The 72,089-nt window shown below is 40.1% G+C and overlaps 1 protein-coding gene and 1 long non-coding RNA gene across 8 annotated transcripts; both read left to right on the forward strand.

Moving 5' to 3' along the window:
• The first annotated feature begins 29,356 nt into the window (after window positions 1-29,356).
• LOC117597540 (uncharacterized) lies at window positions 29,357-30,580 on the forward strand. Its single transcript, XR_004578316.2, has 3 exons — window positions 29,357-29,381; window positions 29,831-30,250; window positions 30,341-30,580. It is a non-coding gene; the product is annotated as an uncharacterized LOC117597540 (long non-coding RNA).
• Window positions 30,581-32,685: 2,105 nt separating this feature from the next.
• On the forward strand, window positions 32,686-58,767 carry blm (BLM RecQ like helicase). Of its 7 annotated transcripts, none has more exons than XM_053235171.1 (22): window positions 32,686-33,214; window positions 37,148-37,208; window positions 37,341-37,887; window positions 39,880-39,903; window positions 40,005-40,125; window positions 40,262-40,914; window positions 41,113-41,289; window positions 41,569-41,687; window positions 41,778-41,891; window positions 42,159-42,257; window positions 42,526-42,674; window positions 43,753-43,859; window positions 43,961-44,121; window positions 47,415-47,610; window positions 48,506-48,696; window positions 48,898-49,042; window positions 49,120-49,319; window positions 49,518-49,713; window positions 52,537-52,659; window positions 52,798-52,853; window positions 55,679-55,853; window positions 56,153-58,767. In XM_053235171.1, exons 1-22 carry the CDS (start codon window positions 33,120-33,122, stop codon window positions 56,185-56,187), a joined length of 3,744 nt encoding a protein of 1,247 aa, XP_053091146.1. In that variant the 5' UTR covers window positions 32,686-33,119; the 3' UTR covers window positions 56,188-58,767. The 7 variants fall into 7 exon arrangements, with proteins under 7 accessions (XP_053091146.1, XP_026791171.3, XP_026791170.3 ...); XM_026935370.3 differs by lacking the exon at window positions 52,798-52,853 and having other exon boundaries at window positions 32,687-33,214; window positions 40,262-40,764; window positions 40,858-40,914; XM_026935369.3 differs by lacking the exon at window positions 52,798-52,853 and having other exon boundaries at window positions 32,687-33,214; window positions 55,682-55,853.
• Window positions 58,768-72,089: the final 13,322 nt, after the last annotated feature.

Genomic DNA, 72,089 nt, shown 5'->3' on the forward strand with positions numbered 1-72,089 from the left:
TGCATTATGGAGGCAACTAAGAAGAGTTCTGAGAAGAGATGTGTCCTGTTACACCATTTCCTACATCTAAATCGGCAAAGAAAAAAAGCTAAGAAGCAACTGTTCCTCGCTGACGAACTCTTAGTCGCCAGTCTCACCTCCTGTTTTTTCGTGGATTACTCTGGCACTGCCCATTGGTGGAACGCATTCTTGTCCTGCATTGTAGAAAGGGTGTTCTTGTCCTGCATTCTTTATCCTACACTTTTGATGTTGATTCGCTGATGCGAACTTTTTGATGGTCCATTTGTTCTTGGGAGCAAAATATGGTTCAGGTGTTTGTTTCACTCCAATATTTGCTGCTAGACTATTTGGTCATGAGGCCTAGTATGTTTCAACACTATATTTTTCAGACTGTTAAGTTTATGCACTTATGGGACTTTTTTGCTTACTTTTTTTTACCCTGCCTTGCTAACAAAGTTCGAATTGTTTTTGTATGTCTGTTTATTTTTGGGATGTTCTGTTAAGCCCAGTGAGGGATGACTTATATTCTTATCCACATACACTGACTCATTTTATAATTTCCTCTTTGAGCATATTACATGAGTGAAAATAATTGTATTTCTTGGAATGTACACATTGCATTTATACAGGAGACTCATTTTAAAAAAGCAGGATGTGCATAGATTTCACAACATTTATTACAGGTTACTTTCAGACTCATGTGCTCCAAATAAAACCAAATGTGTTCTTTTAGCTGACAGGAAGTTACATTTACAGGTGGATACACTGGGGGGAGGGGGAGCATCAATGGTAGATTTTGTTATGCTGTAATTACTTTGAATGCATTTAAATATGTTGATATCTGGATATGCCCCTACATTTTTGATTACATAAAAACTAAATTGTTGGCTTTAGATGATTTCCCAATACTTATTGGGATAGACTTTAACCTTGCAGTGGACTGTGTGGATGGATCTGCTGGCAGTTTGCCTACTACTCATCAGGCCACTTCAACTAAAACTTTCAAAACTTTTATGGCTGATCTAAATGTTGTAGACAGTTGGCAAATTTTGAATCTCAATGTAAGAGATTATATTTATTTTTCATCATACCATAAATCATTCTCCAGAATTGATTATTTTCTTACTTTATCTTCTTTACTGAATTACATTTTGGTGGCGTAAATACTGCCTATGATTATATCTGATATAGAATCTTGTAAGTGAACAGGCCGCAAGGAAGCCATAAAACCATGAGCTCCACTCACAGACTTTGTGGAGCCAAGTTAATTACAGCTTGGTCACTGATTGCAGGATTTCAATTGTGAACAATCAGCAAGTGATGGGACATCCTTGACCAGAGGATGAACCCTCTCAGCCAAGAGGAACCCTGTCAAGCCAATTTATATAGGCCGTTGACCAAGGCTCACCCAACGGGATGGTAAAGCTGTTAACTTCAGGAAAGGGGGGGAGAGGGGTGACTCACCCAAGGACCCTCTTGGAATGAGACCTTTGTTCTCCCCAGGAACACAAAGTTCACCACCATTCACACATTCCACAGAATCCAGCTTTAACAAATGCATCAAGTTACCTTCCATCTCCTGTACGGACAATGACTTTTAAAATAATTTGCACAATAGTTTGAAAAACGTGTTGCTTTGTTAACGTCATTCCTTATATGTTTCTTGCCTATAGCCACCAGGTCATTATGATACTTTTGTTCATTTAACAGGTATCATAGCGTTAATGAGTGTATCAATAACAGCAAGTATATGATGTTTGGTATGTGTCTGTTTGCTATTGAATTTCCTAAGGGTTGTTATAACGTGAATTTGTGTACAATGTATTACATGCATGTTACCAAATTCCTGACCAAAGCTCTAACTTTACCTTGTGGAAAAGTTAGAGGAGGAGAATGCATTTTACACCCTGCCCTAAGATCCTGCTTATTTGAGCAAGCACTTTGGGGTTAGCCCAACTGGAAAGGGTTAAAACCTCCCGACACAAAGGAAACTCTGAGTCTCAACCAACATCTTGAGGGAGTTGGCTTCAACTAACAGCTCAAGAGAGTCTCATCTATCCACATCTGGAGAGAGTCTCATCCATCCATCCAGTTGTGGCCTAATGGATAGAGAGTCGGACTTGCAACCCGAAGGTGAACCTGAAGGTTGTGGGTTCGAGTCTCGGGTCCGGCAGGGATTGTAGGTGGGGGGAGTGAATGACCAGCGCTCTCTCCCACCCTCAATACCACGACTGAGGTGAGACCCTTGAGCAAGGCACCGAACCCCCAACTGCTCCCCGGGTGCCACAGCAAAAAAAACACACACTGCTCCGGGTGTGTGTGTGTGTGTGTTCACGGTGTGTGTTCACTACTGTGTGTGTGCACATGGATGGGTTAAATGCAGAGCACAAATTCCGAGTATGGGTCACCATACTTGGCCACAAGTCACTTAACTTCACTGATTTTTAAAGGCAGGTGCCTTGTGTCACATTGCTTATAATTTACTGCCTTAAACTGCCGAGCTTGTTACTGTGCTCTCAGTATAGAATTTCACTATATTTAGGATATTTTTGTCGGTGGCCACAGAGGTAATACCCCATGCACAATTGATAAATACACTAATTTCAACTCATCACTGGACGAATAGTTGTTCAGCTATTAAAATATTAAGTTTGCAAAATTTCCCCTTCTGAGCTGATCTGCTAATTACATATTTTGGTGGAGGATGCAGGTAGATTAACCTAAACAGCTTTTAGACTCTTTAGACAAGGCATTAATTGTTGGAGACTTTAATATTCATTTTGATAATCCAGATGACCCTCTGAGAACAGCAGTTGTGTCCATTCTAGATTCTGTAGGGGTTAATCAGAATGTAATAGGACCCACCCATAGTGGTGGTCACACTCTTGATTTAATACTAACATTCGGATTAAATATATAAAATATAGTCTCATGTCCACAGTCTGAAGCTATCTCAGATCATTACCTCATCTCATTTAAAATGTGTATTAATCATAGTATATGCACCTTGCCACGTCACCGTGTCAAACGTACGTTCACGTCAACAACTGCACAGAGTTTTATCAGTAATCTCCCAGATTTATCAACCATGATTGGATCACCGTCTGATCCCGAAGAACTTGACCAGGCAACTGAATGTTTAGAATCAACGTTCTGCAACTCACTAGATAAGGTAGCTCCACTTAAAAGAAAAATAATTAGGGAGAAAAAGCTAGCACCCTGGTATAGCGATCACACACGAACTTTAAAACAGACCACTCAAAAACTAGAACGTAAATGGCGTCAAACTAACTTGGTAGTATTTCAAATAGCATGGAAGGAGAGCCTATTGAGCTATAAGAAAGCTCTTAGTGCTGCTAGATCAATGTATCTCTCCACCCTAATTGAAGATAACAGAAATAATCCTAGATTCTTATTTAATACTGTAGCAAAATTAACTAGGAATAAGACCACAATAGAAACACGCACACAATCATTATATAGCAGTGATGACTTCATGAATTTTTTCAATGGTAAAATTGAAAATATCAGGCTAGAAATTCAGACTATTAATTTAAAACCGGACAGTTCTATAACTAACCCTGTAGATGATAATATGATAATATTAGATAAACAACTACAACGCTTTAGTCCCCTTGAAGAGACTGAACTAATTTCACTAATTTCATCATCAAAATCATCAACCTGTATGCTAGATCCTTTACCTACTTGTTTCCTCAAACAGATAATTCCTGAAACAATCAAACCTCTTTTAAAGATAATCAATTCTTCCCTTAGCATTGGCTATGTACCTAAATCTTTTAAATTAGCAGTTATCAAGCCCCTGATTAAAAAACCTGACCTCAATCCCTGTCAACTGTCCAACTACAGGCCAATATCAAACCTCCCCTTTATTTCCAAGGTCCTTGAAAAGGTTGTAGCACAGCAGCTATGCTCATACTTACATAGGAATAACATTCATGAAATGTATCAGTCAGGATTTAGGCCTCATCATAGCACAGAGACAGCACTGGTAAAAGTTGTAAATGACCTACTACTGGCCTCTGATCAGGGTTGTGTCTCCTTGCTGGTGCTGCTTGACCTTAGTGCAGCTTTTGATACCATTGATCATGCTATTCTCCTCAATAGACTAGAAAATGTAGTAGGCATTAAGGGAACAGCCCTTTCCTGGCTCAGGTCTTATTTGACTGATCGTTATCAGTTTGTAAACGTAAATGGTGACTTCTCTTCTCATGCTAAGGTAAAGTTTGGTGTTCCGCAAGGCTCTGTTTTAGGCCCACTGCTCTTTTCTTTATATATGCTACCTCTGGGCAAAATTATTCGTAAGCATGGTATTAGCTTCCACTGTTACGCTGATGACACACAGTTGTATGTTTCAGCAAAGCCAGATGACAGACACCAGCTAAATAAAGTTGAGGAATGTGTAAAAGACATTAGAAACTGGATGCTTATTAACTTTCTCTTACTTAATTCTGACAAGACAGAAGTACTTGTACTAGGACCACATGCAGCTAGAAGTAAGCTTTCTGATTACATAATAACTCTGGATGACCTTTCTGTTTCTTCATGTGCAGCAGTAAAAGACCTTGGTGTGATTATCAACTCTAGTCTTTCTTTTGAAGCTCATGTAGATAATATAACTAGGATTGCTTTCTTTCATCTCAGAAATATTGCTAAAATAAGAAATATATTGTCACTACACGATGCAGAAAAATTAGTTCATGCTTTTGTTACCTCTAGGTTGGATTATTGTAATGCCTTACTGTCTGGATGTTCCAGTAGATGCATAAACAAGCTCCAGTTAGTCCAGAATGCAGCAGCGAGAGTCCTTACTAGAACCAGAAGATATGACCACATCACCCCTATCTTATCCACACTGCATTGGCTCCCAATCAAATTTCATATTGATTATAAAATACTACTATTGACCTATAAAGCACTAAATGGTCTCGCGCCACAGTACCTGAGCGAACTTTTGGTCTTTTATGATCCGTCACGCCTACTCAGATCAAAAGATGCAGGCTATTTGTTGGTACCTCGAATAATGCGGGCTACAGCTGGGGGTAGAGCTTTCTCATACAAAGCCCCACAGTTATGGAACAGCCTTCCACTTAGTGTTCGGGGCTCAGACACAGTCTCAGTGTTTAAGTCTAGGCTGAAAACATATTTGTTTAGTCAAGCCTTTTGTGAATAGTTTTCTTAGGTACAGGGGCAGGTCTGGAGGGTTTCACAGGCATAGAGTGTTGTGGTGAAATGGGATGTTTGGATGCTGTCGCCCCCCCACTCTCACACGTTCACTCAGGTTTGTCGACGGTGGAGTGGCTGGCTGCCTTATGTCCCAGGGTGCCCTCATGTCTGTGTTAGCTTCTGGCTCTCCCTTTCAGTTATGCTGTCATAGCTAGTCTTGCCGGAGTCCCTGCTTGCACTCTGCATGCAAAGTACATCGTGCTTAACCATTAGAGGACAAAAGCTCACCTAACAATCTCTTCCTTTCTCTCCATCTCTCTCTCTCCCTCACTCTCTGTCGAGCTACACATGCTACTTCTGAGATGCCAGTGATGCCAGTGATCCTGACCCCTTCTGCTCCTCCTCGCTGCCTGACCCATCCTGATGCCCTACTTCTGGTTGGAGTTCTCATCGGTTGAGTTCGCTCGCTGCTGCTGGGGGTGGCCCCATATGGACTGCCTGAAGAACTGTTTGGATTGCTGGGGATGGTGCCACCTGGGGGCTGTGGAGATGGCTTGGGGATCACATATGGGGAGCTGTACTGTAATGGCTTGGGACTGCGATTGCTGTAGTGGCTTTGGGGCTGTGGTTGCCACGAGCAGCTTCGTACTCAGGACTCCATCAGTGGACAGTGGATAGATTTTAACCAGCCGGACCTCTTGCAAATACTGTGATGAATTTATTGGTTGCACAATTGCACTATTTGTCCATATAGTACACAATAGAAGGGATTTATTTATAATTGCACTATCCGTTGCACCCAGATGAGGATGGGTTCCCTTTTGAGCCTGGTTCCTCTCAAGGTTTCTTCCTCATATCATCTCGGGGAGTTTTTCCTTGCCACCGTCGCCACTGGCTTGCTCATTAGGGATAAATTCACAGTGATAAATTTAAATATTTACAATATATTTTTGTGAATCCATTTATTTCTGTAAAGCTGCTTTGTGACAGTGTCCATTGTTAAAAGCGCTATACAAATAAAATTGAATTGAATTGAATTGAATAAACAGCTAATATCCTACCCTGACCATTGTCCTGTCCAACTTAAACTATGTCAGGCTCACGTTTCCCCATTTTGTATTTCTATTCATTATTCAGTTGAGGTTGGTTATTTTCACAGTGATCAAAAGATAGCTCTGATCTCACTACTTTTGAAGAATGTGAAAGATCCACTAGACTGTGGGAATTATAGGCCTCCTGTCTGCCAGCCTTGGTACATCAGGACCAGAGTGGCTTCATTAGGGGCAGACTGGCTTCAGGTTCATCCTATTTCAGGTTCAAAGCTCTTCAATTTCACCCATTCGTATAAAGAATTTTATACATCACATTGCACTATACACTGATGTTATCATTCTTTTTGTGTCAGACATCAGTATCTCATGCGTTAACACCATTTGATAAATTTGGTGCATTTTCGGGATATAAAATTCACTGGTCAAAGTCCATTTTGATGCCTCTTAATATTTCTCCAGGTGACTTTACCAATCTCTTTACCATTACAGATACAGCCTATTGGTTTTACTTATTTAGGCGTGAATATTCGTTCCTCCCTTATTCTGGTTTGTAACATAATTTTAATCACATTAGATAAACTTTGGATAGGCTTGGACGGATGGTTGCCCTTGCACGTTTCTCTTTCTGGTGGCATTTCAGTATTGAAAATGAATGTTTTACCTCAAGTCAATTTTCCATTCTCAATGATTCCCCTTCTTCCACCACCAACGTTTTTTTAAGGAAATTGACAATATGTGCACAGGGTTCAGATGGAATTTGCTGGTTTTGCATTGACGAATTTCAAATTTTATTTCTGAACTTAGATCTTCAAATTCATGGTTTGACCCTTTGTGTAAAATTTCTTGGCTCTGTATAGAGCAAGAATTAGTTTCCCCTTTTAGACTACAGGATTTACCTTTCTCAGGCATCACACGGTGAAGCTCCTTACTTAGTTTGGGTCCTATAATAAATTTCTCTCTATGGAAAAACATTTGTAAGTTCATTGGCTAAAATATGAAGTTTCAAAGATTGTCTCCAGTCTGGTTTAACAATTACTTGTTGACAGGTTCTAAACCTTTTGTTTTCTCCCCTTTGTCATATAGGTCTGTTTTCATACCCTGAATGACGTTTTTGATTCAGATGGTTTCCGTTCCTTTCAGGATTTATTTCAGGTGGGTTCTTTACCTGGATCTTCTTTAACATTTGCAGAGCCCTCATTCTACTCAGGGTTTAATATCTTATCTGTAGGATTTATTTAACAATTTTAAATGTCTGGCCTTTGGAGCACTCTCAGTGTGGCAAATGGAGCTCGATGTATTCAATATTAATTTAAACTGGGGCTCTGTTTGGAACAATGTATTTATGTCCTTGTGTTATAGCTCTATTGTGTGTATTTGTATTTAGTTGAACAACTCTTTTCATGGTGGATATTCCATTATGCTGGGGTTTGCTTTTATTATGAGATGATTCTAACATTACTCTTAACTTGCACTAAAAAAAGTGTTATTGGCAGCTTTGATGGCTGCAAAGAATTCAATTTTGAATGTTTGGTTTGAATCAGATATTTCCCTTTTATCAAGCTGGCATTTTTATTTTTTGCACATGGTCATCCTGGAATGGGGTACATCTCGGTTTCCTAAGTTCAAACCATGAACAATTCAGAATTGGACAGTTGCCGTTAGCTTTGTTAGAAACCTTGTACAGTAATGAATGTCGTGTCAGTGTGTCTTTGGCTTAATTTGTTTTGTATTTGAAATTTTATGATGTGTCGTGTGTGTTATGTGCAGCCCCCTCCAATAAAGAGACCATACATGAACATACCTTTTGTATGCTTTGTATGAAGTTATGTGACAGAGGCTCTATGCTGGTTATGTGAAATGCCTGCTGAAAGCTGACTGGCTGAAGGCGGCCATGTTCTTTAAGTAATGTGATGTAGTAAGTAGTGGTGATTAACAATCCAGTTACAGATTAGCACACTGATGCAGCACACCAAATTTCAGCACGATCAGACTTTCGGTTTCTGAGATATAGCTATTTCAACTTAACGCTGCCCATTTTCAATGGTTATGCTCCGAACTTTGCATATCACCTCAGAATTGTTTGTCATATGTGCATTTCAATTTTGTGTAATTCAGTGTAAGCATTCACAAAGTACAGCTGTTTGAGTAAACTAGCTCCACCCCACTCGGGTTGATTGGCATGTGGCAGCCATATTATTTACAAATATCAATATGTTTGAATTGAACAACTAAACTGAAAACTGCTAAATAGATTATTGCTAATTTGCAACAACTAGTGACACATCGAACCTCGCGATGTGCACGTGGTCTAATTATGACCTATCCGTCATGTTCAATTCGATCAAAAGTTGCAGGCAATTTGTTGGTACCTCAAATATAGAAGGCTACAGCAGGGTATAGAGCTTTTTTTCCCACAGTTATGGAACAGCCTTCCAATTAGTTTTCGGGGCTCCGACACAGTCTCAATGTTTAAGTCTAGGCTGAAAACATATTTGTTTAGTCAAGCCTTTTTTGACTAGTTTTTCTTAGGTAAAGGACCAGACCTGGAGGGTTCACAGGTATAGAGTATTGTGGTGAACTGGGATGTTTGGATGCTGTCATGGACTCACGGCTTTCGCTCTGTCAAGTTCAAGTCCACGCTCCTCAGCATGTGTATGGGTATGTGTGTGCATGTCTCTCGCAAGCTCCGCCAGCTATATCACTGTCTCTCTCACTGGTTATGGGAGTCACTGAAAGTGCAAAGAGACACAAATAAGTTTGTTGTCTGTAATAAGACACAGGTGAAATGTAAAATGTCAGCGGATCGGTGACATACCAATTAAGCATAAACCCTCGATAATAGCCAATCAGCCCCAGCAACTGCCTTACCCCCCTTTTGGTCTTGTGTTTCAGGCAGGCCACAATTGCTGCAGTCTTATCAATTTGGGAATTCCAAGCATCATCATCACAAACTTAAGAAATATATTTTTAAGCATTTGATTGAACCGTTTGACCAGCCCATCCATCTACAGATGGTAAACACTGGTGCAAATAGATTTAATCCCAAATATTCTGTACAGTTCGCGAAGAGTGCATGACACAGGATGTGCCCTTGTCAGTCAGGAACTCTTTCCTCCACAATGCTGCATGCTGAGATGTTGCGGAGAGGCATGGCTTCCGGGTATCGCGTTGTGCAGTCCACTAAATCTAACATAAAGCAGTGTCCTTGTACAGTCCATTACAGCAGTTTGAGTAAATAAGACTCCAACCTGTTAGTATTGATTGACAAGTGGTGGTCATATTATATGGAAATGTCAACATGTTTTTGATAATTATTGAGGTTTGCACTCTGCTGAGTAGTTTGGCACCAAAATCTTAGGACTAGTTTGCAAAAGTAGGTTTTGCATACTATGCAAATTAACGAAAAACCCATAACAAAAACGAGAACCCATGGAATCTGGCAAAAAGAATTTTGTTTGAAGGACTCACAGTTCATGAGATATGGACCAAAAAGTAAGTAGCACCACCATTAGGGGATCAGGCCCATCTTGCTTGCCTGAGTAGCGAGAGGGAGTACTACCTGTTGACCAAGGTTCCTGTCTCTACAACTTATGGTTTGGCCTGCATGACAGTTTGGACCCCTAATGATAACAATAATAATAATAAATATAACCACAAGTGGCGATCTGCAGCGTCCAAGCAACCATGTCTTAACAAACGTCGCTCTCAGTGGCCAGTCCTTGCTGTTAAACCATAATAATAACAAAACAAAGACTTCAGTTCACCTCTTTTATTCCCAGTCTTCACACCAACTCGACTGATAACAACTACAGGAAAAATATGAACGCTCTCCCTCCAACCAAGAACTCCAGTGCCCCCTAGTGGACACAGAGCACCAACTCAACTTAACAATCTTAACAATCTCCCCTTTTTTTTTTTTTTAAATATTTTATATACATATATATATATATATATATATATATATATATATATATATATATATATATAAATATATTTCAAGGAAGGGTGAAAAACAAAAGGAACAAAACTCTCAAAGAGAAACATACATATATATCTACATCACAGGGACAGGGTCTTTAGAAGCTGTAATGTAGATGCCCCCTTTTTGGTCAAACAATCAGCAAGCTGTTTCTTCGTAGAGAACCAGAGAACCTGCTGGGCACCTCCAGAGTGCATCAGCTCTTTTATGCTGCTTATTTCAAGACGGAGCCTCTTCTCTGAAACAGACTTTGTAGACTTCACCGCATCTAGAAGAGAATGATTGTCAGTTACACAAACAATTGGCAAGTTGTTCAATGTACTGTCACCTGTTGTAATTTCTGAATAAAGTGCAGATAAACACATCCCATTGTCAATGCCATCATCAAGTGCCAATGTTTCTCCTGCCAAGGGGCTCCGGACAACTCTTCTGACTCTCTTAGACTGCCAGGAGATAGATGAAAATTTTCCATCTTCTCCCATCAACAGGGTCAAGTGTCCACCCTGAGTACCACCATCTGGAAGATTTCCCATTGAGGCATCACAAAAGACAAACAGTTTCAAGGAGTTGTTTTTTCCAAGGTTCTGAAATTTTAAAGTCACTTCTTCTGACTTCAGTTTTCTGATGAGCTTGTTTACATCATGCAACGTTTGGACAGTAGCATGTTTCGTAGTAGAAGCAAGAATAGACACATTTTAGAATACACACATTATATCTGGTCTGCTCTGTCTAGCAACCCACAAGATTTGGCCAATCTTGGACCTCAGCATGTCAGTCTCCCAGTCTATCAATGGAGCCTTACATTGCACATCTCTGGCTGGATCTATAACAATGGGCTGAAGACTCTTTATGTACGTCCTTTGATGTACATGTATCTCACCATTTCCAGAAGAGATTTCCATTCCTACATAACTGAAACTGTTGTGCTCTTCATGTCCAACTTGAAAAGCAGCTTTCAAATGTGGGATGACCAAGGAGGAAAATATTTTAGAACCTCCCCACAAAAAAAATCATCAATGTGAGAAGCAAGAACTCCAGTTAACTCACCACTGTCATCCAGCCAGTAGAACACAGCAGGGTCAATCTTTGACACACGACCTCCTAGCTGCTGCATAGTATCCTTGACCTTGTTGTACAGGTACAGAGAAGCATCTGCCAAACCATACACGCATTTGTTCAACTTCCACAGGGTTCCATTGCACTGTGCTTCTGGAGGAGGACAAATGTAGACATTTCTATTCAACTCTCTTCCCTGTAGAAAAGCTGCTTTGATGTCTAAGGTGTTCAGCAGCCATTTTCTCTGGCATATGACTGCCAAAACAATTCGTAGAGAATCCGAAGAACAAGTAGGTGAGTCTTTAGGGAGGTCATTGACATTTATTTCTTCAAAACCTCTTGAAACTAGCCTAGCCTTAGGCACTACACCATCAGGTGTCTCTTTGACTGAGAACACCCATCTTGTGCTGATACATTTTTGACCATCATCTTTCACTTCCTTGAACACACGATTTCTTTTCCAATTATCTAGCTCAGTTTTCTTTGCTGCAACAAATGTTTCATCTTCAATAATGAGAGTCAGAAGAGTTGTCCGGAGCACCTTGGCAGGAGAAACATTGGCACTTGATGATGGCATTGACAATGGGATGTGTTTATCTGCACTTTATTCAGAAATTACAACAGGTGACAGTACATTGAACAACTTGCCAATTGTTTGTGTAACTGACAATCATTCTCTTCTAGATGCTGTGAAGTCTACATTGCTTTCCTGGTGATTACTACTTGGCACTGTCATGTCTGGGGAAACAATCTGAAGGTCATCCACTTGCGTCAGGTCGACTGAACCAGTAATGCCTGCAACAATATCAGGGTGGGTGTACTGTAGATTGTACCAGTCTTTATGGACCCCTGTAGCTTTTCCCGCTCTGCCAAGAATTTGTGCTGTCCGGCACTCCCCACTTTCTCTGTCAGTGTAGGTAATTGTTTGTCCAACTTTTAGCCTGGGACACAGATTTCTCACTCCTCCCACTGGCTGGGTCAATGTGTCACGTTGTTCACCAACTTCACATTCTTCACTAACCGGTGATTTTTCCACACTATCAGTGTCACTGTCATCGTTGATTTCATTAAGTTCTGGAGCTTGTAAAATAGTATCATCCTCACCGTTTTGCCCTTTTTTATCTACTTCTTCCTGTACAGTGTGACTGTCATCTGTCTTTCGAAGCCTGGAATGATGCACACAAACATAGGAACCTCCGTGCCTCACAAAAATCCCTGCCCCATTTTGGCCAATGACAACACCTGGACCTTTCCATTGTGTGCTGTCTGCATGCTTGTAGTACACTTTGTCCACAGTCTCGTACCTTTCAACTGTTTGCCGCAATTGTTTGCGCAAGGCTCTTCGAATTCTTTCAGAGCATTCAGCCTCTGTAAATGCTCTTCTTGCAGCATGCAGAGCTGAAATGTGCTGTCCTACCCAGGTATTTACACTGGTACCTTCCAAAGCTGGTGGCTGGTGGGGGTCTGACTGTGTCTTTCTAAAAGACCATACTCCAGGGATTACATGCTGCTGTGGTCTTTACCTCAGTGTTGAACTTTTCTGCCATGTCCCTCGTTTCCTCATTGTTAAACTCTCCACCATTGTCACTAATCAGTCTTTTAGGTGGTCCATGTATGCTGATCCAGCAGTGAATGAAGTTCTTCACAATTTCACTTGCCTTTTTTGTGGTCACAATGCTTCCAGCACTAAAACATGTGAAATGGTCAATAACATGAAGATACTATACTCCTGCGTCCAGTTCATGCAGGTCCACAGCCACTATTTCATTGTAACTTGAGGCCAAAGGCAGTCCCACAGCAGGTTTGGGTTTGGGTCTGCTTTTCACGTTTCACAGCTGTCCACTATGTCCTTTAATATTACGGAGCATTCCTCAACATAATTACCTGAAGAGGCCAGCAGCTTTTTCAGTCTGTTCATAGAGGCATGTCCGAATCGTTTATGCAGTTTCAGTAGGACTCTCTTTTTTTCTTTTGTAGTCATGTTCTCTGTCAACATCAAAACTTCATCTTCACTACACTTTTCAGTGTCACATGACAGGTCTTTATGCAGCAGGTTCACACAGTAATGTCCTGAAGAGGTAAGTTCAAGGGTTGCTTGAACATTATTGCTTTGTCATTTTGAGGATCCAGTACGGTACCAGCTTTTTTTAATGACATTTTACTCAAAAGCAAAGGGATATCTGCTGGAACTATTTCAGTCTCTATGTGGCATTTTGTCTGTCCGATTATGGCTGGAATTTTGACTTTCGGTGCTGAGTGCCCAACTCTTACGTCGCCAAACTTGAAAGCTTTTGCACTGTCTGTGTACTCAAATTTTTTTCTGCTCTGCTGGTTTCAATCCACTGACATAATGATCAAGCCATTTCTGTCCACACACTGTTTTAGTGCACGCTGTATCAATAACTGCTGACCCAAGTGATTCAACCATGAATATTTCTGTGTCAGACAAAGTTTCTCTGGAAAACAATGTGATGTTGCACTGCTCCAAGTCCTCTGGTAGCCTGGTGTTTTCACCTCTGTGAGGGCAGTCTTTTGCCCAGTGATATGTACTTTGGCAAATTGCCTGCCATATCTATCAAGAGGATTAGTTCCTGGCTGCATCTTCGACTGTTTTTGTGGATGTGGCTTGTTTTCTTTCTTACTGAAATCTGTGAAATATGCAGAATCATCTTTAGTGTGACTTCCATGAACATGGTTTTCACCAAAAATTCGTTTTAGATCAGATTTCATGTCAGAGAATGTGAGAATATAACAAGCGGTAAGCGCTAACTGTTTGTCTTTCACATCAAGGCTTGCCGTGTCTAAAAGTTTAAAGGCCAATACAGCATCTGGAAGTATCATACCGAAATGACGTAGCTTGTTATATTTGCATTCAAACTCGATGATATAATCAGCCATCGCAACTCCATGCTCTCTGGTGATCGGATCGAACTCCGTATACGCGTCATATTGGTGATCTTTTTCCTCCTTTGAAAACATAGAGTCCAACTTATATACTGTAGAATTGTTTTCATACCGTCATCCTTGTTCAAATCGTCTGCAGATATTTCCAGAGCGGCATCTCTTGCTCTCCCTGTTAGCGATAAAGCAACAGCCAGGGCTTGTTTCTTGCCTTCCAGTTCAGTAACGCACATCCACATTTCCACCTCATTTTTCCAACTCTCATATAACTTTTTTCATCAAACTGTGGCGGGACCTTGTAGTTTCCAGCAGCCATCCTCTGCTACCAATGTTAAACCATAATAATAACAAAACAAAGACTTCGGTTCGCCTCCTTTATTCCCAGTCTTCACACCAACTCGACTGATAACAGCTACAGGAAAAACATGAACGCTATCCCTCCAACCAAGAACTTCAGTCCCCCCTAGTGGATACAGAGCACCAACTCAACTTAACACTTGCCAGTGTACATAGAACAATAAAGAGACCATACATGAACATCATTGTGAAGTTCAATTCAATTCAATTTTATTTGTATAGCGCTTTTAACAGTGGACAATCCCAATGATCTTCAGGCCATCCATGTGGGGCCACCCCCAGCAGCAGCGAGCGATCTCAACCGATGAGAACTCCAACCAGAAGTAGGGCATCAGGATGGATCAGGTAGGTCTGGAGTGCAGAAGGGGTCAGGATCACTGGTATCTCAGAAGTGGCATATGTAGCATGTCAGAGAGAGAGAGAGAGAGAGAGAGAGAGAGAGAGAGAGAGAAAGAGAGAGAGAGATTGTTAGGTAAGCTTTTGTCCCATAATGGTTAAGGACAATGTACTTTGCATGCAGAGTGCAAGCAGGGACTCTGGCAAGACTAGCTGTGACAGCATAACTAAAAGGGAGAGCCAGAAGCTAACACAGACATGAGGGAACCCTGGGACATAAAGCGGCCAAACACAAAACGTCGACAAACCTGAGTGAACACGTGAGAGTGGGGGATGACAGCATCCAAACATCCCAGTTCACCACAATACTCTATGCCTGTGAACCCTTTACCTAAGGAGAAACTATTCACAAAAAGACTTGACTAAACAAATATATTTTTAGCCTAAACTTAAACATTGAGTCTGTGTCTGAGGTCCAAACACTAATTGATTGGGGGCAGTCGTGGCCTAATGGATAGAGAGTTGGACACTGCAACCCAAAGGTGAACCTGAAGGTCGTGAGTCTCGGGTCCGGCAGGGATTGTAGGTGAGGGGAGTGAATGACCAGCGCTCTCTCCCACCCTCAATACCACGACTGAGGTGAGACCCTTGAGCAAGGCACCGAATCCCCAACTGCTCCCCGGGCTCCGCAGCAAAAAAAAGGCTGCCCACTGCTCCGGGTGTGTGGGTGTGTGTGTGTGTGTGTGTTCACTACTGTGTGTGTGCACTTGGATGGGTTAAATGCAGAGCACAAATTCCGAGTATGGGTCACCATACTTGGCCACAAGTCACTTCACTTCACTTCACTTCATTTCACTAATTGGAAGGCTGTTCCATAACTTTTCTAAGAGAAAGCTCTACCTCTGCTGTAGCCTTCACTATTCAAGGCACCAAAAACGGCATGCATCTTCTGATTGAAGTAGGCATGGTGCATCATAAAAGACCAAAAGTTCGCTCAGGTACCGCTGTGCGAGACCATTCAGTGCTTTATAGTTCAATAGTACTATTTTATAATCAATACAAAATATGATTGGCTGCCAATGCAGTGTGGATAAGATAGGGGAGATGTGGTCATATTTTCTCATAAGGACTCTCACTGCTGCATTCTGGACTAACTGGAGCATGTTTATGCATCTACTGGAACATCCAGACAGCAAGGCATTACAATAATCCAACCTAGAGGTAACAAATGCATGAACTAATTTTTCTGCATCGTGTAGTGACATTATATTTCTTATCTTAGCAATATTTCTGAGATGAAAGAAAGCTATCCTAGTAATATTATCTCCATGAGCTTCAAGTGAAACACTGGAGTTCTATGGCAATAGCTCAATGCAAGTTGTGTTACATGCCTGCTGAAATCTGATTGGCCGAAGGCAGCTACGTTTTTGACGTAATTCAGTGGTGATTAAAAATCCAGTTACAACTTAGCACAGTACACTAAATTTCAGCACGATTGGATTTTCAGTTTCTGAGAAAAAGTTATTTCAACTTAACTCTACTCCATTTCAATTGTTATGCTCCAAACTTTGCGTATGACCTCAGAATCCCTTGCCGTACATGAATTTTCAGTTTTGTGTAATTCCATCAAGGCATTCATGAAGTACAGCTTTTTGAGTAAGCCAGCTCCACCCCAGTTGGGTTGAATGTGGTGGCCATACTGTTTACAAATTTCAATGTGGTTTTGATAATTATTAAGTTTTAAGTGTTAAGTAAGAATCTTACCCTGTATATCACTTTCAAGTTTTGTGAGAAACCATTCAAGCACTCATGAGTTACAGCTGTTTGAGTAAATTAGGCTCCACCTCATTATAACTGATTGACCTGTGGCAGCCGTATTTTTTGCAAATGTTTTGGACAAATTTTAAGGCCCCCATTCTTCTGAATAATATGACAAACATTTGTTGCAGATTGTTGCCTAAAAACCTAGGAGGAGTATGCAAAAGTATTATGCAAATTATGCAAATTATCTTAAATTTCAGTGGGCAGGACTAATGGTTCTAGCAGTATTTTTATTTGTGAGAACCCAAGGAATCAAAAGAAAAAAAAGGTCTCATGGTTCATGAGATATGCATAAAATGTAAAACTCTGCGCTATAGCGCCACCAAAAGGCAGATTGGGCCCATCTTGCTTACCTGAGTATTGGGAGGGAGTACTAACTTTTGATCAACTTTCACATCTCTACAACTTTCACATCTCTTTACGCTTTGATCTCCATAATTTTGTTTTAGCGAAGAATCAGAATAAGGTAGAGCTTCCTATAACCAGAGCTCTTTCAGGTTTCTCAGTGGGTGCTTCACTGATTAGAGCAAACCTGTTGGACACATGAAGCAGAGAGGAGTGGTGCCGGAGTTGAGGGATTGCTAACTCCACCTAAGGCATCCAGACTACAGAAACTACACTGTTCTCACTGTCAATAACCTTCTCTAGAGTCTGGATGCACACCTCTAATGCTGCAATCTTCTCCGTCAGAGAGCTAACTAATATACACTTAGCACAGATAAAGCTATTACCAATGATGGAGTGACTAAACATCCTGCACTCGACACACTGAACAAGCTAAATGTATGGCATGTTATTTAACGTACCTTAGTCGAAGATTTGTTGTTATTATTTTAGACGACATGGATCCAGTGTGGATGGCCACCACTCGCTGTCCTGACAAAAAACAAAAGCGTTCTTTGTAAAAATGAAAATACAGCAGAAAGTAAAGTGAAAAATTCAGCAGATGAAAATATTAGTGCAAAATTATTGATTAAAAAAGAAACAGTATAGTTTAAACGCCAATGCAGGTAAGAAACTCCCAGCAAAAACAGGAAATATGTCCTTGAATAATGCTGATTATCTCATAACAGTGGTTCATGTCAAGGTCTGGGATATATTAGAGGGTACGCAAACAGTTGGTTCTCATAGTCGATGTGTTGGATGCGAGAGAAATACGCAGGCATGAAATCCTGAGTGACTTTGACCAGGGCCAAATTGTTATGGCCAGAAGACTGAGTTGACACATCTCCAAAGTGGCATGGCTTATGGTTTGTTCCTGAGCAGCAGTGGTGAGTACTTACAGTACTCACCAAGTTTTGTTCTGATCAGCCTTCATTAACCTGGTCCAATAGCTGCTGAATATTGATTGGCTGATGGCAGTCATGTTTTTCTGTCCTCATAGACACCAATGGGACCTTTGATAAAGACACTTCCTGCAAAATTTCAAGTCGATTGGACCAATGCTTCCATATTTAGTGAAATTTTCATGTTTTATCCTGTTATAGCACCACCACGTGGCCAAACTCTGCCATTTTGTGCATGTGACCTCAGATTGAGCACATACATATGCATGCAAAGTTTGGTGAAAACATGTCATTCCTTTCAAGAGTTATAGCCATTTCAGTAAAAGTGGCTATGCCCTCTTCAAACATTTTTGCCTGCTGTCACAGTGATGAATCATAAGTTTAACTTTTTTTGATAATTGTTGATCTAAGGGGTCCAAAAATTGTCCTGCACTGGTTTTATTTTAGTTGAGAGAAAAACCTAGGACAAGTTTGCACAAGTATGTTTCTTAAGTAATTGCAAATATTTATCGAACAATTTGACTGACTCTAGTTGTTCTCTTTTCGTAAATAATAACGTTATGAGTATCTAAATAAAAAAGTTTTTTTTTGATTAATTATTAACCTAGAGAGTCCAAAGAATTGTACTACACTGGTTTTGTTGTGATTGAATAAAAGACTTAGGACTAGTTCACAAAAGTGTTTTTTTTTAAATAATCACAAATATTTAATGATTTGATTGACATCAGTGAGACAAAATTGTTAAGCATTAGGAGGTCTAATATACGAATAATGTGTGTATTTGTGAAACGTTGCATAATATACAATCATTTATACACATGTAAAACCTTATAGCGCCTTCCAGTGGCCGATTTAAAATAAAGCACCTTAACGCACAATTCAAAATGGCCGACGGCCCAAAATGACCGACATAGTAAAACTGGGTACCATTTGACTCAGTATGTCTTACTGAAACTAATGATACCACTTCCATGATTTTACAACAAAATGTAAAGAAGTTATAATCAAAAAGACCAATTTTTCATATCTCATGACCAGTAGGTGGCACTGTTCCAAAACTACTCACGTCTCCTCAGGCCAAGGTTGTTATAAGACACACCGAGTTTGGTGTCAATATGCCAAAGCAGTGTGGAAATATAACCTCACATTCATTTCGGCATGATCGCTGTCATATTTGTTGATGCGTTATACATGAATGATTTGGTCTATCAAAAATCTCTGAATAATTTTTGGTCTTCAATTTCTGAAGATGATCTGAGCAAAATTTTGTGAAGTTCTGACAAACAATCTAGAATGAGTTTGCAAAAGTAGGCTTTTCAAGAAAATTCACAATGGCGGAAAAATTTTCACTGACCAAAACACATTTGGTATCATTCTTTTTTGCATGATCTATGACATATATCCAGACTGGGTGCATGACAATAGGTTAATGAAATGAAAAGTTATATTTTTTGTAGTTTTGACCCCAAACTTTTTGAGTACCTTCAGGGCATGATGATACTTACAGAGTTTTGTAACAATACACCAATGCATTTGTAAAAACATATTGTTGTTGGCACACCACACTGCCAGGTGCTGAACCTCTTCCCTGTAGGCTGTGTCATTGTTGCCACTGATCAGGCCTACCACCTTGGTGTCATCTGCAAACTTGATTATGGAGTGAGTGCCATGGACAGGTATGCATTTGTGGGTGAAGAGGGAGTAGAGGATTGGGCTCAGCACACAGCCCTGTGGTACTCCAGTGTTCAGAATGAGGGTGGAGGAGTTGTGGTTGTCAAGCCTAACAGACTGTGATCTGTTAGTAAAAAAGTCCAAGGTCCAACTGCAGATGGAGGTGCTGATGCCAAGATCAGTGAGCTTGGAGATCAGCTTGGATAGGATGACAGTATTTAGAGCAGAACTGAAATCAACAAACAATATCCTGACACAGGTGTTGCTATTGTCTAGGTGAGTCGGGAAGAGTGGAGAGCTGAGGTAATGGCATCCTCAGTTGACCTGTTGCGTCTGTAGGCGAACTGATATGGGTCCAGTGTTGGGGCAGGCATGATGTGTTATGTGGAAATGGTTTAAGATATCAAAAAGCTTTTTTCGAAATGAAATCCATAATTTAATGGTGGCATTGACTGAAAATGATCTGAGTCGAATTTGGTGAAAATCAGACAAATGGTCCAAAAAATTCTTCACTAGGTGGCACTTTTCCAAAATTGTGCAGGTACCCTCAAGTCATGATGGCTTATATGCGGTAAAGCATTACGGAGATACAGCCTCATGTCCATTTCGGTGTGCTCGTCAAATTTGTTTGTGCTTTATTTGAGAACTTTGGTCGGCATGGTCTGAAGATGATCTGATTGAAGTTTTGTGAAAATCGGACGAACAGTGTAGGAGGAGGTCAAAAAATTAGGTTTTCAAAGCATTTCAAAATGGCGGACAGCAAGTTCGGCTGACCATGGCATAATGTAAATCAATGTTCTCAGCATGACCCAACAAAACTATCAAAACCACTCTCATGACAATAGGCAAAAGTAATCAAATGCTATTAGTATTTTTTAAAATTTTGTTATGATTTTGACCACAAGTTGGTGCTGTCCTGAAACTTTTTGAGTGCCTTCAGGGCATGGTGCCAATGGCACATATCGAATTTCATAAGGACATGCCAAGTTGTTTGTAAAATGTAGTATTGTATCTCTAAATTCAAAATAGCCGACACCCAAAATGGCTGACCTAGGGAAATTTCATATCATTTGACTGTGTATGCCCCACAGAATCTAAAGATACCATTTTCATGAATTTAGGACAAACCATTCAGAAGTTATGAGTAAAAATATGCTTTTTTATATCACATGGTTTGTTCAATCAAAAAGCTTTTAATACGTTTTTTGCCAGCATGGCCTACCAATGATCTGAGTCAAATTTGGGGGAGAACTGATGAATGGTCTAGGATGAGTTTGAAAAAAGTAGGTTTTTCAGAAAATTCAAAATGGCAGAAAATCTAGTCGGGCAGAAATTGAAACCATGGTATGCATTCGACTCGGCATGAGCCAAGGAATCAGAGGAAAAAATTTTGTTTCTAGTCCTTATGGTACAAATGCTATTAGCATGAACATGATTGCAAATTTGAGCTGTTGGTCATGCTAGAGGGTTTGAGATAGCGACTCCAGATTTGCTATGGTAACATTTCAGAATGTCCCTGTGACGATGTGCAAGCGCTCCTCACTCTATTGCCGCTATGGTGCTGAAAGGACAGCGCCACTTCAGCATCACCCATGTTGTGGCGAGCACGGAGTGTGTGGCTGCCAGGGGCTACACTGGTGGAGGATGAGGGCATGAGCATGGACCCCAGCCACAACCTCACTATCGATGTCCTCCAACACATCCTGCAGACTAGCCTTCAGCAGCAGGCAGTTACCCAGGAGCTGGCCCAGGGACTTCGGCTCACCACACAGGAGTTGCTGGAGCTTAAAACAGGGCCAGTCAGCCACCACCATCCCTCTCCTCAACCCCTGCCATGAGGCCCAGTGCCTCCTCACCAAGATGACTGGAGACGACGACGTCGATGCCTACCTCCACACCTTCGAGCACACGGTGTTCCACGAAGGTTGGCTAGAGGAGGACTGGGCCCCCATCCTAGACCCCTGCCTCTCGGGAGAGGCCCAGTTGGCCTACCACGCCATGCTTCCCTCTGAGGCTGCACACTACAACCAGCTGAAGAACAGATCCTCAACCAGCGCAGCGGCAGAGTTTCACTGCTGCGCCTACAACCCCACGGCCACCCCTCGCGGCCAAATGGACAGCTCCAGCCTGAGTCATGCACCACCACAGAGGTTGTCGAGCGGATGGTAATGGACCGCTTCCTGCGGGGTCTGCCGCCTGAGGAAAGAAGGCTGTGGGCATGAGAGGGTCTAGGAACCCCCGAGAGATGCTGGAGTGAGCGGCGTGACCTCCCAAGGCCACCGTTTCTCTGGCGCCCAAACCCGCCAGACCATGAGGAGAGGTGGCTCATCAACTACCCTAATTATGAGACACCCCCTGATGAGCCCATGCCTACTGAGCCAGACCCCACCACCACCTCCCGAGTGCACAAGTGTTGGCTCACTGGCTGCGCTCTCCATATTGCACCCACGCCCCACCGGCCCATACTACGGGTCAGGGTCAATGGCTGGCCAGCCTTGCTGGACTCAGGAAGCATGATCACCCTTGCCTACCCTTCGCTCCTTGACACCCCACCTACAGAAACAGGGACCCTGGCAGTCACGTGCATGCATGCAGAACCAGGCCGGGCGCCAACCAAACCTCCAAGCGGTGGCAGTGGAGAAGACTGAAGACCACACGGCTGAGGGTCCGGCAGGCCTGCAGTAACCTGGGGACCCGTAACACCTTGGAGAAACTGCGGGACCAGTTTCTCTGGCCGGGGATGGATGCAGAGGTAACAGTGTTCTGCCATCGGTGCCCTCAGTGCCAACGAACCACCCCTTGTCAGCCTGTTCCCACACACTTGATCCCTCTCCCCATTATAGGTGTCCTGTTTGAATGGTTATTCATGGTTCTCATGGGGCTTCTGCCAAAGTCTGCCCGGGGGCATGAGTACATCCTGGTCATCATGGACTATGCCACCCAATACCCCAAGGCAGTGCCACTTCAGAAGCCCACATCCCGGAACATTGCCCAAGAGCTCCTCCTCCTCTTCAGCCGGGTTGGAATCCCGAAGGACATCTTCACCGACCAAGGTATGCCCTTCATGGCCAAACTAATGGCGGATCTGTGTCGGCTGTTGCAAGTGAAGCACCTGAGGATGTCCGTCTACCACCCTCAGACAGATGGGCTGGTGGAGCAACGGCGACCTCAGGGATTGTTGGACGTGGCCCAGGAGGCCTGGGAAGAGCAGCCCTCACCTTACCGCTCCCTGATCAACTATGTGCAAGAAATGCAGGAGCGAATCGACTGAGTGGCACCCATCGTCCGGAAGCACATGGAGGCTGCCCAGCAAGAGCAGCGGAGGACCTACAACTGTCCAGCCCAGCCCTGGGAGTTTCAGCCTGGAGACCAGGTCATCCTCCTCCTTCCCAGTGCCTCCTGCAAATTCCTGGCTCACTGGCAGGGCCCATACACAGTCCTCAAGAGAGTGGGTCCTGTAAATTAACACCCACACTTTACCATATTAACCTGTTAAAGAAATGGACTGACCTGGCCCCTATGGTGTCTGCGTTCATGAGTCTCTCCACAGATCCGCCTGAGCATGAAGAAGAAAATATAGAATAACAATAGGGTGCTTGGCCCCCTAAATATAGCTGCAAGGCCTCCTCCGCAGGCCTCCCTGTGGCACCACAAGATTGTGGCATGACAGCCACAGTCTGCCTCTCCTCACCAGCAGACTACACAAGGACAAAGAATGATATCACTACACCTCCCACACTGAGGAAGACAGCATCACCACCACCCTCTCCCCATATCCCCGACCACCCCGGTCAATGCAATCACAACCAGCCAGGTGAGATGGCTCAGGCTGACATCGGTATGGAGGATGCCATCTACCTGCTTCACAGAGTTTACACACACCTGAAGAGGCCACAAAGCACTGTAAGGATCATGTTCTTTGACTTCTCAATTGCTTTTAACACCGTTCAGCCACTCCGGCTGGATGAGATCTCTGTGATGCAGGTGGACCAGGACCTCGTGACCTACCTCACCGACGGGCTTCAGTATGTCAGGCTGCAAAGCTGCTGGTCAGAAGTAATAACTAGTAACACTGGTGCACCCCAGGGAACTATACTATCACCGTTCTTGTTCTACACCTCTGACTTCTGCTTTGATGTGGGAATGTTCCACTACAGAAGTTCTTGGATGACTCCTCCATTGTTGCTTGTATCACAGATGATAAGACCTTATCAAAAGCCTCATAGGATGGTGTGACAACAACCACCTTCAGCTCAACATTAGGAAAACCAAGGAGCTGGTGGTGCACTTCCGGCGCAAGAGGTCTTCCACACCTGTCGCCATAAGGGGGAGGGAGTGGAGATATTGGACACCTTCAAGTTCCTACGGGTGCAACTCAACAATAAACTGGACTGGTCAACAGCAACACTGGCTAGACAACACTGTAGCCCTCTATAAAAGGGACAGAGCAGGATGTCCTTTCTGAGGAGACTCAGGTCTTTTAATGTGTGCACTAGGCTTCAACAGATGTTTTACCAGTCTGTGTTAGCCAGTGTTATCTTCATTGCTGTGGTGTGCTGGAGAGGTGGCATGGAGACTTGTGGTGCCAACAATCTGAGTAAGCTGGTGAGGAAGGCCAGCTCTGTGATGGGTATGGAACTGGACAGTGTGGAGTCAGTGGCTGAGAAAAGGATGAGAGGGAAGCTGGAAGCTATTATGGACAATCCTTCTCACCCTCTCTATGCTGAGCTGAGGAGGCTCAGGAGCACGTTCAGCCACAGATTCATTCAGCCACCTGCCTCAAAACGTCTGGGGGGCTCTTTTGTGCCATCAGCCATCAGACTCTACAATGCCACAATACCCAGTATTTCCTGCTCCATTGACTGCATCTCACAAACACACACACTCAACAGTTAATTGTCATTCCACAGTTATTGCACATGTATATATACAAATAGAACTCTAGCATTTGTACAGACACGCAGATCTATTTTACTGTTTCTGCAATTTCTATTATTTCTATTGTATAGGTTTCTATGGAAATTATTTTCTTTTCTTTGATGCTTTGATTCTTGTGCTGCTGTGTCAACTGAATTTCCCCTACAGGGGATCAATAAAGGTACATCATATCTTACCTTATCTTAAAGTAATGATAATATTTAAGAACAGGAAAACACATGCACCCAATAGGATTATCCAAGGCCTTAGACAAAACAGTTGGACCAGTTAACTTGGCTAGATGTTTGGGACAGGAAAGAGTACTGATTATAGTCAAAGATGTCGCACAAAGAAATAAATTACTTAGGATTAAAGAATTGAATGGGGAAAAGATCACAACCAAGGAGATTGGAGAATCTTAGACAGAAAGGGAGTAATATGAGGAATTCCAATACTTATAACAACTGATGAAATTCAGAAAAATATAAAAGGAGGCGAAGTTATAAATGTAAGAAGGCCGTACAGAATAATGAGGAACAGAGACAAGAAAGCATGAGCATACTGTTGACATTTGAAGGAAAAATTCCTGAAAAGGTTCAAATGGGATACATTTGATGCCCAGTTATAAGATATGTCCCAATGCCATAGAGATGTTTTAAATGTCAATGAATTGATCTGCAGTGTGTATGGGGAAAATGAGATGTGCAAAAGGTGGAGGAGAACACGAATATGACAATTGTCCAGAGACAAATGTCCTAAAATGCTGTAACTGTGGAGGCCCTGATAGTGCAGCATATGGAGGGTGTGAGGTGCAGAAAAGAGCAACAGAGGTCCAGAGATATAAGACTGAACATAAAGTTTCTTATGCTGAGGCAATAAAGGTCTGTGGTAGTAGGGGGGTCAGGAAAGAAGAGGCAATGTTTAAGAACAAGCAAGACACAATGAACACGGAAACAGAAAAGTCAAAGACGATAGAATGTAACCACCAATGTGCCCTTAAAGAGAATATATTGCATGAATAATGTCACAGCTATGCTGATCAGCCATAACATCAAAACCACTGACAGGTGAAGTGAATGACATTGATTATCTCATTACAATGGCACCTGTCAAGGGCTGGGATATATTAGGCAGCAAGTGAACAGTCATTTCTCAAAGTTGATTTGTTGGAAGCAGGAAAAATGGGCAAGCATAAGGATCTGAGCGACTTTGACAAGGGCCAAATTGTGATGGCTAGCCGTCTAGGTCAGAGCATCTCCAAAATGGTAGGTCTTGTGGGGTGTTCCCAATATGTAGTGGTTAGTACCTACCAAAAGTGGTCCAAGGAAGGACAACTGGTGAACTGGCGACAGGGTCATGGGTGCCCAAGGCTCACTGATGCACGTGGGGAGCAAAGGCTAGCCCATCTGGTCCGATCCCACAGAAGAGCTACTGTAGCACAAATTGCTGAAAAAGTTAATGCTGGCTATGATAGAAAGGTGTCAGAACACACAGTGAATAGCAGCTTGCTGCATATGAAGCATAATAGCTGCAGACGGGTAAGCGTGCCCATGCTGACCCCTGTCCACCACTGAAAGTGCCTACAATAGGCACATGAGTAAAAGAACTGGACCATGGCGCAATGGAAGAAGGTGGCCTGGTCTGATGAATCACATTTTCTTTTACATCATGTGGATGGCTGGGTGTGTGTGTGTCACTTACCTGGAGAAGAGATGGCACCAGGATGCACTACGGGAAGAAGGCAAGTCGGCGGAGGCGGAGAGTGTGATGCTCTGGGCAATGTTCTTCTGGGAAACCTTGGGTCCTGTAGATGTTACTTTGACACCTACCACCTACCTAAACATTGCTGCAGACCAGGTACACCACTTCATGGCAACAGTATTCCCTAATGGCAGGCTATTATGCCCTGCCACACTGCAAAAATTCTTCAGGAATGGTTTGAGGAACATGACAAAGATTTCAAGGTGTTGACTTGGCCTCCAACTTCCCCAGATCTCACTCCGAACATCTGTGGGATGTGCTGGACAAACAAGTCTGTTCCATGGAGGTCCCATCTCACAACTTACAGGACTTAAACAATCTGCTGCTAATGTCTTGGTGCCAGATACCACAGTACACCTTCAGAGGTCTTGCAGAGTCCATGCCTCAATGGGTCAGAACTGTTTTAGAAGCACAAGGAGCACCAACACAATATTAGGCAGGTGCTTTTAATGTTGTGGCTGACAAGTGTATGTTGTTGAGTAGATCAGCCAAGATCAAAACAATTATAGAAGCGGCATCAGAATTCCTAGGGATATCTGGAATCTCAGTACATATGATACATGAGATACTTACTCAGGAGCACCATATGCTTCTCAGATAGCCGATTAGCCTGATGGTAATAAGCGTATTACAATGGAATGAAATAATTCTTATAGCAAGTAGTTATAAAAAGAGTTTAATAAATTTGTTTTAGATTTAGAACATAAGCCTAGTATAATATGTATTCAAGCCAATATGGCTTAATACATATAATATGTATTAAGCCAAATCTGCAGTTTGTCTTACCAGGATACGGTTCACTTCGAAAGGATAGAGTGGGGATGCAAGTTGAAGGGGTAGTAACATTTATAAAAGAAGGAACGTTATACAGGGTACTATAAGAGGTTAAGGAGATAGAATGTGTTATGATAGAAGTATTCTATCAAGGGGGATCACTTGTTGTCTATAACTTTTACAACCCATGTAAAAAGATTTCACTAAATTGTCTTTGACAAGACTAATGGGGAAACAAGGAGTTATTTTTAATGCTCACAGTTGGTTATGGGGCAGTAAAAACATAGACTATATGGGAAATAATAGAGCAATTCATAGTTGACAGATCATTAGTATGCTTAAACACAGGAGAAGGCATTAGATTTAATATAATAGGGAACATGACATCGAGTATAGATCTAATATTAATCACAAACAAGATGGCTGAGTAAATGGAATGTTATCAGGGAGAACACAATTGGAAGTGATCACTTTCCAATAGTATGTAAATTGTTGTTGTTCTTTCGGCTGCTCCCGTTAGGGGTCACCACAGCAGATCATTGGTCCGCATATTTGATGTGGCACAGTTTTAATGCTGGATATCCTTCCTGACGCAACCCTCCCTAATTTTATCCGGCCTAGGCCTAACCACTAGTCTTCCAGGGAGCGTTCCAATAGTATGTAAATGTCAATAATTGTATCATTACTGTGACATTACTTACACAGGAAATGGATGTATGAGAAAGCAGATTGGATTTCATTTAACAATTATTGTCAAATAAATAAAGATAAAGTAACAGAAGAATCAGTAGAAATGTTCTGCAAATCTCTTATGGCATTAGTAACAGATGCTGCAACATTACGGTATATATTCCTCAAAGAGCAGTAGGCAAGAAAGTGAAAAACATTCCATAGTGGACAGAAGGGTGCAGTAAAGCAGTTAAAGAAAGGAGCAAGGCATTTAGAAAACTTAGGAAAAATATAAATATGAGCAACTTACTAGAACATAAGAAAGCAAGAGCTAACACAAGAAGAATAATTAAGAATGCTAAAAGAATAAGATGGAGAAACCTTTGCTATACAATAGGAAAAGACACCCCTATGGACAAAATATGGAATATGACAAGAAGTATGAGTGGAAAAGGGAAAGAGTAAACTCAAATATCAGTTTTAATTGAGGAGGATACAGTGGCCATAGCAGATATAGATAAAGCAAATATTCTAGGAAAGGTTTTAGAAGGATCGCACAGCATAGAATTGGGAGAAGAATATGAATTAAGAAGACGAGTTATCTTAGAAAACAATCCAAAAAGTACTACAAAATTGTGCCAATACTGCTCCGGGGCAAGGTAGGATGAGTTATAATATGATGGATAATATTATCCATCAGATAATGTATTGTTAATCACAATTGAATTATATAATAAAATATGGAGAGAAGGAATAATTGTAAAAATAATGATATGGAAGCAAGCAGTAGTTATCCCAATTTTAAAAGCAGGGAAAGACTTAGCTAAACCAGGAAGCTATCGAGCTATAGCATTAACTTCGAACTTACATAAATTAATGGAGTTTGAAGGTTATCTTATGATCTAGAAAGAAAGGGTAAATACTGTAAATATCAATGTGGATTAAGAAGTAGAAGATCAAGAGAGAATGCAATAAACAAGATCAGTAATGAAATAGAAAGGAAATTAATATGAAAGAAATCATGGCAGTGGTATATTTTGATATAGAAAAGGCATATGACACAATATGGAGAGAAAGTCTTTTAATTAAAGCTGCAAACATAGGGATAGAAGGTAGAATGTATAACTGGTTATTAGGGACATTCCACCGAATGGGTAACATTTCTGTCCCCAGGACATTAAAGGTATAAAAATGCATGAAAATGAACTCTAAAATACATTTTATTATTAAGCAAAGTGTCTTCACATTTAGCTAACTGCAAAATTTAGAATGTATAATTAAAATCATTAATAAAAACTACCTAGAACACTAAAGAAATAGCAGTTGTTGCATGTCCCCACTCCCTGCCTCTATAATTTACCATGAAATATTATGATTAAAATCCTTCAGAAATGTAATTTTTTTTATATCCAATCAATGATTTCCTTTTTTTCAAAAGAAAAAAAAAATCCATAACATTTTTGATAAAATACACAATCGTGTCCCCAGGTTTTCACTCAGTCCTGTTACCCTAACACATTCCCCCTTCTGATAAACTTAGAACATTCCAAAAGACATTTTTTCAACAGGAAGTTGCATTATCCAGATCTTCTGAAGGCAATGGGGAGAACAAAGGTAAGTCCTCTCATTTTCTTTTCAATCTATTTGATGATATTTCAACTGTGTCTGAGAGGGTCAATCTCAACATACTGCCCTGTTACCTAAATTATTTTTAGATGTTATTTGTTCATTTTAAAAATACACATTTTTGATAAATCACTACAATTTGCTCAGTATCCTCATGCTATTAGCATGTGTGGCATGTGGCTATTTAGCTATTTAGCATGTATTTGCTAATTCTATGCTAAAAACTCAGTCCTGTTACCTTCAGTCCTGTTACTCATATAAGCCATAACAGGACTGAGTAATAGTAACAGGAGTGAGTTGCATTCTCTGGTGCATTGATTTAGTAGTGTGAATATTAGTTTATATAATATGATTTACTTGATCTTTTTATGTTTTACAGTTACCATTACTTATATTGTAAATGTATCATATGTACCATGTATTTACCATACTTGCAGAGTGCCCATGGAGAACTGATATACAGGGATGTCAGCTGCTTGTGCACAACAACACAAAATCTGAACTGTGGGTGCTTTAATGCAAAGCATTTCAAGTTCCACATTCAGCAGACAGCTCCCATGGCTCCCACAATGACAGAAGTTCAGTGGCCTTGAAGTTGTTGGCAAATGGTGTGTGCTGAAGTATGATGGTGATCTATACCCTGGTGTCATCACAGATACAAGTGAAACACATATTGAGGTCCGTTGCATGCAAAAGATTGGATTCAACAGGTTTTTCTGGCCAGCCCATGAAGACATCCTTTGGTACTTGTTTGAGGACATTGTGTGTATCATCCCTCCCCCGAGGCCAGTCACAGGTCGTCACATGGAAATTGACAGAGAAATCTGGGCCAAACTGCAGAAGTCTTCTTAGAAAGGGTCAGTATGTTTTTATGAATTGAGTGCAATTCTAGCTTAAACACTGTTAGATGTACTTTCTGCAACTGAACATTTTTTGTTTGACCTCAGGAGCCAGAAGCACCCACGGATGCTGACGGAAAGGACATAGTTCCACCACATTCTCAATCTTTGTTCTCTCTGTTTCTCCCTCTTTCTCTTCTTCTCTTTCCATCTTGATTGTGATGGACTACATGGACATAACACATTCCTTCAGAAATCTCTCTCTCTCACACACAGGCTATGTACACACATGCACACACACAAACGCACACAGAGTGTCTGGATATTCATTCCTGTTACGCACTGTTCATTCCTGTTATTAAATTGTTTTGTTCCAAAAAACGAGGTTAAACAACTGCTTTTTTCATCTGTGTTATGTTCATCATTTATCCAATAGTTTACTTAATTACATGACTTAAAAAATTATAATCTTGCAGTTTGGGTCTCCTGTAAAATAAAAAATGGCTTTGCATTTTTTAAATAAATACACCTTGTGTGTATATTTAGTGAATTTTTAGTGACAAATATAAATTATTAAAACATTTTACCAACCATTTCTTTAAGATAAACACTTTTGTGAGTGGAAGACAAAGGAATTAGTTAACATTTTTTTTAACATGCTTTTTAAAAGACACTTGAATTTTTGATAACAGGACTGAGAAAAATGCATCCATCCCCTAATTTGAAACCTTGTAAAAAATAAAAAAAGGTGACTGAGATTGACCAATATACATTTTGAACAGTAAAATATGTGTGTTGTTAGATACAGTGTTGAAAAAAGATAAAAAATTAAGTTTAATTTTTAAAAGTTACAAAAGCAAATGTTACCCATTTGGTGGAATGTCCCATTACAGTTTTTGTTTAATCGAACATTTGTGGTTCAAGTGGGGTCATGTCAATCATCTGTTTTTAATGCAGTAAATGGAATCTCGCAAGGGAGTGTCATAAGCCCAATACTTTTTAATATTATGATCAATGATATTTTTGAAAACTTAGGTCATGGTATAGGGTGTGCATTATATGCTGATGATGGTGCTATATGGAAGAGAGGTCGGAATTTAGCCCAAGTGATTTCAAGTATGCAGTCAGCCATTAAGAAGGTGGAAAAATGGAGTATAGAGTGGAGATTTAAAATGTCAACCAGTAAATCATGTTACATGTTATATACTAGAAAAAAAAATCCTGATTTGGAAGGGGATTTGGGCAGAATATAAATGAATTAGAACGAATGAAATTCAGATTACAGACATAAGATGCAGCATCGCACCTGTATGGGGAGAAGTGAGAACATGGATAATTCCTGGTGTAAAATTGACTTAGATTGAACAAGAGAAATCAGCATATCCAGGAAAGATTCTATGCAAGTACTCAAGTATATTCAAATGGATCAAAAGACCCTAAATTAGGGGTTACAGGAGTAGGAATATATATTTCAGATCTGGATATATCTATAACTAAAAGATTCTGTGTTGTCAATGTATGCTGCTGAAATGGTCGCTATCCTTGTAGGTTTGATGTGGGTAGAGGAAATAAGACCAGATAGAGTGACTCTGCTTCTGTCTTAACATTGCTATGTACCCATCAATCATCTTGAGAAGACTTTATGAGTGAGATATTTATGTTATTATTGCAAATACAAAGAAAAGGAATAGTAGTAGAATTTTGCTGGGTACCAGCGCATACAAGGTTATCGGCAAACAAAACAGCCGATGAGCTAGCACAATTGCTTTAAGAAGGAAGGAAGTGGATATCAATGTAGCCCTTAGGTAAAGGAGAATTCAAAATTTTATTATTAAGAAAAATAGTGGAATATTTGGAATACAGATACCTAAGGGAAGACATCTATATAAAATCAAAAAATCCATAGATCGATATGTGGTAGAAATAGGAAGGAAGGGGTCATAATAACTAGGCTAAGACTTGGTCACTCTGGACTGAATGCATCACTGTTCTTAAGTGGAGTACGTGATAGTGACTTGTGTGAGTGTTGTGGTGAGAAAGAAACAGTAGAACATGTAATATATGATTGTAAAAGGTGCAGGGAGGAGAGGAAGGAATAAATAACATATTTAAATAAAAAGGGAAAGAAGGATAAGGACTTAGAATATCAGCTGTGATATGAGTTTAACAGAGATCAAACAGGATACAGAATTCTTTTTCAGTACAAGGCAAATGCAAGGATTTAAATCAAAATAAAGTATTGATGCTCTGCTCCATTCTGGAGTCTGAGAGATTATGTGTGGAGGCTGGAAGAGCTGAACACACAGCGCCAGCCGATATCTAAACCCTGATGTATCGAGAACCGGTGCAGAGCGTTAAGTATTTTTTTTTCTTTTTGTGAGGAAAGAGTAGACGAGAGTAACAAAGGAAAGAAAATGACCTTTGATAAACCATGACTGCATAACAGCACAGTAGGTGGCGATATGCACACAGGATACAACGCGCCAAAAAAAACAGAAGAAGAAGAAGAAAATCTAGCCGGGAACGTGAATAACCACGCTTACAGTTTAGACTGTTTTGTAATGAGTGCTTTACATATACATTCTGTTAGACTTTTCTGTATAGAATATTACATTAGTGGTCGCGAGTGATTCTTATGTTTGCAGCAGTGGAAAAAGGTTTTATCGGTAGCCTGTTACGTAGCCTGCTAGCAAACACTAATGCAAAAACTGGCATTTGGATTAGCTAGCTAGCTAGCTAGCCAGCCAGTTGTGAGCTTCTGCAAATGCCAAGTTTAGTATAATATAATTGTCTGCATCTCTTCTTTATTTAATTCGTATTTTCTGTTATATAGTTGCCGTGTAACCCCATTCTTTTTTTACACGCACGTTTACTCGCTGCCCGCGCGATGCCTACACTTCCTCATAACAATTTAAAAGAGCAGCTCGAGCGGCACAGCAGCGCAGCCGCGCGAAGCAAGTCTCTGGCCAGATCAAAGCCTGGGTAAGTTTATTTGGGATAGTTGCTGGCCTATAAACTTGTCTTAACCTTAGTATCTTAGTATGCTTTTCACTGTGTGGGCTGTGCATAGGTACCAAGGTATACACTTGCCGTCCACATTCTTAGGAATGTGGCAGCAGCTCAATGCCAAAAAAAAAAAATCATGCAGATGCAGGTCAAGAGCTTCAGTTAATGTTTATCAAACATTAGAACAAAAAAAAGTGTGATCTCTCTGATCGTGGCATGGATGTTGTCTAGCAAACATGCCCCTTTGGAGCCCCTTTGGGCTGTCCCATTGGGGCCCCACATGTGCCCCGCATTTCACGCCGGTAACTGTGGGCATGCAGCGGGCCCATGATGGGCCCTAGTGCCCACACTTTGGGCTGGGTGTGAGCTGTTCCACTGGGGCCCCACCTGGGCGCCATAGTGTGGGGCCCACATGGCCCCAAAGCCTGTGTGGGGCCACTGTGGGCAACCTATGGGCATCCTGTGGGCACAGAGCTGGGGGCTGTGGGCATGCTCTGTGGGCCCTTAACAAATAACAAAATTAGTTTGGTCCTACTTTTTACCTGCAGTACACCACAACATTACTATTAATTCATATGCAGAATAATTGCACTTGTAGCAGTAATAAACTAAGATTAACTAAAACTATGTTTTGAATACTTAGATTTATTCACAGCCAGGTTAAAAGAAAAAAATTAAGAAAATATAGAAAATTGAGTACAAAACTGAACATGTGGTTTGAATACTGAATGCTTTTTAATAAACAGAACCACCTAACCACTTTTTATAAAATAGAATGAACTTAGAACCACATTAGAACAATAGAATAAGTGTGAATCAATCCCCTCACGGGCACCGGTGGATATCTGCAACGAGAGAGAAAGAGACCAACAGAGACAGAGAAAAATGTAACATAAAAGCATGAGTGCTGATTAATTACAGTTCATTTACAGTTACGTATTTTATTTCATTTGCGTAAGGTAATTTGTTTACTTGTGCAACTAATGCAACAATATCAGATTTGTTACAGTGATACACGAAAGCCTAAAACCAGTGCTTACGAGTAATTGTCAGCCTTCTTGATAAGTTGGGTGTAGAAGAGGCTGTTGGAGTTGATGGAACTTGTGGAGCTGGTGGGAGTGGTACGAGGTTTGATTATGTCGTTTTCTTCAGAAGACTGACACTGGGTAATATGAGTTTGGTCTAGTGTAAATAAAAATATATAAAATATTGCAAACAAAATTTCACAATAATGTAATCTTTTTATACATGTGTATGTTAGTGATTGTAAAAGTATGCAAGCACAGTGTTAATTAGTTTTAGACAGAGAGAGAATGTAACTAAGTACATTTACTTTAAGTACAGTTTTGAGGTACTATACATGAGTATTTTCCTTTTATGCTACGTCTGCTTCACTACATTTCAGAGAGAAATATTGTACTTTTTACTCAACTACTACATTTGTTTAACAGCTGTAGCTACTAGTTATTCACTCTTCTGCAGTAACTGATTTTCTAACTTATTTTAAGAGGGCATTCTTTTCGATGTCTCACTATGGGGAAACGCCCCCTTGCATATTCACAGAAGCACTTAGTCTGTCACAGTGTGCTCCTCAGACCCTCGCTTCAGCTACACTCTCTCCCCCTCTGCTTTGCTCTCTTTCCCTGTCTCCAGCCCTCACTTCTCCCAGGCCATGTACTTTCCACCAACTCCCCAGACCTGCCATCCTCACCCTGTCCACCAGACCCCCTCTGACTTTCCTTCATTTCCCCAACACCTGACTGACCCACCCATCTACACACCTGTTCCCACTTCTCTCATCAGCCCTGAAGTACTTAACCAGCCCTTTCGTTTCCTTATAGTTGAAGTTGCCATGTGCTTCATGCCTTTGCTTTCTAGCCTCTGTATTTTGTTTATCTGTATTCTGTTCACCTGAAACACTGCATCGGTCATATATAAAGGTGCAGGGCCCTGACGCAGATGTCATGACTGCCAGCCATTCAGGGCTGGTGTAATAGAACAAGTGCTTCTGTGAATATGTGAAGGGGTGTATCCCCATGAGACATCTCATTCATGCTACTCAGACAACTACTTACAACTGTCTCCACCTGGACACAACATTCACAATAGTCTAACAGTGATGCAATAGTAATAATAATCTGAAAATATAATATAATTTTGAATGCAAGACTTTAACTTGTTCCTTGTTTATACAGTGTTGCATTATTACTTTTACTTAAGTGCAAAATAATTAATACAAAAACAAACAAAAAAAACCTCACTGCCTTATTTGATTATACATACATTTTACTCCTTTTTTCCTGGCAGCTTGACTCTTCTGTTTGGTCAGAAACCATAGAATATCTCTTTCATCCTTTCTCTTCATGTTTTCTATCTCTGTCGAACATTGTGGTTAACACAAAAATGCTAATTTTTGCAAGCTTCACCGATTAGCGTTAGTGCTTTGCTGAGTTCCATTCAAGTCAGAACTCCGTGTTGAAGTCTCCGTGCACTTCCCTGCTGAGACTTATATGGGATGGAGCATTAGTTTTATTTACAACAATTAATGACTGTGGCTGTGTGGTATGACCAAACTTTATAGGTTTTATGTGTCAGCTGCTGTGTAATCAATGTTGGATGGTAGCTAGCTAGCCAGCCAGCTAGCTGGCTCACTAATTAGAGTAACTAATGGCTAACTGGCTAACTAATTAGAGCACTCTAATTAACTAATTGGAGTGCTTTGACGTAGATCAGCATTGAGCGAAAGCACAGGGGCACTTTAGGAGCCAATCAGATTTCAGCTATGGCCAGTGCCCCTCTGGCCCCATCCCTGGATCCGCCAGTGAAACAAAAAGAGGGAATTTCATACTAAACAGGCTGTTTGGTGTTGAATGTATGTTTTTGTTATGCCATGGACAACTTAATGTTTACATTTTACTACCATTGTTGCAGACCTCTGTCTTTATGCAACATTCACATATGGATAGTAAATAACAAAGTTTGAGTACGGCTGATTTCTAACGTTAAAATGTTTTAACTGTCCTGTGCTGTTGACACAGCGGCTTTCCGGCAGTAAACCCTACTGGTGGCCCTAAAGGGCAAAAATACTCTGGGCATCGCATAGGCTATCCCTTGTGGGTTAGCCTATGTGGAGCCCAGAGTACTTTTGCCCTTTAGGGCCACCAGGAGGGTTTACTGTAGGTAGTAGGCCATAGTAGGCTGCCCACAGAAAACCCTCATGGGGGCCCAAAAGGGCAAAACTGCTGTGGGCCCCGCATGGGCTAACCCACATTGGGGCCCAATGTGGAAAATAAGTTGACTATTAAAAAGAACAGCTGAACATCAGTTCACAAATAAATAAATATTAGTAACACTTTACAATAAGGTGTCATTTGTTAACATAGAACAAACATGAACAAACAATGAACATTTATTACAGTATTTATTAATCTTTGTTAACGTTAGTTAATAAAAATACAGTTGTTCATTGTTAGTTCATGTTACTTCACAGTGCATTAACTAATGTTAACAAACACGTTTGATTTTAATAACACATTAGTAAATGTTGAAAATAATAAGTAAGATTAATAAATGCTGTAGAAGTATTGTTCATTCTTAGTTCATGTTAACTAAAGTAGTTAACTAATGAAACCTTATTGTAAAGTGTTTCCAAAATATTGTTCAAATTGTTACTGCAATAATTGTTACTTTAGTTATTATTTTGGAATAAATGTAAAAATGCATAAAAACACTATGAAATGTATAATTAGTATTAAAAATATTAAATAAAAAAATAATAATAATAAAATACAAAATAGAATATATATATATATATATATATATATATATATATATATGTATATATATGTATATAATGTGTTTGTGTGTGTGTGTGTGGATATATATATATTCATATTCATTCATTCCTAGGACATTTTGCTTTAAAAAGAAGTGTACACCAGGCAGTGCCAAAGCTGAAGTGCCTCAAAAGGTAATCAGTGTGAATGTGTTTACAAACTAGAGTGTCTATGTTCCTGACAGCTATAAAGTAGCAAAATCTCCTTTTGACAATTCCAAAACCAGAGAACACATCCAAAATTTAGCTTCTTTACTTCTTCTTTAGCTTCCAGGCAAAGCCAAGACACAGACATTCAACCCAGTAGTCAACCCATTTGCAGTGAGCAAACCTAGCCTTGTTGAGCTTTCCATCAGCAGATTGCATAAACCACAAAAAAACAGACTCACAGGCACCAATGGAGGCAAAGCTGTAGGATTAGCTGAGGATTACATCTCGTCTGCTATTCCCTTGGACGACTGGGACCACTTTGATGATTTTGAAACTCCAGTCAAGGGAGAAAGAGCAGGACCAGACAAAGACCTATCACCTAAAGGTGCTAGAGCTCAGACTTGCAGCACTGAGAATAGGGATTTGCCAATAGTGGGATCTTTTGGCACGTCAGACAAAGCTTGCTTTGTTTCAAAAAAAATTCTTGCTGTTGATCAGGGTGGTGCCCAGTCAGGACATACTGATGGTGAATCCCCCATCAATACAACAAAACATTTAATTTCAGTTAAACACAAGTCTCTGCTAAGTGACTGTGAAGACAAGAGCATTGCCACTGGCATTAAGGCTACTGATAAAATTGTGGGGGATTTCAACTGTTCAACAGGTCAGTGTCTCTCTTTATCTTTCTTTGTCTTTCATATGTTGGGTTTTTCATGTGTGTTTATATCTTTAGTACTTTAAGTAATAATAATTCAGTATTTTTTTTTTTTTGAAGTGAGCAGAATGCGTGTTTGTTTGGATTTGCAAACAATGATAGTAAATTTGGACACTGCAGAAATCAAGGATACTAAAACTCCACATGTTCTTACATGTTCTGATCTTCTTCTTCTTAGTATTCTCTCTGCAAATTTCTTCTGTCTTTACAGGTTGCAATTTTTGATGTACAACCGTGAAATTTGGTAGATTCATAGATCCTACATGGGAATACTGTGTTTGTGCTTTTGGGAAGGATCAGATTTACAGTTGCTGCATAGTAGTGCTTCAAACAGTGTTTTTCCAAACCCTCTAAATATCTAATCATTTTGAAATATATTTTTCAAGTTATGGGTGTTTGCTTGGCACTAGGGCAAGTCAACAGTCCCATTCAATCCAATTCATAATCTGTTGCCGTCAGCTTTGGCTTTGGCTTTGGCTTTTAGTTTCATTTAGCTAAATTAAGCATGGCCTTATTTAAGCGATTTGAGTTTTGAGCATTTGTTTGAGGTGACAAAACTCAGCCTGCTGTTCAGATTTTTTAGAATTTGATAGAATTTTATAGACTTGGCTTAAAAGTACAAAAAAGGACTGTCATTTATGTTATTTACCAGGATATCACAAAGGGCCAGTCTCTCTCTCACACACACCTCACCCCCTTATGAGTGCTCTTAAAGGAGCCACGTCGACTTAAACTAAATGAACTAGGTGACAACAATAGTCTTTTCTTTTGTTAAATGTAAAATGTGGATGGAGTAGTAAAGCAGTGGGAATGTGATTATAGCAGGCTATGAATATACTACACACACAGTAATATGATTTATAGATATTTTTAATAACTACTATAAAAAAAAAAAAGTATTTTCTACAGGAAAACAAGCGATGAAAAAGGAGTTTTGAATCCAGTGCTCTAGGAGGGGCAGTGTGCTAAAAATCTTATGCAGTAGTAATATTAATAATTAATAATAAGGTTTGGGTAAGAAATTGGGTTGAGAGTCTAGAGGCGCATATGAGAATATAATTTTCAACTCTGTTATTCTAGTATCATTATCATGTAGGGGGGCAGTCGTGGCCTATTGGATAGAGTCTCGGACTTGCAACCCGAAGGTGAACCTGAAGGTTGTGGGTTCGAGTCTCAGGTCCGGCAGGGATTGTAGGTGGGGGGAGTGAATGACCAGCGCTCTCTTCCACCCTCAATACCACGACTGAGGTGAGACCCTTGAGCAAGGCACCGAACCCCAAACTGCTCCCCGGGCGCCGCAGCAAAAAAGGCTGCCCACTGCTCCGGGTGTGTGCGTTCACTACTGTGTGTGTGCACTTGGATGGGGTAAATGCAGAGCACAAATTCAGGAGTATGGGTCACCATACTTGGCCACAAGTCACTTCACTTCATGTAGTACATGGGGTGTCTAGCAACACCTTAGCAACCAATTGGAATTTCATAGCAACCACCTAACAACACTCTACCAACCAACTAGGTTAGGTTAGCACCTACCTAGCGACACCCTAGCAACCAGCTGTGTTAGCCTAACAACCACCCAACAACTAACTGGTTTTGCTTAGCAACCACCTCAGAACACACTAGCGACTGACCAGCTGAGTTAGCCTAGCAACATCCTAGCAATCGTCTTGAATATGTTAGCAATATTTTAATGTTTTAACATAGCCTTTAGGCCTTTAACCTTTACATGCTGAACAGTTTATAGCAACCAAGTAGCAGCACCCTAGCAAACAACTGGGTTAGCCTAACAATCACCTAGCATCACATTACCACATGGAATATCAGCGTTTTCACATTTATAACCTTTAAACATGTTTCAGCATTTTAACATTTTACCCTTTGCATGTCAGAAACTTTTAGCCGTAACGCACTAATATTGTTATAATATTACTCTGTGTTCAGCAGGCAATTTGAAGTCACCATCGGGTACGTTCAATGACCTTAATCCTTCTATTTTAATTTATACCCCTAATCCTCTTTTCATGTGGTGTCATCATGTGTGTGACTAAATCTGTTGATCTGTTTAGGGTTTGATGATACTCTCTTCAGTGTTATGGAGTCTATTTGTTGTCTAGTGGACACAATCCCTGAACATGAGCTTATATCCCTTACTTGTGGCACAGAATTGCTTTTACTGAGAGCTCACAGGTAAAAAGAATAAGGACTAGCTTTAGAACTAGCATTTATTATCTTAGATTCCTAGCAGTCTTACTTAAGCTTCACAAATCAACACAGTTGAACAACACTGTTGGCATCAAATATGTGAATATGTGTGTTTCCCTAGGAAAAGGATTGTAGCTGATGCTGCATTGTTGGAAAATCAGCAGTCAGACAGAGGAACCAACACTCACCCTAGGTTGCTTCACAAAGCTACTTCTGCTGTCACAAGCAAAGGCGATCGTTCATCTACACACTTTCAGTTCAATAAATCCAATGCTTCTGTTATATCTCTGGATTGCAACAATAGTATCTTTAAAGATTCAGACTGCATTATCAATGATGTGGTTAAAGGAGATGCCTGCAGCCTGAATCCTTCCCTTATACAGGCTGATAATCAACACAAGGGAAAAATCTCAGGCCTGAACAATGGTAATGTAAACATTCAACCTGGAGAATGTTCTTTGAGTCTGTCCTTCAATCAGTCAAATGGTCAGACTGTGGCTCAAGAGAAAATGGTACATTTCACCTCTCCTAAGAATACAATGGAGGTGGACAGAAAGAATGTGGACAGCAACGCATTAGTTGGAGGGGCTGGTTTACAAGACCACAAAGAATCAGATGACATAGGTGACTTCTGCATAAGTGACTTTGACATTGATGACTTCAGTGAGAATGATATCCCAGATTATTGTGAAGAACCTGCAGCTTTCTCTGTGACAGGGAGTTCCAGTGCCCTACCACAGCCATTTTGTGAAGGAGGACTCTCGAACTCCTATGGTAAAAAAAAAAAAAGAGTGTTGTCACCCCACTGATATTGTAAAGCCTACTAAACCACATTTCCCTAGTTAGTAGTGATAAGCTATATACATGTTAATAACTATATTAACTATTTTTTGTGTTGTCCTTTGTGCTGATTAAGCTAATATTAAGTTGAAATAGTCTGTAGTACTAATAGAATGCAATTTGTCTCTGAAGAGGTTGCATCCAGAAATCTAGCACATGATCGCTTCTGGGGCTTCAACTTTCCCCACTCTCCAGAGATGATGAAGATTTTCCACAAGAAGTTTGGTCTTCATCAGTTCAGATTCAATCAGCTAGAAGCCATCAATGCTACTCTGCTGGGAGAGGACACATTTGTGCTAATGCCTACAGGTTTGTATTCTAGCGCAAGGTGCTAGGAACAGATATGAATACATCATCTTTATATTAGCAGATTTATCTAGTTTTATGTATTGAGAGTTGTAATACTTAACAACCTCTGCTCAGATGGAACTGCCCCTGCGAAATTAAGAACTGGTTAGTGGCACGAATAAATGAATAAATAAGGAAACATCATGGATGATGTGGCTAATTTAGGTGTAATTTTTTTATTTGCATACAAATCCATTGAACAGGCACTAAATTATTTCACAATTTAACCTTCCTTCACAGGAGGGGGTAAAAGCCTTTGCTATCAGCTGCCTGCTTGTGTCTCCGCTGGAGTGACTGTGGTGATATCTCCACTTCGTTCCCTTATTGTGGATCAGGTCCAGAAGCTTACAGCTTTAGATGTAAACTACTTCTTTAAGATTTTGCTTAATAAATACAATATTGGCCATATTGTAAATGTGCTGCAACTAAAGAAGACTTTTTTGTTTTAGGTCCCTGCCACTAGCTTGTCTGGGGAAAAAAGTGACTATGAGGCTGGACGAATCTACATGCAGCTTTCTAAGAACGATCCAGTCATCAAACTGCTTTATGCCACTCCTGAAAAGGTTCAATATTTTAAGAAGTGTACTTGGACCAACATTGCTAGTGATACTACAGACAAAAGAAAGAGAGCAAACAAATGTTAGTAGGGACCAGATAGTGTTTATGCTGTGGGTTTATACTTACTAAGAATCACTAACTTTTTTAATCTTTTAATATTCGCATGTTGCTCTGAACACACTGAAGCAGACTTTTAATGTTTTTTTATGCTTATTTTATGCTTCTGCCTGGTCTGCATATGTGTGTATGCATGTGTGCATACATGCCCCAAGATCTGTGCAAGTGGGAGGATGATCAGTGCTCTGCAGAATCTGTATGAACGAGGTCTGCTTGCTCGTTTTGTCATCGATGAGGCACACTGTGTCAGCCAGGTAGACAAGATGCATATTGCATAGTTCAGTAATCATTGGTTGATTTGGTTCGTTTTTTTGCTTTTGTGCACTTTACATGCTGTACACACTTTTTTTTTTTAAATGAGTGTGTGATTATGCTTACTACGAAGCACTAGCTATGTAAGAAATTTTAAATGCTTTGTAAAAAAAAAAAAAAAAAAAAAAATTTTAAGCTTAGTATAGGTAGCACTCTAACCATGATGGCCAATGCTACAGTGTTTATGTTTAATACTACTACTGTTTGTAGTGGGGACATGACTTCAGGCCAGACTATAAGCGGATGCATGAACTGCGCCAGAAGTTTCCCAAAGTTCCTATCATGGCACTGACAGCCACAGCCACACCTCGGGTCCAGAAGGACATCCTTAACCAGTTGGCTATGACTCGACCACAAGTGTAAGTCTCCTTGTTGGACAGTGCTCAGTATTTGGTTATATTTTATTTACATGATGCTTTTAAGAATAAGCATTATCATAAAGTAGCTTTACAGAAATCCAGATGTAGACCTTATTAGTATTGGATTGGTTTATCGGGGGACATTGGTTAAAAAAGTTTTTACGCTTATGCTCATTGATGAAACTCTTGCATCTGAACAGCAATAAAATTACCAGAGGAGATGTGAGTTTCTAGTGGGTTGTACTTTTTTGTGCTCCTGGATGTTTTAAGATGTTGGATTACTGATCAGAAGGTCGTGAGTTCAAACCCCAGCACCGCCAAGCTGCCACTGCAAGGCCCTTAACCCTCAACTGCTCAGTTGTATAAATGAGATAAATGTAAGTCGCTCTGGATAAGGCGTCTACCAAATGCCAACTAGGTGTTGATATAGGGTGTGTAGTCAAGGTTTTACCACCAAGACCAAGTATATGGTTGAGTGCCTCTTCTAAAGTATCCATTTTTTGTTTTGAGATTCAGGAAGAGTTTAATCTGGGGGAGGGCCACGGATACGCATGCTATAAGGCTAAAGATGGCAAGTAGCAGCAGTCAAACAACGTTTTTCTAGTGCAAGGTGACATCTGCATAGAAAATCACAGACGTGTATCTGCATAGGACTAAAGACATCAGGGTATTTATAATTACAGCATACATTTTACACATATGCTGTACACGTCTACTGTACATTTAAAACATTTAGCAGATGCCTTTTTCTAGAGTGACTTACAGAAGGGCTTTGTAACCACTATCAAAAACACATCTTTAAGCTAGTTCACTAGGTCAGGGACTATGAGTACCATCAGTCTAAAAACCCTGTTGGGGAGTAGAGTATGAAAAGAAAACAAGAGACGATGATTGAAAAAAAAAAAAAAAAGTAGATAGAAACAAAGTGCTTGAAGAGGTAGCTCTAGTCTTTGTTTGAAGACAGCTAGTGACTCAGCTGGTCAAAGTGCCAGGGGGAGGACTTTTTACTACCTGAGGGCCTGGACTGCGAAGAGTCTGGATGCATGTCTGTCAATCACAATGTTTGCTCTTACCCTAGATTCTCAATGAGCTTCAACAGGCACAATCTCATATATTCTGTATTACCTAAAAAGCCCAAGAAAGTCGGAGAGGACTGTATTAACTGGATCAAGAAACACTATCCATGTGAGTAGGATGCATTTAAAGCCTAGTAGTCAAGTAGTATGAATGGTTTTTCCATTGCATTCATCTTGCAACACTAATTAAGGTAACTTCTTCACATACAGACGACTCAGGAATTGTATACTGCCTGTCACGGAATGACTGTGACAGCATGGCAGATAGTCTTCAGAGGGCAGGTATTGCAGCCCTAGCATACCACGCTGGGATAAATGACAGTGACCGAGAGTATGTCCAAAACAAGTGGATCAACCAGGATGGTTGTCAAGTAATAGGCTTTTATTTTTTTTATTTTATTTATTTTTTTTTTTACATTGCCACAATGTTACTCACCTCCTCTGACTTACTATAATTTATTTAACATGAGTTAATTTAATGGTAATTTACACACAATTGTTATTCACTGTCATAGATAATCACATAGGGCTTTATTTTATTGAAAACCAGCACTATTCCTAGTAATCTGGGGCCTCAGTTGTAAAGTTTTACATAGATTCCAGAGTGAAAGTGTACATGCACACAAAAATCAGGAAATGGAATGTGCACAAAAGTGGGGTAGTGTTGAAAATGGCAGAGAAAAGCAAAAAAAAAAGGAATACTGGGTAATGTGAAATGGAATTTGGGTCAGAGATTGAGACTAAAGGACACAAATACCTCTATGTAAGACTTGACAAATAACCTAAAAGAAATAAAATGGATCATGTCTGAAATACCAATTACATTAAAAAAAAATTTAGACACATGGCATTCTCACGCAGTCTCACAGCATGAAGATTACGCTTGTCTGGTGGGTGGAAATGTGTATTGGTTAATCGGGTTGAGGAGGGGAGCCCATTCCGCTATGCTATGTTGCCATAGAATTATAGAATTATATAGAATTAAGTCGCTGTTAATTGGCAAAATTCTGACTAGACGCCCTTAGAGCAACAGGAGTCTAGTCATTTGCTGTGATTACATTTGGAAAACCGGACATTGCTGCAAATTGTGCTTTGATGGTGGCCTCTTCTCTCACCATGTAAGGAGCTCTGATGTACCAACTTAACAATTTAATTATGCCAACCAATATGGCTGACATGATGGAGCTTATGGATGGGTGGGATATCCGTGACCCATCCAAGGGTTGTTAGAACCTGTAATGAACAGGTATTGAACATTGGTCACATTAAACCTGGGACCAACTCAGCGCACAGTTCCAAGAGAATGACTCTTGGAAATCTAAATTGGCTCATTAGCCCGGCAATATGGCAAGGAAATCTTTGTGGTGTCTAAAAATACGGTCTTACCTTATTGTTCATTTGGTGTGGTCTTCTAACAATGCTATTTACAGTCAGGTCCATAAGTATTTGGACAGTGACACAATTTTTCTAATTTTGCCTCTGTAAACTACTACAGTGGATTTGAAATGAGGCAGTTAAGATGTGATTGAAGTGTAGACTTTCAGCTTTAATTCAAGGGGTTTGACAAAAATATTGCATTAACCATTTGGGAAATACAGCCTTTTTTTTTTTTTTTTTTTTTTGCAGGGTCCCTCCATTTTAACAGGCTCAAAAGTAATTGGACAATTGACTGATAAACAGTTTCATGGCCAAGTGTGGCTTGTTTCCTAATTATTTCATGACAAATTAAGGCTATAAAAGGTCTGGAGTTGATTCCAAGCATTGAATTTGCATTTGGTAGCTGTTCATGGGAACTCTCAATATGCAGTCCAAAGAGGTGTCGGTACAAGTGAAGGAGGGCATCATTAGGCCTAAAAAAAACAAAACAGACCTCTCCGAGAGATAGCAGACACTTTAAGAGTGGCCAAATCAACAATTTGGTGCATTCTTAAAAAGAAAGAATGCCCTGGCAAGCTCAGCAACACCAAAAGGCCTGAAAGACCACGGAAGACAACTAAAGTGGATGAATGGAGAATTCTTTCCTTGTTGGGGAAAAAAAAAAACCCTTCATAATATCTAGCCAAGTCAAGAACACTCTGGAGGAGGTGGGCATATCATTGTCAAAGTCTACAATCAAGAGACACCTTCATGAATGTATATATGGATGGTTTACCTCAAGATGCAAACAGAAAGAGCAGAAGAGGCCAGATTAGACTTTGCTTTAAAAAAAAAAAAAAAACTGATGCAAGATTAACTTCTACCAGAAAGATGGGAAGAGAAGAGTATGGAGAAGGAAAAGCAGGGCTCATGATCCAAAGCATACCACATAATCTGTCAAACATATGGAGGCAGTGTTATGGCATGGGCATGTATGGCTGCCAATGGAACTGGGTCACTGGTGTTTATTGGTGATGTGACTGCTGATGGAAGTAGCAGGATGAATTCTGAAGTGTATGGAGCTATACTTTCTGCTCAGACTCAGTCCAATGCTGCAAAACTGATGGGATGGCACTTCACAGTATAGATGGGTAATGACCCGAATGGAATGTTCTTAAGTGGCCGATGACCTCAGCCAAAGCAGCAACTGAAGGCGGCTGTAGGAAAGGTCTGGCAAAGCATCTCAAGGGAAGAAACGCAGCATTTGGTGATGTCCATGGGTTCCAGACTTCAGGCAGTCATTGAATACAAAGGATTTGCATCCAAGTATTAAAAATAATCCTAATATTTATGATTGTTAATTTTTCCATTTATGTTTGAGTTTGTGAAAATGGAGGGACTCTGAAAAATGGCTGTAATCCCTAAACGGCTAATGCACTATTTTTGTTAAACCCCTTGAATTATAACTGAAAATCTACACTTAAATCACATCTTGATTGCTTCATTTCAAATCCATTGTTGTGGTGTATGAAAATTGTCACTGTCCAAATACTTATGGACCTGACTGTATATCACTGTGTTAGCCTATTAATAGATTGTGAATGTGGGAAAGTAGTTCACATCTGTTTGCAGCCTGTAATTACCCACAATACCAAAATATATTGATTTACTATTTTGTTCAGAGAGGGCATTAAAAACAACTGTAGACTGCAAATAGTTAATTGGAACAATAAATATCAATACATAGAAACAGGCTAATTAACCAGTCACAAACCAGACACAAATAAATAAATAATTAAATAAGCTCATAAAATACTATTGTGCATTAAAGTTTCTCATGTCCAAGTAGCCTATATGCAGTTATTATGGAGCTGCATAATTTTATAAGAAGTGTAACATGAGAGTGGTGATTTGTGCATTTAGCTGTAATTCTCTTCATATCCACAAAGATTTGCTAATTCCTGCTATTTTTTTTTTAATATTGAGCATGATACTATGGATGAGTCAAAGCTTCTGTAATTATATGCACCTATTTTCCTGCCAATTATGTCATTATAATCCTGATTTCTGCGTGGGAGTTTGCATACGCACATTCCGGACTCATTTTTGTGTGTACACACTGTTTATGGACGTCGAACTTTTGTCTTACATTACTTTACATTACATTAGATTCAATTGTACTATGTATCTAGTAAGCAGACTTACTAATCTAGTGAATGTGGTTCTAAATTACTAATATTTATAGTCTGATTTATTAATATACATTAATTAATTGCTAATCTGATTTATTAATATACATTCTGTATAGGTCATATGTGCCACCATTGCATTTGGCATGGGCATTGACAAGCCTGATGTACGTTATGTGATCCATGCCAGCCTACCCAAGTCAGTGGAGGGCTACTACCAAGAATCAGGCAGAGCTGGCCGGGATGGAGAGATCTCCCACTGCATTCTCTTCTATTCTTACACAGATGTCATTCGCATCAAAAGACTAATAGCCTGTAGGTAGAGCTACACTTCAGTAGGACAGTTGAGCTGTTCTTTTCTCTATTTAAGTTTTTTGTTTTCTACTTCAAGTGTGTCAAGCATGTATACAGACAGCTCCATAAATATTTGGACAGTGACACAATTTTGTGTAATTTTGCCTTTGTACACCACCACAATGGATTTGCAATGAAGCTAAATCATGTGACCTACAGGCCTCTGTAAGCACATTAAAATATTTATGTTCATGACAGCACAATCAGAAAAAGATTGAACAAGTATGGCTTTCATGGAAGGGTGACTAGGAAAAAGCCCCTTCTCTCCAAAAAGAATATGGCCTTATGCTTGAAAATTGTATTTGAACAAACCACAAGTTCTGGAACAATATCCTTTGGACTGATGCGACCAAGGTGGCATGTTCGGTCATCATGCACAGTGCCATTTTTGGCAAAAACCAAACACAGTGTATCACCACAAACACCTCATAACAGCTGTCAATCGTGGTGGTGGAGGGGTGGTGATTTGGACTTGTTTTGCAGCTACAGGACCTGGGAAACTTGCAGTCATTGAGACAATGATGAACTCCAGTTTATACCAAAATAAGACAAAAAAACACAGCTTGTAATGCTTGGCACAAGAAACCATAAAGAGTACATTGCTTTCCCATGCTGGGAAAATTTACAAAACATGTAATCACCATGACCATTACAAAGTGCTGACACCTGAGGCTCCTTCCTTAAATGTTACATAAACGTCTCCTAAAAAACTTCACATCAATGATTATTTTTCTTTGTTAATCCACACATTTAAAAATAATAATAATAATAAAAATCTATGTAAATCTATGATAATTTATTACAATCAATTACCATTGTAATGTAATAATAATGGTTTTATAATTTGTCACTTCAGTAGACAAAGAAGGCAACCACCAATCCAAAGCCACTCACATAAACAACCTGCACAGCATGGTACATTACTGTGAAAATGTGACAGAGTGTAGGAGGATTCAGCTTCTTGCATATTTCGGAGAACACAAATTTAATACAGAATTCTGCAGGCAGTATCCAGAGGTCATCTGTGACAACTGTGCCCGACCACACGTAAGCCCTTTAAGTCATCTAGCAAGTAGGCTAGTGTTTTACTTAATTTAGCATGCACGTTCCAGTGTTTCCCACTGATTTGAAATGTACCTGGGTGGGAGACGAGGAACCAAAGGAGAAAGGGTGGAATGTATAAGAACTTTGGTTTTCTCTATGCACATTTTGCTCATATTTTGTATGGTATAAATTCTGTTCTTTTAGCAATACAATGCAAGAAATGTGACTGAGGATGTGAAGAAGATTGTACGATTCATACAGGAAAACTGTGAGAAGGTCGGTGGCAAATGTCCCAGATTTTTGCAGCAAAACAGACTCACTCTGAACATGCTGGTTGACATTTTTCTGGGTAAGAGTGTCAGCAATCAGTGTTCCTGAATTCAGTGAAATTACATATAATAGCTCTTGACACTAAAATCTCCACAGGCTCGAAAAGTGCCCGAATCAAGTCAGGCATGTATGGGATTGGAGCAGCGTACTCCAAACACAATGCAGAAAGGCTCTTTAAGAAACTAGTGCTGGACCACATTCTCGTGGAGGATCTGTATATTACTAATAATGGACAAGCTGTGGCCTACATATCAGCTGGCCTTAAAGCCATGGACGTCATCAATGGCATCATACAGGTTGAGACTTCTCTGTCCTTAGGAAGTGCTCTGGAAGTAGTTGCTTTCTTACTAGCTTTTTATTGAGATACAGTCTTTTATACACTGCAACAGCATTTTATCGCCTTTTTTCTATGTAGTGTGTCCAGTTGTCTTTTTTAATTAAAGAAATCCTTAGTCCTTAGTTTTGATGTTTTTTTAAACATGCTTTCATTGCAGGTGAATTTCCATGAGACTGAGAGTGCCTCTAGCATTAGAAAGCACAAAGCCACTGTGACCAAGAGTGTCTCTAAGAGGGAGGAAATGGTGAAGAGGTGTCTGGAAGAGCTTAATGAGCTGTGTAAAAAGCTTGGCAAAGTGTTTGGTCTTCATTACTACAACATCTTCTCCACAGCCACTTTGAAAAAGATTGCTGGTGAGTTTATATATGTATATAAAAAAATAATAAAATGTGTAAACCACAAATAAAATTTTGAGCTCAAACAGAATTATTTTAGTGCTCTGCCTCAACACTTGCTCTCTGTAAATTCCTCACTTTTCCATCTGTTTGCATTTTGAGAGCTATGAAATTGTTATAATAACAATAAAATTAAAATTTAGCATTATTGAGTCAGTGGAGAAACCATACCCTAAAATGTGGTGTTCTGCAATCCACCCTGGAAAGCCTAAAATATGATCTTACAGACCTAGATTTTAATTCATATTTGGTGCTAGTTTTCTCTGTTGATGCACAGGAACGTTAAACATGGAGGATGTCCTCAAATGGCCTTCACTGTTATCTTCTGCTATGTCAAGCCAAAAAAAAAAAATATCTATAATGCCTCAGCTAAAACATAAGAGAAAGAAGGGACTCATGGGTGATTGCAGTTAGCTTTTTCTTGCTGAACATTTAGGAAGTAGTTGAAATTTTATCAAACATACTTGTCCTTGTTGTGTGGCTACCATTATCCAGTTATGCAGTTGTTTTAGCTACCTGTTTGTTTTCTGCATGTTTTTTTGTTCTCCACTGTCTTTGCTGTCTATTCTTTTCTCTGCTCTGATCCTTCATTGCTCTGTTCATACTTTGCTGCAAGGTTAGCAAACCTAGCTAGATTGATAGCTACAATCCTTAGACACTTTTCAGTGCTACCATTTTTTTTTCTCCTCTTTTATAACTGCAGTTACATTGTGTTAGATAGTTGGTGAGAGGGCAGAGATTAAACTGTTGGCAAGTCAGTTTGACAGCTAATTGTATAATCAGTGTGATGCTAAATCTTTCACGTAGTACTTTCACGTAGTACATAACTGTGATGATCACATTGACGTGTACAATAAAGGTATTATACACTTTTGTAAGATTGAAGAAATTACAATAATGAAACAAATAATTACATCCTTGTAAAACATCATTCACCAAGTCTAGAATAATCCTTGAATAATCCTGCTTTTATTAAATCAGTTCCACCAGTTGTCCTTTTTCTCTGTAGGTACCACACATCCACAGATGGGTGGCACCCTTTTCATTACTATGCTCGTAAAATGTTCGCTCAGAACCTTCTTCAGTCCTCGAAAAGGATCCACCAGCCTTTGTTCACACTCTGTCTGGTCAGGCCCTTACGCTGGATGGACTGAGAAAGAGCAGAACTTTCACCTCTTTCTCAGGCTGATTGCACAGTGATATGAAAGAAATGCCTCACATTTCTCTTGGGTCTGATCCGGAACCACAAAGAAAGAAAGGATCACATTTCTCGCATCACATTAAAGTCAACCGTTTCTACCCATGAGCATCATGCCTGTGTTTGTCTGCATTTCTTCAATGCAACTTTACTTTCACGTTTAATGGTAAGCAGAACAGCTGCTTTCAACTTTGTTGGACGGCCGGACCGCCACCAGTTATGAGGTTGATTGAGCTGCATGGGGGAGTGTACCGCGAAACTGACTGACTCGCAGACTGCATGTATGCAAGACAATCTCAGTACACTGCATTACCACTCATTCAAAGCATCATCCAGTATGCACGCACATGGCCAACTCTTCTTAAAACCTGCACAAACAAGTGCGTAAACAGGCTTCAAAGGCTTTAGCTGCCTTACTCTCAGACTCACTACAAACTGAGCAACTCTGGGCAGGAAAAAATAGCGTTTAGCATTGTTTCTTCAATGTTTTACTGTGTTAAGTAATTTTAAACTCAACACAGAGTTTGGCAAACTGTTTTGATAAAGTCAGCATTCTGATTAATTCAGACGAATCTTCTCTCTTTGATCTTTCTCTCTTATCTTTGCATCTGTGCTTACTAACGCGGTCACTCAGTCGTTGATCTCTGTTTATGGACAAATAAAATCCAAAAACTGTATTGTTAATCCTATTAATGTTACTGCACTTTGGAACTTACTTTGTTGTCATAAATATTTGTATTTGTATTCTGTTACTGGCCATCCACCGTGCCTGTGGAGTTTTCTCACTCCGAACTATATTTCTCTCCATATTGTTCAAGCTTTTTAATGAGATACAGTCTTTTCTACACTGCAACAGCATTTTATTGCCTTTTTTCTATGTAGTGTGTCCAGTACTCTGGTATGTGGAACAGAAGTTCCACATACCAGGAGGCCCGTCAATGTAGCTCACTTGATTATTCATTTTCATAAGCTCAGTGCGAACGTGTACATGGACTCAAGTTCTAGAGCAGAGTGCATGTTCTCTCTCTCACACACACACACACACACACACGCTCTCACTTTCTCTCTCTCTCATTCACACATCTTCCTCTTTTTCCTCTGTCTCACTCTTGCGCACTCTCTCTCTCACATGCACCTTTCTTTAGACCTGTCTCTATTTAGAATTAGGTTATGTTAGTTAAGTAGTTAACTAATGGTTCTCACTGTATTTCAAAAGATCTCATTTTATTGAACATTTTTTATTGACTTCTTGTGGATGTTACTTTGATATTGCAGAAGCCAAGTTGTTCAAACAGAGAACTAAGTCTTCAGAAATCAAGTCGTTGATCATTTCTCTGAGCTAAAATTGAGGTTTTGACTTATTTGAAAGTTTATTTTAATTTCTAATTAAAATTCCAAAAAAATGGATATTCTATGACACTCACTTAATGAGACTGATTAATTAAATTTACAGTGAAGCACCAATATTGCTGGTATGTACCTTGCATTTCTAGTGCTTCCTGTATTAACAGATCCAATTCCCCAACATCACGATTAGTTATCTTCTGCATTAAGAGTAATGATTTTATTTTTTTGCTGTGCAGAAACACTGTCTACTGACCCTGAGGTGTTGCTGCAGATTGATGGCGTGACTGAGGACAAACTGGAGAAGTATGGAGCTGAGCTCATTGAGCTACTGGAGAAATATTCAAAATGGCAGCTGTCAGGTGGGGACTTGGAAAGCTCAACAGATTGCTTATTTTATGCACAAATAATCTAACACAATGCCACTACCTGTATCTGTTTTGTTTTGTTTCATTATGGGTCCAAGCACGCAGTGCTTAGAACCCTATTGTTTTCATTAGGATTCTTCGTCGTCTTCTTATTCTCTTCTTCTTTTCCTGGCTGTGCAGACCAAACTGTAAGTCTTACAGACATGAAACTTGATCAGTACATAGTACTCCCTCCCGCTACACAGGCAAGAGAGATGAGCTCAGTCAAACTTTGTGGTGGTGCTGTAGTAATGTGTTTTAAGTTTTGGCTCATGAAAACTCTTGAAAACTGTAAGCCCTACAGTGAATTATTTTTCCCCACTTATTCTTTGGGTCCCTAACAAAAAAAGCCTCAAGAACCCTTTAACTACACCTGCTTAGATTTCTTTGCTAATTTGCATAATATGCAAAACCTACTTTTAAGAACTTGTCCTAGGATTTTTGTCCTATTGTCACAGAATTAGTGTCTAACTACTTAGGGGAATTTGTCTTTCAGTACTTGAATCAATCCACCACTGATATGGTTGGTAAATGGGTCACTCAGTCTTGCTGCATGTATGCACCTAATTTAGGATTGCAATACAGCTAACACACAAAATTATCTGTGTGTTAGTTGTAATGCAATCCTAAATTATAAAAAAATATGTGAACTTTTTTCCTGTTTGAGCTCTGTCACTTTATAATGTATTATTAGGCTACTTGTAAACTTAACCACTAGTAAAAACTTGGCTTGCTGTTTTAATCACCAGATTTGGTGACCGGTTTGGGCAGTATTGTAAATATCCCCTTTTCTTAACTGTTTTGGCTTTTAAATGTGAGCTTTTGACTTGACTTATTTTTGAATAAGTCAAAATTACTATAAAAGTATGCTTACATGAGTGTTCCTCAACAATGGAAAAAAAACATGCTGAGATTTGAAAGCATAGCTACCACATGCTAATCACTTCTAATGGCAGAGATCAATTCAGATCAGTTCTTAATGGCAGAGCTTAATTTACTCAGTTAACTATAACGCATGACATTTTAGATGGTTTCCCATGAAATTGAAAGGCTTATTCAGGACCAAATGCTAAAGCCATGTGACTATCCACAGGGTGCAGGGTTAAATTCAAATACTTTTCTCAGGCACCGTACATGTGAATGAGCTGAAATTTGGTGTACTGCATCAATGTGCTAATCTCTGAGTGGACTTCTGCTGCTAAATAGGTTACTTCAAATTTGGCCACCAATAGCTGATCAGCTTGAATCTATGGTTGCTTTAGTGTTCTGTGCTGATAAGCGATCTGCGCATGGTGCTATTCCGTTGCAGATCGCCGCTTGCAGCTAAATTTTTCTATTACATTTATGTCTAAACCCTACTACTATGCCCCAGAAGCACAGGAAAACTCAAAGGTAGAAATGCTAGCATTATTTGCATGGTATGTGAAATCTGGCTCTCACAGTTCCTCAATCACTTATCACCATTTTTTTTTTTAAAAAAAAATAAATGTAATTAATATAATTAAGTAATTAAGTGAAAACCTCCTCCTTGAATGACTTGTTTTTTTTCTTCCTAATGCACATCACGATTTTCAACCAGACTGATCCTTTTTTGGCACTTTCCTTTAAAAAAAAATGTGTAACACTTCCTATACATATCTGTAATCATCAGTATTGGAACAGCAAGGCCAGTTCTTTTTTTTGCTGTACACTGAAGACATTTGAGTTAAAAGATCAGAATTTCAGCTTTCATTTAATTATACTTACATCTAGATGTGTTAAACAACTAAGAACATGGCACCTTTGATGGCAGATCACCCAATTTTTAAGTGAACAGAAGTATTGGAAAAGATAAAAGTAAATTAAAGTAAATAACACAATGTTTGGTTGTGTATCCCTCCCTTGCAGTAACTGCATCATGCCAGTGACACTGACCTCACAAAACTGTTACATTCTTCTTTTGTGATGCTTTTCCAGGCTTGTACCACAGCTTCTTTCAGTTCTTGTTTGATTTGTGGAATTTCTTCCTGCAGTCTTCTCTTCAGAAGGTGAAATGCATGCTCAGTTGGGTTAAGGTCTAGTGATTGACTTCCACTTTTTTTCTTCAAATGAAGTCCATTTGTTATGTTGGCAGTGTGTTTTGGGTCATTGTCTTGCTGCATGATTCCTCCTAATTAGATTGGATGCATCTGTAAATTGGCAAGTAATGTTTCTGTATTTCTTCTTCTGAATTCATTCTGCTGCTACCATCATCAGTTACATCATCAGTAAAGATTAGTGAGCCCATTCCAGAAGCAGCCATGCAAGCCCAAGCCATGACACTACCATCACTGTGCTTGACCGATGAGCTCGTATGTATTGGATCTTGAGCAGATCCTTTCAATCCCCACCCTTTGGCCTTGCCATCACTTTGGTAAAGGTTATTCTTTGTTGCAGAACTACTGTGGCTCATATTCTGTATTTCTTTGTGAATTTCAATCTGACCTTTTGTCTCTTACTCCTGATGAGTGGTTTGCATCTTGTGGTACGGCCTCTATATTTCTACTCTCAGAGGCTTCTTTGAATGGTGGATTGTGATACCTTCACCCCTGCCCTGTGGAGGTGGTGGTTGTTTTTAGGATTTCTGCACAACTTTCACACACAATCAGTCTAACAGGGCACACCTGGGCAGCAAGTAACACCTGTCAATCATGTTCCAATATTTTTTATCAATATTTTTGAAGTGGGTGGGTTCAAACAATAGATGCCATGTTCTAAGTTGTTTAACATATCTAAATGTAAATATCAGAAAATAAAAGCTGAAATTATATATATATATATATATATATATATATATATATATATATATATATATATATATATATATATATATAATATAAAATGTATATAAAGGCAGGGTGCTATTGCCTAACATTTCTAATTATTAATAAACAACAGTATGAATCACAAACCTCTAACAATTCATATACTTAAACAATTATTTTCTTTCCCCCAGAAGTTGAGGAGCAGGCTGAGGGCTCTCATTCTACTGATGATTATTATGACAGAGATGGCAGCATGTCTGCCTACTTCAGGAGCAGCAAAGGTCAAGGAGAAAAGAGAAAGAAACCACCCTTATCAAAGAACTCCAAAAGACGCAGGGGTTACAACAACCAGAACTTCTCTAAACGGTCAGTATTTGATTTAGAGCACTTCAGATACAGCACCCAAACAGCTTGACAACAGCTATCACAATGGTTTTTTTTTATGCTATTATGAAATGTCTCCAAGTTTGACACTTGGTGACTGGAAAACATCTCTTTACTTGGAATGAGAACTCTTTAAAGATTCATGACTCGAAACAACAATTAGCTTTATTTCAAATTAGCAGAATGTTTCTAATGATTAATTGTTTGAAATACTGTAAGAGTTTAATTTTCATAATAATATGGGCAGTAATACACTGTTTCAATGTGGATTCATTTTGCAGTGGAAACCAGTCTTCATCTAAAGGAAGACACATAGGTGCAGATCGAGTTTCTAAACATGCTCCTTCAGCACCAGCAAGGAGGAAACCTGGCTTCATGGCTCTGCCCATTCCTCAGCGTGCTGAGCGGCCATTCCTCAAACCTGCCTTCTCTCAACTTGGCTGAGTCCACAAGCACTGCTTTTTTCTCTTTGAGCTAAACCTGTGTATATTTTTGTAAAGTATATATATTCTGCTTTTTTGCCTGTATTTCTTGTATATTTTAAGCCCATATTTTGTATTATTTTGTGTTGAACTGTCTAGTTTAAGGAAACAACGGATTTTTATTTGTTTTTATATTACTTTTAGAATTAAAGTAATTCAGCATATACCCTGACATAAATGACTATCAAATTTAGAAATAGCTTTAATTTTGCAACTTTGATGCAACGATCAGTTCTAAGTTCTATGTTCAGTATAGTTTGCAATAGATTTTTACAAAAAAATAAAATAAAATAGGTATTGCTTAAGTATTCACCCCTGTTAATATAAACACCAAAAATTCATTCTATGCAGTCAGTGACCAACAAAATTCACATACTTGGCTGAATGCAGTCCACCTCTATGAAATAAGTGTCACAAGCTTCTCTGACTAATGCTCTCCTTACTCGCTCACTGATTTTTGATGGGCAACCTCCTCTAACCATGCTTGTGGTTATGCTATATTCTTTCTATTTTTTAATAATGGATTTAATGATGCTCTGCCAGATGTTCAAAGTTTGGGATTTTTTTTTTAGTAACCAAACCCTGATTTATACTTTTCCATTTTTTTTCATAGACTTGTTTTGATAGTGCCTTGGTCTTCATGATGTTTGTTTAGGTACACTCACCATCTAGTTTATTGAGAACACCTGCATGCAGTTATCTAATCAGCCAATCATGTGGCAGCAGCACAATGCAAAAAAAAAAAAAAAAAATCATGAAGATACAGGTCAAGAACTTTAGTTAATGTTCACATCAGAATGAAGAAAAAGCGTGATCTCTGTGACTATGATTGTGGCTTGGTTATTGGTACCACATGAGCTAGTTAGAGTATTTCAGAAACTGCTGATCTCCTGGGAATTTTATACACAACAGTCTCTAGATTTTACATGGAATGGTGTGAAAAACAAAAAAACATTGAGTGAGTGACAGTTCTGTGGGTGGAAAAGAGAGGTCAGAGGAAAATGGCCAGATTGGTTTGAACTGCCAGGAAGGATATTGTAATTCATTCACTCTTTACAACTGTGGTGAGCAGAAAAGCATCTCAGCATGCACAAAACATCAACCTTGAGGTGGATGGGCTACAACAGCAGAGGACCAGATTGGGTTTCACTCCTGTCAGCCAATAACAGGAAACTGAGGCTATCATGGGCACAGGCTCAGGCAAACTGGACAGTTGAAGATTGAAAATAAATCACCCGGTCTTTTTCCAGTCTTCAACTGTCCAGTTTCGGTGAGTCTGTGCCCATGATAGCCTCAGATTCTTGTTCTGGCTGACAGGAGTGTAACCTTATGTGGCCTCCTGCTGTTGTAGCCTGTCCTCCTCAAGGGTTGATGTTTTGTGCATTCTGAGATGCTTTTCTGCTCACCACATTTGTAAAGAGTGCTTATTTGAGTAACTATAGACTTCATGGCAGCTCAAGCCAGTCTGGTCATTTTACTCTGATCTCTCTCATCAACAAGGTGTTTCAGCCTACAGACCCTCTGCTCACAGCATATTTTACCATTCTGTGTAAACTCTAGAGACTGTTGTATGTGAAAATCCCAGGAGATCAGCAGTATCTGAAATAATCAAACCAGCCCATCTGGCACCAACATCCAGGCCATGGTTAAAGTCACAGAGATCACATTTTTTCCCCATTCTGTTGTTTGATGTGAACATGATTTTATGCATTGTGCAGCTGCCACATGATTGAGTGATGAGATAACTGCATGCATGTACAGGTGTTCCTAATAAAGTGGATGGTGAGCGTATATACTTGAACAAATTCTGGGGCATTCCAGGAAAAGGTATGAGATAACGTGATCCTAATTTCACACACCTTGACTCCATTCAACTAACTGAATGAGGTGAATACAAACACTGCATGGGGATGCATAGATGTAACTTGTATTTTATGGACACTGTCTGCCCTTCATGTACTTTTGCAAACTCCTCAGGTATATTCTTATAGTGTATAAACCCAGGCTTTACTAAAAGTTAGCTAACAGCAGTGTCAAAAACTGTTTTTAAACAAAAGAATGAAGGCCTGTTGGTTGCTCCAGGTCCATTTACTACTCTGACTGCCAGTATGCTTTTTCTTTCTTTTTTTTTTGGTCTCCTTTGTTGGATTTGTTACAGACTTCTAACATCGAAAAAGCACCATACACTGATTAACAGCAAGAAAAAGCAAAAAAAAAAAAAAAAAATACAAAACCCGATAAAACTGATGAGTTGCAAATGTAGGCATCCAATTTTAATTTTTATCTGATACAATAGCACATGCACCAGTGGTATTAAACATGCTATGAAATTGATTTGAGCTGTTGGTTGAACAAATCCTAAGAAACAAACCACACTGTAAACTGAAATAAATGTTTTTTTCTGTTTATTTCAAGTTTGGATATTTCCATGGCACCATTTACAAGGTACTATTAAAGAAACAATAGCTAATCATTTTTCATATAGAAGGTTTACTACAGTACAAAGATGGTTTTAGAATGGATCCAGATTTCACTCCATGTTTAGCATACCGGTTACAGTGATAAAACAAATCTATGCTTGAATATGCATAGCCGGCATTGTATATTATGACAAGCATATTACAATTCAGCTCTTTTGTCTGAGTTCATTCTGTGGCAAACAGAGGCCTGAAATTAGTAATTAAAATAATAACTAATTATAAGAATTCTGTGTTATACAGCCCAAGCATTTTGGATTTGATTTAGCCTTTGATTTAGAGCTTCAATTCGTACCATATATATGGCCTCAGAGTTGATATTAATTCTGAGTCATGAAAAGGCAGTATGAATATTTATGGAATGTGAAGTCCTGGGTGTTAGCCTCAAACAAATCCCGGGCATAATGAGTTTAGTAATAAGGAGGCAGTACATCCCCTCTACAAATCATGGTTTTACATGCACTATAATTGTCCTCTGCAATATGGCATGTAGTACATGTAGTCCTTTCCATGTCACCTCTATGACAAAAAATCTTGCCAATTCTGAATCAGCAATTCAATTTTATTTGTATAACGCTTTTAAGAATGGACATTGTCACAAAGCAGCTTTACAGAAATAAATGGATTCACAAAAATATATTGTAAATCTTTGAATTTATCACTGTGAATTTCTCCCTAATGAGCAAGCCAGTGGCGATGGGAGATGATATGAGGAAGAAAGCTTGAGAGGAACCAGGCTCAAAAGGGAACCCATCCTCATCTGGGTGCAACGGATAGTGCGGTTATAAATAAATCCCTTCTATTTTTGTGTACTACAAGGACAAATAGTGCAACCAATAAATTCATCACAGTTTTCGCAAGAAGTCCGGTTGGTTAAAATCTATCCACTGTCCACTGATGGAGTCCTGAGTATGAAGCTGCTCGTGGCAACCACAGCCCCAAAGCCACTACAGCAATCGCAGTCCCAAGCCATTACAGTACAGCTCCCTATATGTGATCCCCAAGCCATCTCCACAGCCCCCAGGTGGCGCCATCCCCAGCAATCCAAACAGTTCTTCAGGCCATCCATATGGGGCCGCCCCCAGCAGCAGCAAGCAAACTCAACCGATGAGAGCTCCAACCAGAAGTAGGGCATCAGGATGGGTCAAGCAGCGAGGAGGAGCAGAAGGGGCATCACGATGGGTCAGGCAGCGAGGAGGAGCAGAGGGGGTCAGGATCACTGGCATCTCTGGCATCTCAGAGGTAGCATGTGTAGCTTGACAGAGAGTGAGGAAGAGAGAGAGATGGAGAGAAAGGAAGAGATTGTTAGGTAAGTGTTTGTCCTCTAATGGTTAAGCACAATGTACTTTGCATGCAGAGTGCAAGCAGGGACTCCGGCAAGACTAGCTATGACAGCATAACTAAAAGGGAGAGCCAGAAGCTAACGCAGACATGAAGGAGCCCTGGGACATAAAGCAGCCACCAGCCACTCCACCGTCGACAAACCTGAGTGAACGTGTGAGAGTGGGGGGGCGACAGCATCCAAACATCCCAGCTCACCACAACACTCTATGCCTGTGAAACCCTGCAGACCTGCCCCTGTACCTAACAAAAAACTATTCACAAAAGGCTTGACTAAACAAATATGTTTTCAGCTTAGACTTAAACACTGAGACTGTGTCTGAGCCCCAAACACTAAGTGGAAGGCTGTTCCATAACTGTGGGGCTTTGTAAGAGAAAGCTCTACCCCCAGCTGTAGCCCGCACTATTGGAGGTACCAACAAAAAGCCTGCACCTTTTGATCTGAGTAGGCGTGGCGGATCATAAAAGACCAAAAGTTCGCTCAGGTACTGTGGCACGAGACCATTTAGTGCTTTATAGGTCAATAGTAGTATTTTATAATCAATACGAAATTTGATTGGGAGCCAATGTAGTGTGGATAAGATAGGGGTGATGTGGTCATATCTTCTGATTCTAGTAAGGATTCTTGCTGCTGCATTCTGCACTAACTGGAGCTTGTTTATGCTCCTACTGGAACATCCAGACAGTAAGGCATTACAATAATCCAACCTAGATGTAACAAAAGCATGAACTAATTTTTCTGCATCATGTAGTGACAATATATTTCTTATTTTAGCAATATTTCTGAGATGAAAGAAAGCAATCTTAGTTATATTATCTACATGAGCTTCAAAAGAAAGACTAGAGCTGATAATCAAACCAAGGTCTTTTACTGCTGCAGATGATGAAACAGAAAGGTCATCCAGAGTCATTATGTAATCATTATGTAAGCTTACTTCTAACTGCATATCCCATAGTACAAGTACTTCTGTCTTGTCAGAATTAAGTAAGAGAAAGTTAATAAGCATCCAGTTTCTAATGTCTTTTACACATTCCTCAACTTTATTAAGCTGGTGTCTGTCATCTGTGGAAGCTAATACCATGCTTACGGATAATTTTACCCAGAGGTAGCATATATAGAGAAAAGAGCAGTGGGCCTAAAACAGAGCCTTGCGGGACACTAAACTTTACCTTAGTATGAGAAGAGAAGTCACCATGTACGTTTACAAACTGATAACGATCAGTCAGATAAGACCTGAGCCAGTAAAGGGCTGTTCCCTTAATGCCTATTACATTTTCTAGTCTATCGAGGAGAATAGCATGATCAATGGTATCAAAAGCTGCACTGAGGTCAAGCAGCACAAGCAAGGAGACACAACCCTGATCAGAGGCCAGTAGTAAGTCATTTACCACTTTAACCAGTGCTGTCTCTGTGCTATGATGAGGCCTAAATCCTGACTGATACATTTCATGAATGTTATTCCTATGTAAGTGTGAGCATAGCTGCTGTGCTACAACCTTTTCTAGGATCTTGGTGATAAAGGGGAGGTTTGATATTGGTCTATAGTTAGACAGCTGACAGGGGTCAAGGTCAGGTTTTTTTAATCAGGGGCTTGATAACTGCTAGTTTAAAAGATTTAGGTACATAGCCAATGCTAAGGGAAGAATTGATTATCTTTAAAAGAGATTATCTGTTTGAGGAAACAAGTAGGTAAAGGATCTAGTATACAGGTTGATGATTTTGATGATGAAATTAGTGAAATAAGTTCAGTCTCTTCAAGGGGAGTAAAACGTTGTAGTTGTTTATCTAATTTTATTATATTATCATCTACAGGGTTAGTTATAAAACTGTCTGGTTTTAAATTAGTAGTCTGAATTTCTTGCCTTATATTTTCAATTTTACCATTGAAAAAATTCATGAAGTCATCACTGCTATATAATGATTGTGTGCGTGTTTCTATTGTGGTCTTATTCCTAGTTAATTTTGCTACAGTATTAAATAAGAATCTAGGATTATTTCTGTTATCTTCAATTAGGGTGGAGAGATACATTGATCTAGCAGCACTAAGCTTTCTTAAAGCTCAAATGACTCTCCTTCCATGCCATTTGAAATACTACCGATTTAGTTTGACGCCATTTACGTTCTAGTTTTCGAGTGGTCTGTTCGTGTGTGATCGCTATACCAGGGTGCTAGCTTTTTCTCCCTAATTATTTGTAGTGGAGCTACCTTATCTAGTGAGTTGTAGAACGTTGATTCTAAGCATTCACTTGCCTGGTCAACTTCTTTGGGATCAGACGGTGATCCAATCATGGTTGATAAATCTGGGAGATTACTGATAAAAGTCTGTGCAGTTGTTGACGTGAACGTACGTTTGACATGGTGACGTGGCAAGGTGCATGTATTGCCCTTTAAGCTGAATTTAACTGCAGTAATTGGTGTGTCCACTAGGAGGTATAGGCAGTGTCTGAAATTGCATACTGTATTGCCCTTTAAGGAATTTAACTTTCAAATATCTGCTTTAAATATTTTTTGGTAAATATTCTCAAGTAAAAATGTGAAGTTCATAATTACTTTTCCTTTATCTACCTCGTTTGTAAAAATTTATATTATTTATTTCATGTGATGAGGTCACTTCCTGTTAGTGCTCCAGGTTCTGCGTGAAAACAATGAGACAGACATAGTGTGCTCTCTCTGATAATCCATTGCATCCACTAAAAAGCATCGTAGAGGCAATGCTGTAAGTTCATTTATATGACATTAGACATGTTAAAGATCATATATTAGTAATGATTTTGTTAAAAATATGATGTTTGATAAGTTGCTAAAAACGGTTGTTTACCATTGTGTACAAGCTTTCAGTGATGCTAATAGCCATTGTAATCTCTACTACAGGGAGAACAGTAGTTTATGTTTATATTGCAGTCATTTATAATGCAATGTTAGTCAAAACATGGACACTGAATATTGCTGTATTGTTTTATTACAGTTTTCACCGCAAATGTTAATGAGGAAGAGTGACAGTAAATGAGCAACCTTACTACGACTCTGTTTTCATTGGCTACGGTTTAACTTGGTGTTTAGTCAGAGTTGCAACACACTGCACGAGAACACTACAGTGCATATATTATGATTAATACACATTTTAAATTAGATGAGGTAATGATCTGAGATAGCTTCAGACTGTGGAAATGAGACTATATTTCCTATATTTAATCCGAATGTTAGTATTAAATCAAGAGTGTGACCACCACTATGAGTGGGTCCTATTACATTCTGATTAACCCTTACAGAATCTAGAATGGATACAACTGCTGTTCTCAGAGGGTCATCTGGATTATCAAAATGAATATTAAAGTCTCCAACAATTAATGCTTTGTCTAACCAGGTTAGAGATGAAATCCGCAAATTCGCATAGGAATTCCGAATATGGCCCTGGGGGTCTGTAAATAATAATTACTGGAATCACCTGGGTAGACTTATTTTTAGTGGCTACATATGTTATGTTAGAATAAAGAACTTCAAATGCGTTGAATTTATAACTAGGTTTTTGTGTGACGGCTAGATTATCATTATAGATGACTGCGACACGTCCTCCTCTGCCAATAAGACGGGGCTGATGTATGTAACTGTACCCGGGAGGACTAGCTTCATTTAATGCTACAAACTCGTTTGGTTTAATCCACGTTTCTGTTAAACATAGTACATCAAACTCCTGATCAGTAATGGTTTCATTAACAATAAGCGCTTTAGACGTAAGAGATCTAATATTCAACAGTCCTAGCTTCAGACCAATGGTGCTGGCTATGCATTCGGTTTGGTTTAATTTTATGTTAATTAGGTTACTGAAACAAACTGTCTGAGTTTGTCTATAATTTTGTTTAGCTCGGGGAACAGACACAGTCTCAATACGGTGGAACCTAAGTGACGACTCAGTGCAGCTAGCAGACGGTCGGTTTAGCCTGCTTGTCTGCTCCCTGGCCTTGGCCCTGGATTGTCACCGATTAACTAGGCCTGTTCTGAGACTATGTGCTATGATGCAAGAAATGAGAGCAGCACCTTCCCGAGTGGGATGGACACCGTCCCGCCCTAACAGGCCAGCCTTGCCCTCAAAGTTAGTCCAATTATCTATAAAGCCCACATTGTTTTCGGAGCACCACCTGGACATCCAGCAGTTCAGCGACCATAACCTGCTGTAAGCTACATCGCCATGCCGCATTGGGATGGGGCCAGAGCATATTACAGCATCGGACATCGCCTTCGCTAATTTACACAACTCTACCATGTTACTCTTAGTAACCTCAGACTGACGAAGGCGTATATCATTAGCTCCTACATGAATAACTATCTTTGAGAACCTATGCTTGCCTAAGACCCTAAGAGTACCTGCTATGTCTGGCGCCCTGGCTCCCGGTATACACCTAACTAAAGCTGCTGGTGCCCCTAAAGGCCTAGCTAATTTCACGTGCCGCAAGATAGAGTCACCTATAACCAGAGCTCTTTCAGGTTTCTCAGCGGGTGCTTCACTGAGGAGAGCAAACCTGTTGGACACGTGAAGCGGAGAGGAGCGGTGCTCCCGTGGGCGAGCCTTAGCTTTGGCTTTGCGATTATGCCGCCGAGTCGTCACCCATTCCCCCGCTGTGAGGGCTCTAATGCCGGAGTTGGGGGATTACTAACTCCGCCTAAGGCATCCAGACTTTGCCCTACAGAAACTACGCTGCTCTCACTCTCACTAACCCTCTCTAGTGTCTCAATGCGCACCTCTAATGCTGCAATCTTCTCCGTCAGAGAGCTAACTAACATGCATTTATCACAAACAAAGCTATTGCTAACGACGGAGGAAGAGTGACTAAACATCCTGCACTCAACACACTGAACAAGCTGAATGTTAAACATGTTGTTTAACGCACCTTAGTCGAAGATTTGTTGATATTATTTTAGACGGCGTGGATCCAGTGTGGATGGCCTCCGCTCACTGTCTTGACAAAATACAAAAAAAAAATAATAAAATGACAGAGTGATGACAATGATCAGGTAAATTGGCATAAACTTAGACAAAATATTTGAATCAAGTATTTGTAAATTGTTTATACAAACATTTACACAAGAAATTCAGTATTTATGAAAATCACAATTTTGTAAAAAAAAAAAAAAAAAAACTTTCATATTCTACTCGTGCCTCTGAGTGTGTGTAAATTTATACGTTCAGCGGTACCAGAAATTGTCAGCAAGACTCTGCACCTGCTTCCACTGTTGTCTGAACATGCCATCATCTGAGAAGTTTCCAGGAGATTGAGGAACACCGACCTTCTCATGTGAGAGGGAACGAGAACCATACTGCATCAACATTGAATCCAGAATCCTCCTCACTACACCTATCAAACACTCCCAAGCTCCCCCCATGTGCGAAGCATGGGGTGGATTGAATTCCCATGAGCAGGAGCAGCTGGTGAGATATTTTTGCATCTCTGGGTCCTTCGCCACTTTGGAGAACCCCAGTTCTTTGCTTGCAGCTACGAAGTTAGTTCCACAGTCCGATCTGAATTGTTTCACAGGCCCTCTAATGGCAAAGAATCTCCAAAATGCGTTTATACAGCTGGAAGTGTCAAGGGATTCAATTATCTCTATGTGAACCACTCGTGTGGACATACAAGTGAAGAGAATTCCCCAGCATTTGCTCTCTGCGTGACCTCCTCTTGTGCGTCGAGCTGAGAAAGAACCAAACACATCCAGACCAACATAAGTGAAAGGTGGGGATGGGCTGAGACGCTCCTCTGGAAGGTCAGCCATCTTTTGACTTTCTGTATTTCCACGCAGCTTCCTACATATAACATACTTATGTATGACACTGCTAATGGATCTTTAGCCAGAATCCTGTGGTGCGCAGAGCTCCTTCTGTGAAAAAAACGGCCCTGGTGCTTCACTTGTTCATGGAAGTAACGAATTAGTAAGGTGGAGATATGATGTCGTACAGGTAAAACAATGGGATTCCTCTCATCACTAGCAACAGGTGCATGCGTCAGACGGCCACCAACTCTGATTAGTCCATCTTTGTCTCATGTCTCACGAGAGCACTATACTCTTCAGGAAAGACAGACTTTTGGACTGAGAGAAGGATGACCCTTTTGGCTTGGGCTAACTCATTCAGGCAGTTGGGTTGATCACATTTATGCCAGCCTAAACATTTACATGTCTGTCCTTTAGACACAGAATGAAAGGAACGTGCAATATGGATCAAGCACGTCACTGCTCTCAACAGAGATTTCCATGTAGAAAAACGTTCAAACCGTTCTGGGTTAAGTGGTTTCTCAGTTACACTTCTGGCAGCAGTGCTCACTTGAGGTACAGGACGAACCTCAGAATCTGTCTCTGGATTCACCAGCTCAAAGGTCTCTTGCAAAGTTAATTTGCTTGCTGAGGATTTATAAGAAAGTCTGGTCCTGTCAGCCACATGGTGTTTGCAAGAAGAGAGGCTGGAACAGACCTAGAGGCACAATCAACTGGATTGTGCTCGGTAGGCACGTAATGCCATTGCTCAGCCTTCGATGACTGCCTGATTCTTTGGACACGATTGTTAACATACACGTAGAACCTCCTATTTTCATTGTGTATGTAACCCAATATTACCTTGCTGTCACAGAAAAACTTTACAGAATCTGGTTTGAAATCGATCTCGATTAAATCTGAGATCTCGACAGCTAATACAGCTGCGCAAAGCTCTAACCTAAGGATAGTAGGTTCATCTGGAGGTGTCAGTTTAGCTTTACCTAAAACAAAACCAACATTGATCTGCCCATCTTCATGGGTAGTCTTGAGGTATGCTACTGCTCCAATAGCTTTGAAAGAGGCATCTGAAAATGTGCACAGCTCTGTAGATTTTGCCTTTGAGAGTGACTTCAGACTGTACGTCCTCTGAACATGAATTCTTTCCAGGTCTTGCAGTGAATTTCTCCACATTTCCCACTCTCTGCATTTCTCTTCTGAGAGAGGTTCATCCCAGTCATCTATTCCTTTTGACAACTCTCTCAACAGGAATCTCCCATGGATCGTGACCGGTGCTGCAAAGCCTAAAGGGTCATACAGGCTGTTAACTGTGGAGAGAATGCCACGATGAGTCAGAGGTTTGTTACTATCTGGTGAGTGGAATGTAAAGGTGTCTGTTGATATTTTCCAGCTCAAGCCAAGACTGCGTTGAGCAGGGATGGTTTCGTCTTCGAAATCAAGATCTTTGACACTTTTTGCACAGTCTTCAGATGGAAAGCCTGCCAACACCACTGGGCTGTTTGACATTATCTTGTGAAGCCTTAGATTCGATTCTGCTAGAGACGCTTGTGTCCTCTGAAGTAGATCAATAGCTTCAAAGGCAGTTGGAAATGATCTTAGACCGTCGTCCACATAAAAATCTCTCCTCACAAAGTTGTAGGTGTCAGTTCCATGCACAAGCTCTCCTTCTTTGGCAGCCTGACAAAGTCCGTAAATCGCCACTGCTGGGGAGGGGCTATTTCCGAATACATGGATTTTCATCCTACATTCGATTACATCCTTGTCGAGATCATTATCACGGAACCATAGGAACCTCAAATAATCTCTGTGGTCTTCCTTCACTGTGAAACAGTGGAACATCTGCTGTATATCGACAGTCACAGCAACAGACTCCTTTCTGAATCAAATCAGGACACCTAACAACCTATTGTTTAAATCTGGTCCTGTCAAAAGGACGCTGTTCAGTGAGAGACCCTGATATTGTGTGCTGGAGTCGAACACTACTCTAATTTGGTTGGGTGTTTTAGGATGATAAACCCCAAAGAATCGTAAATACCAACGTTCCTGGTCATCACTTAGGAGAGGAGCATACTCGGCATGATCGTTTTCAAACAACCTATGCATGAATTCTGAGAATTGCTATTTCATCTCTGATCTCTTCAGCAGAGTGCGACGGAGAGAGTAGAGCCGAGTGACAGCATGCTCTCTGTTATTGGGAAGTAGTGGCCTTGGGTATCTGAAAGGAAGGGGACCCACCCAGCTATTGTTGCTATCTCTGAAAAACTGATTGTCCATGATCTCCAGGAAGAGATGATCCTCAACAGAAAGAGCAGGCTTGTTGTCATCCCTTGTGCGCTTGAACACCGAACAGCCAAGGTGATTTCCTTCGCTTGCACATGCACCCTTGTAGATATGAGGGATTCCTTGTACTTCAGCTGTGAGATTGAAGCTATCCTTCATGTTGATGCGACTTTGACATGGGGAAAAGTTTTAGGTTCTAGCATTGTCCAGCACATGTGTCTTGTAACTCAGCACAGTTGGTTTGTGAGAATTACCCAAGCATACGTCTCCAACTATCAGCCAGCCTAAATCTGTCTTAATTGCAAAAGTGGCATTATAAAAGAGGCCCGTTTATCTGCCATCTTACTTTATGGACCCTCAGAGCATCACGGCCCAACAGCATGAGGATCTGGGCATTGTCATCCATTTCTGGAATCTCAGAGGCTATTCTTTTAAGATGAGGATGATTTCGAAATACCTACTCTGGAGTAGGTATTTCTGCCCTGTTATCCGGAATGTCATTGCACTCAATTAGAGTAGGTAGTGTCAAGCTAATACCACCGATAACAGGCTCTATCTGAAATCCATCAGCTCTCCTTCCAGAAGCTTCAATAGTTCCAGCACAGGTTTTCAGAAGATAAGGAGAAGACTGACTATTTATGCAAAAAAAGCTCAAAAAACTCTGATCTCACTAATGACCTATTGCTCTTGTCATCGAGCATTGCATAAATCTTAACAGCGGCTTCTGGACTGCCCTTAGGATACACTCTAACTAAGCATATCTTAGAACAAGATTTGGCTGGAGATCCTTCCCCACATATGTTGGTACAGGCACTGTTCATGGGAGGTGATGAACATTCTTCCTCCCCGCTATGCTCTGAAGAGGAAAATGAAGTCTTGGAGACCCATGGTGCTGGTCCTGGGTGGAGGGCAGTAGCGTGGTCTTCACTGTCACATTCTGTACACTTGACTACAGTTTTGCAGTTACGTGCAATGTGAGAAGAAGCAGCACAACATCGAAAGCAGATACCATTTTCCTTCAAGTAGGCCTTACGTACCTCCAATGGCTTCATCCGGAAACCGCGACATTTTCTCAGTGGGTGAGGTTTCTTATGTATCGGGCAGTTCTTAGAGCCTTCATCACTGGTGCCCGAGTCCTTACTAGGGTAGGCCTTTTGCGAAACATCAATTTTATGAACAGAAATTGGCTTTCTCTGATGTGCTTGTTTGCTCAAGAATTTCTCACCTTTAGGAAGACTAGCAATTGTGAAGCTTGGATCATTTCTGGCTTTTGCCTCGTAACAAACAAAGCTAACAAAATACCAGAATGGAGGAAAGGAGGCATTGTACATTTCTTTGTACTTCATGCCGTGAGAAGGCCATTTCTCTTGAAGAAAGTGTGGTAGATTTTCAACTATGGGATTTATTCCTCTAGCAGTATCCAGATATGTTAGGCCAGGGAGATAGCCATCTTGCTTAGCCACCTGTAGTTCTGTCAAGAGATCACCTAACTCTCTTAATTTGACAGAATCCTTATTAAGAACCTTGGAAAAGTTTTCTAGCCTTTGCAGGAGCGCATTTTCAATGATCTCAGGAGCACCGTAACATTATGTTAATCTTTCCCAGGCAAAATGTAGTGCTGCCTTAAGATGACTGACATGAACTGATCGTAATCTTTTCACGTGGTCAGATGATTCTTTGCCGAGGCACCTAATAAGCAGGTCCAACTCTTCGCCAGCAGTCAGGCCTAGGCCCTCAGTGGCTCCAACAAAGGCCGATTTTCAAGCTCTAAAACTCTCAGGTCGGTCATCAAACATAGCAAGACTTGTGTTTACGAGTTCACGATGTGCTAAGTATTTAGCAAAATCCAACATACCTGAGGCTTCATTCTGGTGAATCGGTGTTGATTGTGGCCATGCTGCGACAGGTTCCCTCCGAGAGAAACATGAAGTATGAGGGTCATATATTTCCTGCTTAACCTCATCCGTGACTAACTGATCAAGTGGCTGAGGTGGCAGTTCGGTGAACACATCATGAACACAATTCATCTTAGTGAGACTGTGAGCAGTATGTAAGCATTTCTAATTTAATTTTGTCCAGTTTGATTGCATTCTCTTTCTTTACAAACAGTACACGAGTTTGTGCTGCTTCTGCTTGAGCCCGTGCAGTGGCCGCTGCAATGCTAGCTGAAATCCTTGACGACCGCGATGACCGTGAGGATTGTGATGTTCGTGACGAACGGGAGCGTTTTGAGCCTGACTCAGAAGCTCTGTCTATGGTGCTCATGGTTTCCTCTGCATTTTCCTCCGCAGAGGCTGTAAGCTTCTCATCGTGGTTCATAGTGCAAATGTGACTGCAATCTTCTGCCATGTAACTTGATTTGCTTGTGGGATTACAATTTTTTTTACTGTACTGTTCTCCTCGCATGTGCAAATGCAATTTAACAGCCAGCCAAACTCCATCCATAAAGTACCGATGAGTCAGGATTCATCTTAGTCTTTCTCATTTAATAAGATGCCAGTGAAATGTACATTATGAATTAGGAGTAAAACTGTGAAAAACAGCAAACAAACAATAATCAGAATAATTATACAACAGCCAAAGAATATGCATACAAGCAGCTCAGAGACTTATACCTGAAAAAAGGCTCAAATATTATCGATGTAATCAATTTACTTAAATGAAATTATCAGATAACCAGAAATAGCAACAAATTCAGATATTGACTCATATAGAGAAGTTATCTTGTCAAAGTAGAATGAAATCAACACATTGAGTGCCATATCAAATAACGGCTAGGCTAACAGCTAGAGGCTATTACTAAAATTACATCAAATCAAAGCTTCAAAAGAACTTATTACAAACATGTGCAAGTATATATGTAATCAAGCATTATGTAACTAAGAATTAACTTACAGATGATGCGTTTACAAACACAAAACAAAGGATGGCATCCAAAATCAAGGAGAAACTGACTGCGTGAGAAATGTGCTCTACTCTGAACTCACTTTGCGTGGAACTGCCACTAGGTGGCGCCAAACCTATAAAAGTGACGAACTTGGAGCAGAACACTTATTAACTTGTTTATTATGACCAAACCGGTCATAATCGCTCTAAATTGAGAGAGTGTGTGTGTGTGTGTGTGTGTGTGTGTCCTAGAAAGACTGCGCTGCGCTGCATCTTGCTTTAGCCCACCCCTAACGCCGTCCCTGCACTCAGGTATTAAAGCTGCTGTTGGTTAATTTGACGGGTGAACTTGCGTGTTGCTCCCTTGACTTTTGTCGATAAGATTTTACGGCTTTATTTATGTTGCCATTTTTTATTTTACTTTAGTCACTGTCACTATGGTTACAGTTGATGTATGAACAGGATATTATGAGACTCAAATTGTGCTCATGTATAATATTATTTGCACCGTTATCAACAGAAGCAGAAGAAATGTCTTAAAGACCTGATCTAACATATCTTTTAGTTTTTAATACTTTAATTTTAGTTTTAATAGTTTTTAAAATCACTTAAAATATTTTTGGTAATTTTTAACCACTGTTTCATAATATATTTATGGAAGTAGTTTCATACTGAAAGTTATCATTGTAGTATGTATAACAATAACATAATGGTACATTTACTCAACCATGAAGATGGAGAGGACAACGAAGAAATGATAGAAAATGAGTTCAGAGCAGGTGAAGAGAACAGGTAGGAAGTCACCATACAAGATTTTCTGTCTTATATCAACGACAATATCAAGAAACATCGCAGATAAGGGTATTGCAGACTTAAGGTATAAATGGTATGAATCTGTTTCGTTTACTCAGCCATTAAGATGATGAGGACAGAGAGAAAGTAAATGTATCCAGAGCAGGTGAAAAGAACAGGTAGGACTGGCCACATAGGG

This window comes from Pangasianodon hypophthalmus, chromosome 6 (genome assembly GCF_027358585.1).
Source record: "Pangasianodon hypophthalmus isolate fPanHyp1 chromosome 6, fPanHyp1.pri, whole genome shotgun sequence".
Lineage (NCBI taxonomy): Eukaryota > Metazoa > Chordata > Actinopteri > Siluriformes > Pangasiidae > Pangasianodon > Pangasianodon hypophthalmus.

Coding starts and splice junctions, on each gene's coding strand:
- blm (XM_026935366.3), top strand. CDS start 33,120: ATGCCTACACTTCCTCATAACAATTTAAAAGAGCAGCTCGAGCGGCAC. Junction 48,697..48,897: donor ACAACTGTGCCCGACCACAC/GTAAGCCCTTTA, acceptor CTGTTCTTTTAG/CAATACAATGCAAGAAATGT. Junction 49,714..52,536: donor CACTTTGAAAAAGATTGCTG/GTGAGTTTATAT, acceptor TTTGCTGTGCAG/AAACACTGTCTACTGACCCT.